We start from the raw sequence: 71861 nt of genomic DNA, 5'->3' as shown, positions 1-71861 counted from the left end.
CTTATTTTGATTTATCACTAATTAATGTGCTGAAGCTTTAAATTTTGATAGTCAATGAAAGAGATATAAATAATGATTTTCTTTAATGAGATCGACCCATGATTTATTTAACGAAACGATATATCTTGTTGGGGCAAGCATTTAGTGTTGCAACCATATAATATTATATAGTCAATTATTTCTCCTATAAAACTCCTACAAACTATCTCTTGTGAAGGGCGGACGCACCTTAGGTTAAGGGGTGTCACCCGACACTGTTTCGTCGGAAAATTTTGATATATATACTATCTGAAAAACAGAATATATCATATATTAGTTATTATAATATAAATGACACTTCTATGAATAAAGGATATTGTAGCTCGGTGGTTAAGTCCTGGCTATTTCAGCAATTACTGCGGGTTTGAAACTGCGTAACGTGTTTGTGCTAGTTTTTTTTTTTTTTTTTTTTAAAATAATAATTTGCAAGTGCTCACCCCTTTGTGCTGAAAAAGAGCACCTTGAGTTGGGTTCGAAACGTCACAACACTTCTCATAGTGGCCATGATACAAAACCAGTCAACTACATTCGTTACAAGCAAATGCACATTAAGTTCCTTAAAAGCAATTTGGAACTGAATTATAATCCTAGGCTCTCCATTTTGTTTGTATATTTTTCTTTAAATGTAAATAGCTAACATGAAAAATCCTAAATGTAGCCATCTTGTGATTAACAAAAGAAAAGTTGAATTCTATGTGATGTTAATATAGGTACCTGAGTTTCTTAATAGACCTTAATTTATTAATCCCTTGAATAATATCTTTTCCTTTTAGTATTTTTTTTTTAAAAAAAAAAACCTTTCTATATTTAAAAATTATTTAACTTTAAATTTCACATTTTACTTTTAATGAGATAATTTATAGCAACACGAATATCTCCGCATTGATGTCAACAATTCTCCTAACAGAAAATAGGTAGTACCACCTCTATTTATACCGTGCAAAACTTACTTTCACTAAAAATTGTAGAACCTATTCCAATATTATTTTCATTTTGACTACATATCCTATTTGGAAATAAATTAAGGAAACTAATAAATATCAAATTCTAAACAATTTCGGTTTGTGACTCCAGCTTTAAATTTGTCTTCAACAATTTTAGATTAGACATTTCAAAAATCTTTATTTCTTTTAAATACTTACATCAATCAAATAACATCACATGAATTAGAGCGAAAAGTAAAAATTTATCTACACCGTGTGTTTACATCCAATCAATAAGACATGTATCTTTTATACACAAGTTTATTAGTACTTAACCATGATTGCGTGACATATACTGTTACTTTATGTTTTAGTTAACTAAGACTAAATTGATTGATTAGAAATAAATACTTCACACAAGTATGTATTTATCTGAAGAAGGGAATAGTATTTTTATTCTGAGCAGCTTGCAATTGGCTAGCTGGATTCATGCCACAAGCCCACAACTAGTGCTCTACAGATTTTTCTCTCTTTTAATTCTTTAAGCTTTAATTTATTTGCAAAAGAAATTCAAATAGTACATTAAATTGGGACATCTCTAATAAACGTCACCTCCTACAACCGTGAAATTAATACTATCTGTCAGTTGACCTGTCAAGTTTTCAGTCTCCTTTTTTTTTTCTTTTTTCTTTTTTTTTGTGTGTGTGTGTCTGGTTTTTTTTTCTTTTTCTAATTTTCGATCGTCATGTTTAGCTAAGCTTACAAAAATGTTGACTGCCTAACAAATTTATTAAATGATTAGATAAAAAACAAACAAACAAAGGTAGGAGAAAGGACCTCCCCTCCCCCAGAAATTTAAAAATAGAAGTACACCTTAAAAATCAAAGCAACTTTATTTCAAGATTTATTAGGTCAGACTGCAATAATTAGTTTGAATTGGTAACAAGTAGAAGTCCACTAGTTAGACTTCCACACTATTTTATTTTAATTTTAACAACTTTTCATCTATTCGATTTTACATGGCACTATTTTTTTTTTTTTTAGTATGTTTCCCAAAAAAAAAGAAGAAGACCTCTTTCTAGATTAATTGAAAATAATTTAACTTTAAAATTTTCATGCTAATCTTAGGGTCGTTGCTTCTCGGGATCAGGATACTAATTCTATTGCAAATTTGGGATTACACTAATTCCATGTTTATTTATCGGTATTAACTAACACTGGTATAAACTTTATGCCAAAATCTTAGTATTACTTACCCATATAAGACGTGAGATTATAATCCCATAATATCATCGGTGTGAATCAAAGGACCCCTTAATGACCTTATGTCAACTTCAAAAGTTTTATAGCCCGTACAAATTTCACAGCATGTTCAAGACCACAATTTTCAGACGCCTTACTTTATTTCTTAATTATCATGCCTAGTAGCGGAACAAAGAGTGTACTAGTTATCCTTTCATACAGTGGCGAACCTATCTTTGCCTAAGGGGTATTGACACCCTCATTGAAATATAGCTTGATGTGTGCGCGCACGATTTTTTCATATGTTTACTTCTTTATATTGTGATTCCGCGTAGTAAAAATGTTGGCTCTGCACTGCTCTCATAGTTTAAAGATTATGTATACATTATCATTTTGTGACCATACAAAATATTGATTGGTTGCAGGATCATGGGTGCATTGTGGTTACCACTTGACAACTTCAATAGTAGCTCCTCCATTGTTAAGTCTTCCATTTGCCTTTGCTTCACTTGGATGGTGGGGTGGAATTCTATGTTTGGTGATTGGAGCTATCGTTACATTCTATTCATATAACCTCTTGTCCATGGTTCTCGAACACCATGCTCAGCTAGGTCGTCGCCATCTTCGCTTCCGTGACATGGCCAACGATATTTTAGGTACGTACATAACGTGGTTTATAATCATATCAATCATTTGAGAGTCAACTACAAAATATTATTTGTGATAAATATATGACAACTCAAAAACAAGGTAATAACAATCAAGATAATGTATAGGTGGCCATCTTCGCTTTCGCGGCAACGACATTTTAGTTATGTACATAACAAGGTTTATGATAAGATATTTTGTAAGTCAACTACAAAATATTGAATATAGTACATGCGGTATATATAATAACCAAAAAAAACAAGGTTGTAACAATCATGTAAACATGTCATTGGCCGTCTCCACATTTTAGATACGCAAGGAGGTCTATATGAAAAAAGTCGTTGTCAAACTTTGGCTATTTGTATTTTCACGCTAACTAGATAGGGTATCCAAAGTCATAGCTAATATTGTAACGTTTTGGGTTGCGTGCGTCTTTCTTATTTGCTTTGTGTTTCTCTGTTGAGTTTTCTTTCCTTTTTAGTTAGGTGAGGACGAGATTTTTTCTTTTGAGCATGCAGCCACCAAATTTGAAATTCGTACTGAACAGTTAATTCATCTTCATTAGTTTTAAGCAAATAATCTTTGGATTGGAACATATTCTACATATTAACATTGTAAAAAATTGTTACACTTAAATCACCCTGTCATAACAAATGAAATTAGTAAGTTGAAAAATAAGAGAAACAACTTGTTATGAAAGGTTAAAATACATTATATAATAGTATAAAAAAAATTACATTTTTAATGTGCATAAATTTCATCCTTTGAATTAGACCAATTGTTCACAAGAATAACCTAAAGTCAAGCTATGATTTTGGCCCCTCTGCATTTAGCACAATATTTTCTCCGTTGGCCAAAGTCCAAACTATCTTTTCTTTTTTCCTTTCATGTCTTATCTTTTTTTGGGCCCTAATTGCCACTTAAATGTAATGAATTTCATTTTCTCAAGCGGATTGTCCTTCAAAGGCGCTGGTCTTTAATTTTTGTCCCTCAAATTGTTGTTTTTAACTTTTTCCTTCGCTTAAAAAGGTAGTCAAAAAATATCTTGATATTCTGAATTCGAACGTCCGCTCAATAAAACAAACAATTTTGCAAAGCAACGCTTCGCGATGCCTTAAGACAAATTCTGTCTTGTAAGGCAGAACTTATAAGGAAGAATTTGCCTTAAGGCATTTGCATTACGAAATTTCGCAAGGCAGATTCTTTTTTTTTTTTTTTTTTTTTTTAACTCTGCTCGAATTCTACAGAAGTTACGCCTTAAGGTCTACCTTTTGCCCAAATAGGCCTAATTTGTTATGAAATTCTGGCTTGCGATTTTTTTATACTCTGCTGGAGTTCGAATCCAGAATCTCAGCGGTATTTTTGGCCCCTTAAAATGCCGAAGGGTAAAAATTAAAGACCAATAATTTGAGGGATAAAAATTAAAGACCACCGACATTTGTAAGAATGACCCAATGAAATTTGTACATTTTCTTGAAGGCCCTGACATATTTATTTCTCTGGCATTATTTGGATTTCCTCAATAGTCAAATCTGATCATGAATTTTAACAGGACCAAGGTGGGGAAGATATTATGTTGGACCCATCCAATTCATGGTATGCTATGGTGCAGTAATAGGGTCCACTCTTCTGGGAGGACAATGTATGAAGGTGAGTTTTTGAAATAAAACTAAGCCCAAGGAGTTTGCTTTTGGATATGAATTTAATTAGAAACTTCTCACAGAGTTTTTGAATAAGTTGAAGTTAAAAAATAGTATTTGAAGGTTGAACTTGTGTTTGGATATGTATTTTAGTTGAAAAAAGGATATTGAAGTTTTGTAAGTGAAAAAAGATTTTCAAACTTGAAAAACCATATTAGAAACTCACCAAAAAAGTCGGTCAAAAAAAAAAAAAAAGATAAAAATCTGTTTCCAAACGGCTCAAGCTCAATGAAATATCAGTATAGAAAATGGTTAAATTTCCTAAATAGTCATTTTTCAGTCACTGTCATAGAGTTTTAAATTCCACTAATGAAACTCGAGGAGATTGGCTAATTTTCAAAGATAAGGCTGAAAAGTGGCTAATGGATGCTATTTCTTCTTCTCAACTACTTTCATGGAGTTTCACCTGTAAATTTAGAACTCCATCCGTGACTATATTTCAAAAGACAAAATTGGCTAGTGAACGCGGTTTCTACTATAAAAGGTATTTCAATGATCAAGTCCTTTAAAATGTAAGTAAAGCTAACTTTACTCAATAACTATTCACTAGCAACCTATAATGAACGAAAAGTAACTTGCTATAACAAGTTAAATTACATTGGTAATATTAAACTCTTTTGACTATCAGTATACCTTAAAGGCTTAAACCCCAGAAAGAATAGAAAATAATTTTCTTGTAGTATCTCTTTTATCTTTTTTATTTTTGTGCAGGCAATCTACTTGCTGTTAAACCCAAGTGGAGCTATGAAGCTCTATGAATTTGTAATCATATTTGGAGGGCTAATGTTGATGTTAGCTCAAATGCCATCTTTTCACTCACTTAGGCACATCAACTTGATTTCTCTACTTCTTTGCCTTGCTTATAGTGCTTGTGCCACTGTTGGTTCCATTTACATAGGTACTTAATTTCTATTGCAAAAGAATAAAATTATTTTTTTACCAACACTTATCAAGTATTTTTTGTTTGTTGACAAAATGTAATATATTTGCCAGGAAGATCATCAAAGGGACCTGAGAAAGACTATTCGATCAGTAATGATAAAGAGACTCGCATTTTTGGAATTTTTAATGCAATAGCTATAATTGCCACCACATTTGGAAATGGCATAATTCCTGAAATTCAGGTTAGTTCATACAAGAATAAATATTATTATTTGGCTCTTTTGCTTATCGACGATCATTTTACCAATTTTGAGCTAAATCAAACTAGATTGGTTCATTTCAAATAGCTCAAAATTCAGATAGTTAGGAAGCAAAGGGAAAATACTATACATGGTAATGTTTCTCATATTAAAATAACAAAATGACACATTTCAAATGTTTAATTAACTAGCTCCGAACGCCTAGCAAGCAGCAAGAAAGAGCATTCTCTTGTAGCAGCACTACCTCATTAAGTGGAGAGGACAGCTTTTGTAGTCCACTTACTTTGAAAGTTGACTAGTGAAAAATGATTTGTAAGATTTTTGGAACATAGCTGTAGATGGCATAACTTAAGGTGTCCTGACAACTGAACTTGAAAGAAAGTTCACTGTAACAGTTGTCTTAGACAAATCCCAAATCAAAATGGAATGAAAAAGTTAGTAATAGAATTCAATTGTTGATGCGCTTCTCGAGTTAAAGCCCAAGGAACAAATCCATTAGGTCCATAAACCTTGAGGTGGTTCAAAAGAGGATCGGACCAAGGCGTACAATACCTTAACAGTTGGACATGAACCGTTACAGTAAATCAATAAAAAACTTTGGTTGCTTAAGTATGTCCTCTACGTGCTAATATATATATATATATATATATATATATATATATATATATATATATATATATATATATATATATATATATATTACGTTTAATGATAACATAGATTTCTTTGTTAATGATATTAGGTTTAAAATTGAAATGTCCAAGGCGTACAATACCTTAACAGTTTGGACCAACCGTTCTGATAAACCGATAAAAAACTTAGTTGCTTAAGTATGTCCTGTACGTGCTAATATATATATATATATATATATATTCTGTTTAATGATAACATAGATTACTTTGTTAATAATATTAGGTTTAAAATTGAAATGTTAGCTGAAATATGTTCTCGAGCCAACCATCATAATTGTGATGTGATTACAGGCAACAATAGCACCGCCGGTGAAAGGTCAGATGTTCAAAGGGCTTTGCATTTGTTACGCAATGCTTTCAACAACATTCTTCAGTGTGGCTATTTCTGGATATTGGGCCTTTGGAAACCAAGCTGAGGGCCTCATTCTCAGCAACTTTACACAAAATGGCCACAATCTAGTCCCAAAGTCATTTATCTTCATCACCAACATCTTCACCATTCTCCAATTGTCGGCTGTTGCTGTGGTATGTATATACCTTGCCCAATTAATTGGCCGTGGAAAATAATTTTTACACTATCAAGTTATTTAAAAGATTGCTACATATTGATAATTGTCTATAACAAAAGTGTTAGGATGTCTCACAATTAGGAGTGTACAAAGTAAACCGACAAACCGCACCAAACCGATAAACCGAGTCAAACCGAGAAAAAAAATCGATTAGTGGTTTGGTTTGACTTGATTTGGTGTTCAAAAAAAAAAATCGACCATAATTGGTTTGGTTTGGTTTTAGCTAAAAAAAAGTCAAATCGAACCGAACCGAACCAAACCAACTCGACATTACATGTATTCAATTTTTAAAACATAAAAATATTTATTTGTAATGTAATTTATAAATGTTTCTTAAATTTTTTCATAATTTTTTATCTATTTGTCATATTATTCAAGCTTGAATTTAGAATTTTGAATGTCAATAAGTTTTATATCCTATGGATGTTAGTAACTCAAATAAAGTCCAAACCAAAACCAACTCAACACTAATGCTAACAAAAGAAATTCAATTTACCATGAAGAATGACAATAATGTTGGATATGTATTCTTTAATTTTGCATAATTGGTTTAGAGTGTGAAAATACATAACTTAAGTTTTTTTTTTTCTTTGTCATGTAACTAATAATTGTTAGCCGTACTTATTTTAGCATGACTTAGTATTTTTAGATTATGGTCATTTTCTTTATGGCTTATTAATTAGCAATATTTATTTTAACCGATTTTATTATCTTTTGTTGAATATTTTAATACAATGTCATCACTCTTCTCACATTTTGTGTTATTTTCTTAAGAAACACCTTAATTATATAGTTGTATCTTACTAGGACTAAAGAAATATTTGAAGTAAAAGTGTATATGTTTTGTATCAAGACTATTCCGGAAGAAAAAAAAACCCGAAAAATCCGAGAAAACCGAATAACTCGAGAAAATCCGAGGTTGAAAAACTCGAATTTTATTGGTTTGGTTTGGTGTATAAATTTTAAAACCCGACGCAATTGGTTTGGTTTGGTGTTTAAAAAATCCTAACCAACCCGGTCCATGTACACCCCTACTCACAATGTTGGTTGACTGATTGGAACTTTGTCTCTTTATATAATCTTGGATAATTCTCATCTCATGAGCTAATTTTTTAGATCGAATTAGGTTCAACTTCCATTTTTTTAATTAATATGATATCTGAGCTAGTTTGATCCATATTCTTAGTTTACCCATGTTGCGCTCCATGTTTTATTATTCATACACTAGATTCCAGTTCTGAACGGGGTAAAACTCACAAATAACCACTTTTCAATCTTTGTAATTGAAAAATACCTTTGTGATGGATTTTCAAAGTTCACTAGTGAAACTTCCAATATACTGTCGTGGATTTTCACCTGTAATATTTGAAAGTTTCTGAGGTTTCACACGTGAAATTTGAAAATCCATCACAGCGGTATTTTTCAATTACAAAGACTGAAAAGTAAGTGGGCGCTATTTCATTGTCCCAAACGTGCGGGATTTTACAATGTCCCATATTTTTTGAGGTGATAAGTTATTGTCTCTTTATACAGTCTAATCCTCACCTTGTGGACTAGCTCTGAAATTGTATTACGCACAAAGTTCATCTTCTAAACAAAAAAAAAAGGTTAGCTTTTCCTAGAAAAAGGGAAAATAACTTACTACAACAGGTTAAATTATGGGGACGTTGGGATGGTGCATTACAATTTTACACCAACGTTGTAAATTTGGCTTGTGCAGGTGTATTTGCAGCCAACAAATGAAGTGCTAGAGAGGACATTTGCAGATCCAAAAAGCAGTGAATTCTCCACTCGAAACGTAATCCCACGCCTTATTTCTCGATCAATTTCAGTGATAATATCGACTACAATCGCAGCAATGCTTCCATTTTTCGGAGACATAAATGCAGTGATTGGGGCATTTGGTTTCTTGCCACTTGACTTTGTTTTGCCTGTTATTTTCTTCAACTTGACATTCAAACCATCAAAGAGGAGGCCAGTTTTCTGGATTAACATGGCAATAGCAGTGGTTTTTTCAGTGTTAGGAGTTATAGCAGCTGTTGCTGCTGTTAGACAAATTAGTCTTGATGCCAAAACATTTCGATTATTCGCAAATGTATAAGCTAAACAACAGAGTTGATTGCCTGAATGATCACTCAACTTATGGTAATTGGTCATCTGATGAGCGCCATCAGACCCCATATTATGGTGGTACATTTGTCGTAGTTGCTAGTCGCAAATGTCTAAGCAATTTTTGGCTTGTTTTACTGTTTGGTAAATGCTATTAAAAGAGCTTTTAAGTCAAGTACTTATAAGCTTAAAAAGCTCAAAAGCCATAAATTGTCTGTGCACCAATGTAAGCTCTTGGACAAGTCAGCTTCAAAATTCCTTCTATTTTTTAACTTGTGGATATGTGTCATTAGAGAATGTTGTATTTGTCTCTCATAGGGTGTTTACCGGTTTCTAGGGGTTTAAATAGATCTCACTAGCTAATCGAATCGTTACTTTAAGCTTTTGGGTGGAATGCCAGATTCATTCACATATAAATTTGGTGAGCTTGTTTGCACAACCAAGTTCTAATTCTAGTTGTCAATTCTTGAATCAGATAATATATAGCTCTAGAATATGAAATTCAAAGTTGTCATAACCATAGTATATTTTTCATTTGAGCTATTTGTCTATATAAAGCAAAAGACGAATAATCCGAATCAAAATCCAAAATAGATCAAACTGAAGCACAAACAAGTACGGCATTCGAGAACTTCAAAACCTGAATCCACCTATTCAGAAAATAAATATTTTTTCAGAAAGAGACCATTGCAAGAGTAAAGAACACATATCCTCAAACATCATTCGGAAAATCTACATCAAGCATATCATATATATGACTTCTTATCGTTGAATAATTAGTGCCACTTCTATAACCGACTTCAACTTGTTTGGGACTGACCAACGTCATTGTTGTTGTTGTTGCCATCTTGAGAACTTGGAACAACCACATGATCATTTGTCTCCCCCAATTTTAAAGGAGGCGTTGGTACTTCAGAATGCTTCAAACCCATCAGCCCTTGAGATTCAGATGATTGTCCAGCTGCTTGATATTCCTTTTTGTACTTTTTCCTCCGAATGTAGCAGCAATTACCTAGAGAACAAAAAAAGATTTGGTATATTTATGGCCCTATATTTATTTATAGAAAATTGGTATAATAAATGTGGTCATTTTGAGAAGTAAAGACCTACTAAAAAAAATGAGATAGAACTACATGTGCAATGCACGTGCACAGGGACTAGTATATCTATATGTCTACATGTGCGTTGTACCTGTAGTTCCATTTCATTTTCTAATCAAAAGTTTTGAATTCAAGTCTTAGAATAAAAAACACTTAATAGTTAGAAAATGGACCATACGCATCACGAATTTGGATTAATTGGGCTAGTGAGTATCGGATACCATGACGCTTATAAAAAAATAAAAAAAATTAGTGGCACACAAAATATAATAACACCAACACCAACACTTACGGAAAGAGGAGTGAAAAATTTAATTTGACTGTGAAAAGAGAAGAAAAGGCAAACCTGATTGTTTTTTTATGAAGGTGGTAAAGAGGATGAAATGCTTTCTTTTGAGCACAAATTTATATAGGGTTTATAATAATTGGTTTTGAGATTATACTTTGAATTTATGTTACAAATAATTATTAGGAGTAGAAAATACAATTGGTATCATAAATTATGAAATGCAGATATCGACAAATTTGTGTCATGTACTGTAATGAACATATAAAATTAAAATGAATCTTCGCTTTTAACAATCTCCCCGAATAAAATCTGATTATATTACTTAATAAATGTGATCATTTTGAGAAGTAAAAAACTACTCATATATATATATAATAGGTAGAGTTACGCGAGCATACTAGTTTAGGTATTGTGAATTATAACTGATAGCAGCCATGGAAGCTCAACTCCATTGAAGGACAAGAAAATGCTATGTCAAGATCAGCGGGCTTCAATTAGCAATTAAAAAAATTGTCTTGTGATGGCGAGAAGCTCCAAATTTATTCGATTTTTTCCTCAAGTCTTACACCTATTTGGAGGCCCAAATTAAAGTCCAAAGTGAGATGAAATGAGGCCCAAATCAGCCCCAAAAGAAGAAGTTTCCAGCAAATTTCAAATTGGCCCAAATATTAGTTTCTAGAATAAATATTTAATTGTTGTTTTAATCTATGTTGATCGATTGGTCCAAGTGTGGGTAGTCTTCTAGGTTGTTTTAATCTATGTTGACTACATTGGTCTTAGTGTGGGAAGTCTTCTATGTTTAGGGAAGATAATTCCCATTTATTTCTATTTTGACTAACTCCTTCTTTACAACTATATAAAGGGGTGATTGTCATTCATTGTAAATCGATTTTGAAGAATATATTATATTGAGAGTTCTTTTGAACCTTTGTGGCATTACTTTAGGATTTATCTTTCAACCTAACTAGTTCTTAGTTCAAGGTAGTAAGATAATTTCTTCTTTGATATCTTTGATTTCTTTTTGGTATTCTTTCGAAGGCGATTAGTTCTAAATACTAATTGTTGTCTTAAGTTACTCACAAAGCGGTCGGATCCGAATCTACATCGTTTTTGATTCGTTATCTCAAGTAAAGGCGTTAGATTTCCTCCTATAAATCTATACGTTGTTACTTGGATCTTGTCAAGACTTTAGAACTTACGTTCTTGGAAATTCGTGGATTGTTCCTTCGAATTTCCCATATCTTTTATTTTCTAGTTTTTAGATTCTTTTCTATATTTGCTTCCGCACTTCTTATATTTTAATTATAAATTTGGGATCTCCCTAACCTCGTTGTTATCAAGTGGTATCAGAGCGGTTCTATCAAGTTTCCGTTCTTGATAATCTTGGGGATTTCTTGAAAAAAAAAAAAAAAAAAAGAGCAAAAAAAAAAAAAAAAAAAAAAAAAAAGTTTAGTGTTTGCTCTTCAAGAAATTTCTTCCATCTATTTGTTTTCTAAAGATTAAGATAGAAAACAAGAAGAGGGGATCCTAGATCTTTAAAGCTAAGAAGCAATCAATTTTTTTTCTTACTCCTTTTATCTTGTTTAAAAAAAAAAAAAAAAGGTCCTTTTTGTTCGAGTCTTGTTTCAACTAAATTCTAATTCTTTCTAGGATTGGTTCTTCATTTTCTTTAGTGCCCAAAATTCTTTATTTTACTACTAAGGGCTTGATTCTTGTGGGGTTTAATTATAAATCCACAAAGTGTTTTCCCAAAGGTTATTTGAGGGGAAAAAGGCAAGAGTGGTGAGAATAATTGAGGGAAAAAGCCAAAAAAAAAAAAAAAAAAAAAAAAAAATCCGAGTGATACATTTCTTTAAAATAACTATGTCTTTCACAATTGCAAGAATCTATGATTATGAAGGATTGGCCAAGTGCGGTAGTAATCATGTGGTACTACCAAGATTGTGCATGTGTGCTAGTAAAGAAACTTACCTACGATGGGAATACTATATGGAGCATATATTTACTTGTAAAAATTTTTGGGAGATGGAAAAATTGGAGTTTGCCACAAGGGCATTGTCCTTTAAATTACGGAAGTTAGTCGATGATTATCGTAACCCTCATTGGGTGAAATTTAATCGGCTACTTTTGACGTGGAGTGATTTAAAGGAGGAATTGAGGCGCATTCATTCTATAACACTGTCCCAAGATGAAGCTAACTCCGAAAGTCCTATTCGTTCCAATAAGATGGTTAAGTATGTAATCTTCCAAGAGGAGGAGCCAAGTTATGAACAAAAGAGTGACTCTTCATCATGTGTAACTTCTCTTACACTAATAGAAGTTCCTAAACCTCCAGAAAAAAGAGAAGATGAGAGAATAAAACAACTGAGTGAAAAAGAAAATTATAAGGAAGAGAGATACAAAATTGGGTGGAGTAAGGGAGTGCAAAATGGCAACTCAAGAGAGGAAAAAGGAAAGTTTCAGTTGAGAAAAGTGAGTGAGTTGTCACAAGAAAAGAATGGAGAGAAAAACAAAAGCAAGAGTGAAAAGAATGAGAGTGAAGGCAAAGATGTTAGAATAAAAAGTGTTTTGTTACAAGAATTGAGAGAATCAAAAGAGAGCTTAAGAGAGAATGGTTCTTGTTTATCTTCTAACCTCCATACTCTTTGTCTTTCTAGTGTTTTTGAATCTACATTGCAGGTTTCGGAACAAGCGCCCATGCGGTCTTTAGAACAAAGAAAGAAAAGAGATAAAGATCCTATGTTGCCAAGAAGATTCCGCAAAATTTTCAAGTGCTACATCACATGTAGACCAAGGTAGAGGATCCTTTAAGGAAGCAACTTGTGGTAAAATGGCTAAACCTAATACTTTATGTGCTTTAAAAGCCATTGAATGTGAAGGAATTGTAGGTAAGAGTTATGATAATTCAATTTTTGAATCATTTATTTCATCACCTATAGATGAGAGTTATGCTCCTTGTTTAGGTCATTCTTTATTTGACTCTAGTGATGCGCTTGTTGATGAGAACTCATTCATGTCTAATGTGCACTATGCTAGTAGTTTTTTAGTTGTAGCAATGGAAGGGGATATGACTAATCTCATTAGTCAAGGTTTTAAATTGTGTGATAACCCATTGTGGGATGATAATAAAGATGAGTTTACGTTTATTTTTGTCCACTTTGGGATACCAATGAAGGAAGAAAAGATGGTGAAATTCCCAATGAAGATAATGAGACACATGAAGCTTTTGGTGTCTTAGATATTAAGGAAGTTGAGCTAAATGCAGGATATAGTCGCTCAAGTGTGGAAAAGGATAAGTGCTCACATATTGCTAATTTCACAATATCTTTATCTTGTTTCGTCGATCCTTTTTTGCAGGTTTATTCCAAGACACTTCTTGAGGAAATTACTTTTGATCCATATCTTGATTATGGTATATCTAATAGTGAGGTTAAATTATTTAGCAAGAGCAAATATGGTATGTTTTCCTTGTATTCATACGCTTTTGGTCTAGCTAATGACCCTCTAGCTTTAAAGAGCTTATGAATTGTGTTTTTAGTGCTTGTGTTGGTGATTACATTTTCCTGTTAGCTGATGTTATACTTGGACATTTAAAAGGAGTGTTTGTGCATAAAAATAATAGGTGGATTAAATGGTTGCATGGTCACTACCTTGTGTTACTCATACCAAGTGGTTGTTGTGTTTTTCTACTTATTGTGATTATCATGTTGGTTGCGGAAAATATCAAGATTCAAGGACGAGAATCATCTTTAAGAGAGGAAGAATGATAGCAACCATAAAGGCTCAAATGCATTAAATAGCAAATAAGGTCACCACCAAGATTCGAGACGAATCTTCTTTAAGAGGGGGAGAATGATAGCAGCCATGGAAGCTCAATTCCATTGAAGGACAAGAAAATGCTATGTCAAGATCAACGGGCTTCAATTAGCAATTAAAAAATTGTCTTGTGATGGCAAGAAGAGCTCCACCAATTCAGATTTTTTTCTCAAGTCTTACACCTATTTGGAGGCCCAAATTAAAGTCCAAAGTGAGATGAAATGAGGCCCAAATCAGCCCAAAAGAAGAAGTTTCCAGCAGCCCAAATTGGCCCAAATATTAGTTTCTAGAATAAATATTTAATTGTTGTTTTAATCTATGTTGACTTGCATTGGTCCAAGTGTGGGTAGTCTTCTAGGTTGTTTTAATCTATGTTGACTTGCATTGGTCCAAGTGTGGGTAGTCTTCTAGGTTGTTTTAATCTATGTTGACTACATTGGTCTTAGTGTGGGAAGTCTTCTATGTTTCTAGGGAAGATAATTCCCATTTATTTCTATTTTGACTAACTCCTTCTTTACAACTATATAAAGGGGTGATTGTCATTCATTGTAAATCAGATTTTGAAGAATATATTATATTGAGAGTTCTTTTGAACCTTTGTGGCATTACTTTAGGATTTATCTTTCAACCTAACTAGTTCTTAGTTCAAGGTAGTAAGATAATTTCTTCTTTGATATCTTTGATTTCTTTTTGGTATTCTTTCGAAGGCGATTAGTTCTAAATACTAATTGTTGTCTTAAGTTACTTACAAAGCGGTCAGGATCCGAATCTACTATTTTTGATTCGTTATCTCAAGTAAAGGCGTTAGATTTCCTCCTATAAATCTATACGTTGTTACTTGGATCTTGTCAAGACTTTAGAACTTACGTTCTTGGAAATTCGTGGATTGTTCCTTCGAATTTCCCATATCTTTTATTTTCTAGTTTTTAGATTCTTTTCTATATTTGCTTCCGCACTTCTTATATTTTAATTATAAATTTGGGATCTCCCTAACCTCGTTGTTATCAATAACTAACTCAATTTTTCTTAATTATGTATGCATTAAATACTTTTAATATATTTATTCTGTAAGAAAAATGAGGTAGAACTACATGTGCAATGTACGTGCAGAGGGACTAGTATATCTATCTATCTATCTATCTATATATATATATATATGCAGTGTGTTGCACGCGTGTAGGTGCATCTCCTTTTTTTACAGAATTTATATGCCAAAAGTATTTAATGCATACATACTTAGAAAAATATTTGATTTAGTTGTAATTCACAATATCAAAAGTTAATAGGGCTAGTGAGTGTCAGGTACCATGATGGTTATACAAAAAGTAATGGCACACAAAATATAAAACACACCAACACCAACACTTACAGAAATGAGGAATGAAGAATTTAATTTAACTGTGAAAAGAGAAGAAAAGACAAACTTAATTGCTTTTATGAAGGTGGTGAAGAGGATTAAATGCTTTCTTTTGAGCACAATTTTAAATATGATTTATAATTATTGGTTTCCGACTACACTTTAAATTTAAGTTACAGATAATTTTTAGGAGTAGAAAATACAATTGGTATCATTAATTTTGAAATGCAGATAATAGCAGACATCGAACGATTAATTTTTATTTCTTGTTATCGTGGAATTCGTCAGTGTTTTAAAAGGCGGGGATGAGGCGAGACGTTTTACTTAGCACGGGACGAGGCGTAAGCCCCGAGGCAGCTGTCATAAGCCCCATTGATCTTTAAAATTTTAGTTTATAATGTAGTAAAATAGTATAATAACAAAAAAAATATACAAAAATACATTAATAATTTTTAAAAATTAAAAACATGATTAAAGAAATTCATAGAAAACAAAACTTCTAACATAATTTTACAAGTAGAAATAATGCAATGATATAAAAGTTGTTATGAGATGCAAATCAACTCTAACATGTAACTTTAAAAGAAAAAAGAATCACATTCTTAAAAATATATTACTATCATACTATGCAATTTCCTTGATGAACAAAAACAAAATTACCTTTCAAATATCGAAATAATAAAAAATGATAACTGTGAGACATAGCACAAAAACATGAAGACCAATACTGAAGATGTAAAATTTGGCTATGTATTTTAAAAGAAACATTAAGTTCAACCTCATTGTGTTCTCATATTGCAAATATGCAATACTAAGGATTTTTATTGAGTCAGTTTTGATCTTCTTATTTCTATAGATGAAAAACTACTAAGCACCATTCATTAATTAAAGAATTATTAGGGCCAACGGTGTTAACTAAAGAACTTGACTCTTAATTTGTGTAAGAACTGTAAGGCGAGCCCCGAGCTAAGGGCGTTGAGTGTGTTTAAGGCGTACAGTCGGGGCGCTAAGGGCTTAAGCCTCACGGAACTAAGCCCCAAACGTAAGCCTCGAGACGTTTTGCCAATGCCTCGCCCCAGGGCGAGTCCTGAGGCGAGTCCCAAAATTGCCTTTTAAAACACTGAAATTCGTCATCAAGATGGATCACCTTTATAGGAAATGAAAGAAATCTATGGTAAGTTGCATTCGCCGAAGAAGGAAGGGGAATCACAAGAAACTTTCAAAAAACCTAGGCCTAATTTCATCGATGAATCATTTGAGAACGAATTTAGCAACCTAGGATTCTATTTTATCATCAATCCAATCTCCATTTTTTTTTTTTAAGTGAATAGATTTCTTTACTTGTATGACTTAGATGTCTCGTATTTTCTAGAAAAAGTGATTCTCGACAAATTTGTGTCATGTCCTATATAAAATTAAAATGAAATCTTCGCTTTTAAGTTTTAAAAACCTTCCCAAATAAAATTTGATTATATATTACTCAATAAATGTGGTCATTTTGAGAAATATATATAGCTAGAGAGAGAGAGAGAGATTTTTCATATTATTTATAACTAAATTAAATAATTTTTAAGTATGTCCGCATTAAATACTTTTAGTATATATATTTTGTAAAAAAAAAAAAAGAGAGAGAGAGAGAGAAATGAAACTACACGTGCAGAGGAACTAGTATGTATGTATGTGTGTGTGTGTGTATATATATAGCAAATGAATGTACAATACAATATAATTGGCGTGTGATATCCTAAACTTGAAACGCAAAATACATTTAATAACTGATTTTTTCAAATTTGTGCTTCTTTTTTTTTTTCAAGAGTGCACCGCACTTTGAGGGTCGTACTTTCAACAGTTTACATGGATTCCCCTTCATACGGACTGGTTTTTAATCTTTGTCCCTCATATTTGTGGTCTTTAATTTTTGTCTCTGCTGGTTATTTAATGAAAATATCCAAATATGTTTCACTCGGCATAAGTTATGTAACATTTTTATCTTCGAAAACTGATATTTTGTCCCGTTCAAAGACAAGCTCTGTAGGAATTAAGTTATGCGGCATGAGTATTGTAGTATTTTTCAGATGATGTTAAGTGTTAAAAGTTTTGCCTTTTCCAAAGATAACTTGTGTGAAATGGATGATACATATGCTGAAGCTAAACGCTAACTATGTCGCGCGAAACCTAAACTTATGCCTTTTTTTAGATTATGTTGAATGTTGAAAGTTTTGTCTTGTCCGGCATAACCTGTGGGATGTTATGATACATATGCCGAAGGTAAACTTTAACTATGGCGGCCGAAATTTAATTTATGTCGCGCCAAAAGTGCTGAAGAAGAAAATTAAAGACCACAAATTTGAGGGACAAAATTAAAGACCACCCCGAAATAGGGTCATTTGTGGAAATAACCCTCGCACTTTAACCCGTACTTTGATATTTACTCCATCATGTACAAACCCATAAAGTTTCATCAAACCAATTTGTTTAGATTACTAGAAACCATAACTTTGCGACAGCCCAAATTTGCATAAATTGAGCCTAAGAGTTAGTCTTGAACTTTTGACTACGTTTAACAAAATATTTAAAAGATGCCCTGTGTTGCCCATCTGGTGTAAGCTCCAATTGTAGTGTGTGCATAAATTAGTTTTGCTGATGAGGCAAAAAATGGAGTCATTTCAAGAACTTCTAGACAGTAAAATAGTGTCATAGGCAAAAAACAATTATGCGCACAACTTATGCCGGATGAGCAATAGAAGTCCTTTTGCAAATTATCCCTGGATTGTTGAACTTTACTCCTCATAACTTACGAGCTTTGTTAACTTGAAAGGAAAACTTCAATATGGTCACAATTTACATACAAGGTTTGTTAATTGAAAAAAGGTTATAAAGTTACATATGACTCTCTGCAGCTTGCAAGCTACATTGACAATATATTCATTACTTACAAATTTCTCTACGCTACCAAAACTGTTTTAGAAGTCCCAAATCATGATAATACTCAGTGAAGCCAGGATTTATTTTTACAACAGTGAAGTAGAAATACACATCTCCGGATGCTAGTTACATCCACAGTTCTGGAAACTGCTTCATCAGAAACTCAGAATACCAACAAATATGAAGCTTCCTCCAAATATTAAGTCAGCTGCAACCGATGGAATGATCGCTTTTCCACACTTAAGATTCTTGAGGCCTCCAGAATAAGCCGATGTGGCAGCAGCACGCGACATGAAGCTTTCAGCTCTTTAACTCCAGAGACCTATATGATCTGATATGTTGTTCGTGAATCTAGAATCTGAGGAGCCAGAGGCCCCAACTCATTGACATAATTTAGTTGTTAAATATTCTCTATGCAAAAAGCATCTTAAGTTCCTCAATTCTTGCAGTCCGAACTTCTTGGTCGGTCAAAGCACCAGAAATCATACGTTGCTTCCTAGCTTGTACTGCCTCCATTCTTTCCTCAACCGAACCCTGTCATCAGAAAAATATGCATGCAAGGGCCCAGTGACTTTTTCAACATGAAATCTGATTAAGAAGTCCTAGTTAAGGAGAAAAGTGTTTAGCATACCTTCACAATGAATCGTTTGATCATTACTTGCTTAGTTTGTCCAATACGATGAACACGCATGACCGCTTGTTCCTCAACAGCTGGATTCCACCAAGGATCCTAGAGATAATAGTCGAAGATGAAAACCGCATATATTTGACGACAATAGAATCACAGAAAACTTAATACAAAAATACCGGACAACGGATGTGAAACCAAAAAAAAAGTCTGTGATAGGTATATCTAAAAAAATGCCAAAGGCAGACAATTACCATGACAAAAGCATTAGATGCAGCCGTCAGGTTTATCCCAACACCACCAGCCTTCAATGACATTAGCAACACCTGTATAATATTCAAATTGATTCACACAACAAAACTAACTTAAATATAAATATTATAACCAGAGAGGCAGCAACGATGACAAACCGAAATGTCATCCTCTTCTGAGAACTTCTTTATTACTTTCTCACGCTGTTGCTGGTTTAACGTCCCATCAAGGCGAACAAATGGAATATTACTACTGCATAAGTATGGATGTCAACAAAAGATATTAACTCAAAAATAAAGTAGCAAAATATGGAAAAGAATGTTACAAAGGGCAATTGACAAATCAATTGAACTTCTAATTTTAAAAGGAGTTTCTATTAATGTCCAGTCACTTGCAAAACTGGAAATCTCTCTTTCTCAGTTTCTGTATCCTTATAAGCCTGCATACCGAGACTACAATTAAGTTTGCCATAAATAGACAATACCATGATGTCCATGGAGTTTCTTATTGTACGGTTACCCTAAAAGACAAATAAGTTGCAGAATAGAGTGCTTAAAAAGAACTTATAAGTTCTTCAGATTCTAACATGAGCAGAAATGTGGTAGTACCGAGAAAGAGGAATCTGCAGTAGATCTAAGAAGGCAGTCCACTGACTAAAAACAATGCTTTTGGAGCCAACAGAACGAAGACGTTTTAATTCACACAACAAGGCTGATACTTTTGATGACTCCATCCAATTCTTTTCAACATCAACCTGAAAGCGGTTGTCTGACGGGGCTGTTATAAGCTCTTGCTTACTGACAGTGTTTCTGCAGAAGTGGAATTTATATGATGTTAAATATGCAGCTGATCTGATAGTATAGAATCACGTTCTCCAATAAACACCTGCACGAAAATACCTGCAAACAGGACAAAGGCCTGAAGTAGAACTTCGCCAGCTTGCCAAGAGACACTCTCGACATAACCTATGAGCACATGGAGTCAAGACCGCATCTTCAAAAGCTTCAAGACAAATAGGGCATTCTCCCTGTTCTCCCTTCCGCAATTCTTCCACAACCTCCTGAATATAAGCACGTGAAGGGACGTCCTTGCCTTCTCCAGTCTCCTTACCACCCTTAAGGAACCGATTAGCAAGCTTATTTAGATCTGAGAATTCTTGGGTATCACCTCGACTGGCCAAAAGAAACCCCATCAGCACATATTATATAAAAAGATACTCCCTCCGTCCCAAAAAGATTGTCTTACTTTCCTTATTAGTTTGTCCCAAAAAGATTGCCACATTTCTATATTTAGAAACAATTTAACTTTATGAGATGATTTACAGCCACACAAATATCTAAGGCTTGTTTTGGACCACACATTTCAAAAGTCTTCCTTTATTTTTTTAAAATTTCGTGCCAAGTCAAACTAAGACAATCTTTTTGGGATGGAGGGAGTAATATTTAGTATACCTATCAGATACTCCGGAGTCTAGAGACAGAGAAGCAAGCTGCAAGATCAATTACAAAAACAATAAACACCTATGATTTGTACTATAAATCAGGCATGATGCCTAGTAGACAAATAAAGATGATAATAGACTACTTGAAAGAAAAAATAAACAATCTGAAATAGCACTTATAAGACAACAATGATCACTTTCTAGAAAAAACTGGAGTCAATAAGCTTTCTGGACACACTATTTACTTCGTAGAAGTATCTTGGGTCCATATTTGTGAAGCTTTTGAAAGATTCACCTTGTTTTTCTTTCAACAAAGAGGCAAAAAGCAGTGCTTCCATTTTCACTCTAACCAGAAGTTATACTTGAAATATGACCCACAAAACTAGAACAAACAGAGAAAGCAACAAAAGAAGAAACAGATAGACGTCTGGAAGAGCCTCCCTCCAGAGCATCACAACATTAATATGTCATAACTTCCTCTCCCCAAACCCAAAAAATGCTCTTCAAGCAAAGAACGAGGAATGCAACATTTTTCTCTTAATTTCCACACGGAACAGATGGAGCATGTGCTAATCCAAGAGCTAGCACAGAGATTGAAGTTAAGAAGAAATCATATAAATCAAACACTCCCTTTTTTCTATGTCCTATACAACAACAACATACCCAGTGTATTCCCACAAGTGGGGTCTGGGGAGGGTAGGAGGTTTAGACCCTCGGCTCGAGAGAAAAAAGGATTTGAAGCATGCTATCAAGAAAAATATGCCAACAAAGTAGCAAGATAAAAAGCAAAAGAAGAAACAGATAGTAGTACACCTCAAAGAAAAGAATCTACGCGATTCCTAACTAATACTACTAATAAGGAGAATGCTCGGCTACCTACTAGCCTCCTATCCTAATCCTCGACCTCCACTCTTTCCTATATGGGGTCATGTCCTATATCGCCCTCAATAGTCTTATCTACATGTAATATTCATAACAAAAAAAGAAAATGATTCTAAGCTCTATTCATTATCAAACAAAAAGATAATTTTCAATTTATTTCAATTTTTTTAGGTTCGATAGCAAGATAGACTATTTGAATCCAAGTTTATAATGTGAAATAATCGGTCTAACTGAATTACAAAAATTGGTCAAGTTGACAATATGAGAAATAGGTATATCTATTAGGGATAGACGGAGTAATGAGAATCACGTAAATTATTAAAAAAAAAAATCAATTACCAAATCAAAGTCTCTCCAACTCAACACAGAATAAACAAAATGCCTGTTGGAAAGTTACAGAACAATTTTTCTGGAGTATAAGTTCATTTAGACAAGAAGAAACCACACAACAACAAACTCAAAAGATAGATAGGCACACAGATAGAAGTCCAAACCTCATTACAAGAAACGGATGGTCACAACATTGACGAAGTCGCAAAAGCAACTCCAATATAGAAGCATAGTTGTGGAGAACCCGTCCTTGCTCAACAAACTGATCAAACTTCACCTGATATTGGAGATATAGGACTATTGTAAAGGAAATAAAGGTGCAACGGGTATCTAGGGATAAAATATTTCATGAACAGATTGATCAATGATGGTAAAACCTTGGATCTTTTATACAATGCATCATAGAAGTCGCGCTCTGCTTCTGTAAGTTCACAATAAATCACTTGAATATCCGCTGGTGGTAGAACTAAAATTGGTCTGCAACACAATAATACCAGAAGCAGTATAACATTTCAATTAACCTAGAAGTAACCATAACAAACGAAGCCAAACAAAAGAAACGACAAATAAATGAGCTTCATGAATCCCAGGGGTAATTCCAACCTGCCTTCTCTATCTGTAGTAGACTTCGTTCTTCTCAACATGATCAGACTTAATATTGATTGAACCAACTTTAGCCCCCTCTCATCTCCCTCCTCAAAAGGTTTCTGAATAAGCTTGTTCCACCTAAATATGATCAGGCAGACAACAGGTTGAATGACATCATAATAACATGAGAAAATTCAATCAAGTATGAAGTTAACTTTCTGACACAGCTTAGCTTCATACTTCACCAAATACAAAAAGGAACAGCACTTGTAGCAGCAACATAACCAATCTCCTCCTGCCAAAATGGCAAGGATCAAGACTGATGCCAGCAACATTAGTGGGGTTTTAGTTGAAGATCACATCAATGGATAGCTACTTCAAAATGGGGTCATTTAATAGTCATTTTCCAATCTCAATCTGATAACAAGACCATATGAATGAATAAATCACACTGCTGTAGATAATTTGACAGATGGGGGCAAACTGCAAAGTCCCAATAAAGGGTATATGCTACACTTTCTACAGTCTCCCATCTATAACATTTTTTTTATAAGTTAAAATTCCAGTGACTGATGGAAAAACCCTGCAGCCAAGGTGTACAGAAAGATAGAGAATCTTACAAATAGCATCCAGTCATCAACACCCATCTATAACATTAAAAACATCATTATATATTCATTCAAAGAGTAAGAGAACCCCACCACATTTTCTGATAAGCTTCGTGACGACAAACAAGTTTGAAGGTCAAGGGATCTACATCTTACCATGCCCAGCTTCCCCATGGTTCGACTCTCAAAAATCTGAGTAGGCTGTAAATATCCTCCAAATTGTTCTGTCAGAGGAAAATTGTAAGTCACATAACAAAATGAGGTGAATATCAATATACCTTCTCTTGAAAAAGCATAGGAGCAATGGTAAACCACTATAAGATGGCTACAAATGCTAGATTTAAAGAAGAAATGTCCAGAAAATGACTGAATTAAATTAAGGGGAATGATAGGAAAAAAAATTAAGACGAACTATTATCTAGCTAAGATTACCTAATCAGATTAGTAGTATCCTCAAGTGTACTAGTAATAATCAGCTGATGGACTCCTAACCGAGCAAAAGGTATCTCAGTCTCACGTATGGTAAAGCGTGCTGGAGGGTCTGATTACCTAATTTAGCTCTTACGATCTCATCCTTGGATTTGGAGGAACTTTCTAACGAAACTGCTTAGAAGTACTTGACTAGGTGTCTAGCTTTGTGGAGTCCTTGATAGATAATTCTTTTAAGCTATGATTACTATTCCAAAACTGCAGCATTAGTAAGTAGCATAGAGATTCAACAACAGGCTCACATCCAGCCAAGAAGGATCTATCTGAAAGAATATGACTGCATATTGGGTAAAAGAGGTGAATATCCAAATCAGCTGATAAAGAAAACATCAGTTTTTCCAAAGATTTATATCTTTTTCTCTTTTGAAAAGTAGGGAAAGAAGAGCGGCATGAACTTGTATGTCAACTTCCGCAGAGAAAAAATAGAATTTACAATCAGTTCGGACAATTAAGTTTGAACAACTGATTCAGCTTTGAAACATAGAAGATAAATACTCAAGGTTCAAGGCATGCTTGTAACTTACAAAGTCATTAGAATACAACACATGACCAGTCTAGCAATAAAAGAGATGGACCGAAGCCTTAATAATGTAGCATTTGCATGAATTCGAAACAATAATCTAATCCAACAGCTTCTACCTCTCTGAGAAGAACTAGGAAAATAGCAAAACAGTATGTTTTACTTTGTAGGAAAAAAAGACTTTAATCTCCAAATAATGAAAATAATCTATTATTAACAAATTTTCCAGCTGTAACACTTGATACCTGAATAGGGGTACCAGTAAGACACCACCGACGGTCAGCACTAAGAGCAGCGGCAGCATTTGAGATTTGGCTTTTAGAGGATTTGATAGTATGTGCCTCATCAAGCACTACTCTAAACCATCTAATAGAGAGAAGGCCCCCACTTTCCTCAGCATTCTACGTGAGTACAGAAAGTAAAAATGATTATAAGAGGACCTAGACCAAATTAGCGCAAAGTAATAACGATAGGCAAACAAGGTAGACGCAGAAACTAAAACAATAGTTTGAAGAATCAAAAAGATACCTCCGTAGAAAATTCGGAGGCCAACACTCCATATGTTGTTAGCACGACATCACTTCGAGCAAGCACTTTTGCATCCTTTGATCTTGTCTGCCCATAGTAAACATAAACAGATAGAGCCCCAGGTTGTGAATGTGCTTCAATCTCTGCCTACAAATGAAGAAGTCGTCTTCAGATATCTATATGTGAATCAATTTTATTTGCTTTTTTTTTGACAATTGTTTATCTGTAGAGCTGAATATGCCAAATGTACCAAAACATAGTAATACTAATGTTGTCAACTGAAGCAGATTTTAAGTACCTTCCATTGACCTAGTAGTGTCATTGGACATATAATCAGATTGCCACCAGGAATGAGTGTGGGCTTATGTTTCAGAAGCTTATCAAGACTAGAGAATTTTGCTGTTTTCTTCGCAAAAGTTGGAGATTGACCTAAGATATTACTAGCTTCACCATTTTCACCAGACAGCTGACTTGTAGATTGGCTTCTTGATGATCTACTTCTTTCAGAATGACTGAGGAGTAGAGCTATAGTCATTATAGTCTTCCCTAGCCCCATGGAATCTGCCAAAATCTTCAAGATATTCTCAAGTCATAAGGTGGAAAGTGCAAATATACAACAAACAAACAAAATATCACCAAAAGTAAAAGAAGCATAGCAGCAACATACTCCTCCTCTAGCCATTTCAAGGGTACTAGGAAATTCAGTGGTCGCATCACCCGAAAATTCATTCAAGTAAACAACAAGCTCCCTCCTGAAATCAATATTTAGTGTACAGAATGTGACAGTAAATGGTAAAAAACATCTAAACCGACATTCACATACTCGTCTTTCAGTCGGTAAGCATTCCAACAAGGATGCAGAGTTGTTGCTGCTTCATCCGTGTTTCTTCCCCTCTCCAGTTGAGTCATCCAATGAAGCGCCTGCTTCTGATAGGGTCGCAGTTCGCACTGGAGCAAACTTGGCGGTTCCATTTCCTAAAATATGATCGTAAAAGTATTTAATAAGCACAGAGAACTCCATAGGCAAAAGAACGGTATTGAGTTAGCAATACCTGTAGCTCCGAGCTATCAGCTAAACCAACAATATAGTCAAGATCTGTATCAGAAATTGACTCATCATTCTCAACTTTATCTCCATCTGCAGATGAGGAGCTTTTGGATAAGTTTGCACGCAATAATGCGGCAGGACCACCAGAGCTGTCCTGTGGAGATAAATAAAGCATTAAAACTCAACAGGTTAATCAGTTGTAGGTCGTAGCTGATCTAAGAGAAATGCAGCACTTGAATAATATCTTGCTACTCTGCTTTTATAGGGTAAAGCAGGAGTGAGAGACGGGAAAAATGAGCGGGGACTCTCTTCTTGTCTTACGTTTTCGTTCAAAGGTCGCTTCCTCGTGTATAAATCAGCTGGAGTAAATTCCGCCTAATAATGATCAAGAAAGAAATTATGAATTAATCTAACTCAAGCATCGACAAGATGGTTCTTGTAATTAGGCAGGAAATGCAGATTCCAACTGATAAACAAGTTGTCATAAGAGGGTTATAATCCATAATAGCTATGATCAGAAAGCATCAACTATTTCCTAAAGCATACAGAACCAAAGGAAAAAATTATCACCTTCTTAAAAGGAGAAAGCCCGAGCAAATGGAACAAAGTTGGAAGGGGGTGAAGAACTGTATCATCTGCGAGATTGCTTCTAGCCTTTAGTGATGTCTGATGGCTTTTACGAAACATGGAACTGTTAATATACACTCTGCATATAAGGTAAAGTTGATCAAAATCACCATCATCTGTATTATTCTCATGAAACTGGATTCTTCACCTAAAATGTTAAACTACAACATAATTAAAACTACTACCAGAGTACCTGACTGACAAAAGAACAGAGTCCATAATCCCCAATATATTAGGGGCCGATTTGCAACACCCTTCAATTCTAATCTTCTTATCCCTCACCAGAGGCAGAATACATCGAGCCCATTCGTTTGGAATACGCCCAATCTGTCACTCCACAACAACAACCACAAAAATCAGGCTTATCAAACAGAATTCCATCAAGAAAGTTCTAGTATTCCCCACTATAACACTCAGAAAAAACTAATTGTCAATAAATTCTTTCTTCCAATCAATTCACTCCATATTCAGACACACTCTCTAAAGCAGAACTAGGTGTACTCACTGCCCCGAGCTCAAACAATATTTATGTTAAAAAGGTGCATTCATTGCATTTAACCTTTTTTTTTTTTTTTTTAAGATATGGGTGTTCTCCAGGCCCACTTGCTTGGATAACTAATCCACCAGGCAACTTATCCAGCCCAAGAGCACAAGTTGCCAAGGTAATCCTGCCCACTAAGGCTGGAATAGATGTTTTCACAACAAGTGTTGTAGCTTGAATTTGAACATGGATCTCCAACTTGACATTCACATGCCCCAATGAGTGGTGGATCCAGGATTTGGAAGACCGGGTTCTGACGTATATACTCCCTCTGTCGCATTCTATGTGACACTTTTTCCTTTTTAGTCAGTCCAAAAGAGATGACACCTTTCTATATTTAGTAACAAATTTAACTTTAAACTTCCCATTTTACCCTTAATGAGATGATTTCTAGCCACACAAATATCTCTAGCTTATTTTGGACCACAAGTTCAAAAGTCTTCCTTTCATTCTTAAACTCCGTGCCTAGTCAAACGCCTTCGCATAAATTGGGATAGAGGGAGTATCTTTTTTTGGTATAACCATCTGGTATCCGTTACCGACTGGCCTGACTAATTCAAATTATCCATTCATGCTACCTACTAGCCTGACTAATTCGAATTATCCATTCATGCTACCTACTAGCCTGACTAAGTCAAATTCTCCATTCTTAGTGCTCAAACCCGAGAACTCTAGTTAAGAGTAGAGGGATCCCGTCCATCCAACCACATTCCTTGGTGGTTCTGAAGTATATATTTAACTCTATCTATATTTCTTTCCATACATATATAACAGTTTTGAGCCTAAGTTAGTGGGTTTTGCCTAGCTACAAAAACCTTCTACATCTCAACCACTAGACCATCCTCTTCAGGACACAACCACTATCCTAGATCCACATTGGTTTAAATGCAACCTGACTGGCATAAAACCTTGGCAACTTCGTTCTTTCATTTATTTATTATATTTTTTTTTTGGCTAGGGGAATTTTATAAAATGCAAAAAAGAACATAAAGAAGAAAAACAGTACCTCTCCACAAGCCTTAGTAGAGAACCTTACAATTTCAGAACACGCAGCAGCTTGACGCCCTCGTCCACCTCCAAACTTCCCAGGTGAAGGTGAACTCAATTTCTTCTCCACGGGGAACGTAAAATCAACTTCATCACCAGGATTCAAAATCCTCCCTTTACACGTCGACATACCAGCAACCTCACCACACCCCACATACCACCATTCACTCTGAATTTTACTCTTAGTATCCAATCCCTCATTTGAAGAAACTGTAGTAATCTTAGATTCTTGGATCTCACCGATATTATTACTTACATTTGAACTCAGAGGCGGATCCAAGCTTTGAAGTTTATGAGTTCCTACAGTAATCTCAAATTAATTTACAGTGATAATTGGGTTCACAAATCAAATATTTAATACTCCCTCCATTTCAAGTTACTTGAACCTATTTTCTTTTTAGTCAATGTTAAAAAGAATGACACCTTTCTAAATTCGGAAACAAATTCACTTTTTGAAATGATTTATAGCCACACAAATATCTATGACTTGTTTTAAACCACAAGTTTCAAAAGTCTTCCCTTCTTTCTTAAACTCAGTGCCCAGTCAAATATGTTCACATAAATTGAAACGGAGGGAGTAATTTTTCATGAAATTTTTATGGGATAATATCAATAATATACAATCCAATATAAAATATTACATCCACGTAGCCATATTTTTAATTTACATCCGCATAGCCAACTTTTTTTGCAACAGTATTTACACACACAATATACAACATTATACACTTACAGTAGACAATGTATAAACCTGCTATAAAAGTGTATGATAATGTATAAAAGGGCCATTTCGGGTAATATTAGAAATATGGGTCATTTCGGGTAAATATTTTCTCCAAATAGACATAAGAGTGTTATTTTCCAAATTTTTAATACATATGCAGGATATGAGCAAAAATTACTGGTTTCACCCGTACCTGAAGCTTTGCATACGTCTCTGTTTGAATTTACATTACTTCCAGCTTCGGAATTGGAATTATTGTTGCGAATTTCGACTTTCTTGAAACTTGGGGTATCAAAAATGATATTTATTGCAGCTTCTGGGTTGTTTTTTGACATGTGAAGTGATCTAATTATGTCCATCTCTGTATATTCATCGCCAACAATTGAACGTATCATTGAAACAAGTTCATCTGTGATTTTGTTGCCCATTACAGTGAATCCAAATAAATGGGATAATTATGCCCAATTGACAATTGTTGTTGGTGAGTATTGAATTTTGAATTTGGTAAAGGGAAATAGTGAAAATTTGAAAACCCTAGATGGGTTTAGTGAGAAAAAAAAAAAAGTATAGTTTAGAAATGGCGGGTTGGTTGAATGCATGCGGGTATATTACGAGTTCCCGCCTAGAAAGAGTCCCTCAATTTCTTAAAGTAGTACTTTCATTTCAATTTAAGGGCCCGTTTGGAATAAACTTTTAAAAAAGTATTTTGACTGGTTTTTCTGTAAGAGCCAATCCGCTAGTGATATTGTTGGCTCTGGGCCTAAGCCCGCACAGCGTTGAAACGCGTTAAGACGTGCTTCCTTAAATACTCACGATCTCTCTCATGTTTTGTCGACGGGACTATTTTTGTATGATAAGGAAACTGAAATTAGCACGGGGTAAGACTGCGTTCTACGTAATGCATACGTAAATCACGCGAAGAGATAACCCGCACTAGGCAAACCCTATGCGATGAGCTCGGCATCAGAGGTAAATCCCTGTAGGCAGGAATTTCGAACCTGAAAACCTCTATTATGGAAGCCCCGAGGTCAACCAACTGAGTTACCCTTGCTGGGTTTTGCGTATGTGGGACTATTCTCCCAAGTCGGGTTTCACATTTTCAATTGAGATCTTTCACTTGCAGCATTTGTAGTTTTTTCAATTAATCGCGAGTTCAAACACAACTTCAGACTCTTAGATATCTTTTTTCAATTTTTCTTCAAATACTATTAATTTTTTCAAATGTCACGTTTTTTTTTTATGTACAACAACCTATACTACGTGTTTTACTTTCTCTTTTAGTCTATCTCAACAAAAAAACAAAAAAAACTCTTTTTTATATTTGGCAATTCTGTAATTTCAATATCTCACATGACATATTTAAGACAAGACTCAACAACAATATTTTGATATATTACACATATCTTTAATTTAAGAAAAATCGATCATCCATGATGAGATTTTTGGATCTTGTCAGTATTAATACTTGCATTTGAAATTACATTATTTCCAACTTCGGAATTGGAATTATTGTTGCGAATTTCGACTTTCTTGAAACTTGGGGTATCAAAAATGATGTTTATTGCAGCTTCAGGGTTGTTTTTTGACATGTGAAGTGATCTAATTATGTCCATATCTGTATATTCATCGCCAACAATTGAACGTATCATTGAAACAAGCTCATCTGTGATTTTGTTGGCCATTACAGTGAATCCAAATAAGTGGGATAATTAATTAATTAATTATCCTCAATTGTTGTTGGTTTGTTTGTGAAAATTGAATTTTGAATTTGGTGAGGAAAATTGACAAAATTTGAAAACCCTAGATGGGTTTAGGAAAAAAGTGTATAGTTTAGAAATGGCGGGTTGGTTTTTTTATTTGTTTACGGGAAAATGCATGCGTATAGTAAAGTTCCCGCCTAAAAAGGGTCCCTCAATTTCTTAGGACACAAGTAGTTTTATTTTTTATTCTTTTTCCAAAGGGTTCAAGGGCCAAATTGACTTAGGCCCCGTTTGTCCATAGATATAAAAAAAAAAATCACTTTTTTTTAGAATTTTGGAGTTGGAGTTAGAATTGTGTTTGGTCATAATTTTTGAAATTATAGTTTTTGGTGAAATGTAGTTGTAAAAAAGTGAAAAAAATTTGAAAAGCAAGTTTTTTGAGTTTTTGGTATTTCGGAATACGACTGGTATTCGAATTCTCATATTAAACGCGATTAGGAAAAAGTGAAGAAAATTCCGGAATGAAGTGAATAATTCTTATGGCCAAACGGGGGCTTATATTCACTTTAGTTTTGGAGTAACCCTTAGTAGGAAAAGTATTTTTTGAGCTATTTGCCTAGTTGGAGGGCAGTTTTGAGCCAAAAATGTAATGGCAATGACATTTTCAAGCTAAAAACATAACGAATTGATCTATCTTTAGATATTTTTGGCCCTTTTCCCTTCTTCTTATAGTAATACATACATACATGTTTATCAAGCTTACAAAAATTTGCCATTTATGATCAAGCTTCTTGCTTTAATTGTATTTCAAAATGTTTAATTATATTTACATATATATTTGATTATTACTATATTAATTGCTGATTTTTTATGATTAGCAAATAATATACTTGTAATGATTTGATGAATTGGTCAAACCATTTTTATTACTATTGTGTAAAGGGGTTGAAACGCACAATGAATCAAATGGGCTAGTGAGAATGGATTGTGTAGAAGTAGAAATGTTAAAAGGGGAAAAGTGCATGGATATTCAATTTTGACGGTGTCATTTAATTTTTATCCACTTTTAAATTTTTTGCAAGTGTACGCATTTCCAACAACTTCAGATAAACACTGTCTGAAATTAGTTTTAACAAAGCAAATTATGAAGCTTCATATGCCTGAAGTTCAGTCATTTTTTATTGAACTCCAATCATATATAATAAAGTTCACACATAAATAATTGAAGTCAAGCAAAAATGATTGTACTTCAGCCACAAATCAATAATTCACTTTGCACATGTAAAGCGTAAAAGATATGCATAGACAACTTAAAACACACATCAGAAAAGCAACTTAAAAGTCATGAAATGCAATAAAGATTCAAACTTGATCAACCACAACACTCCACCAGCTTCCCAAAAGCACAACACCAATCTCAATCAAACTAGAAGTCCAGAACCAGCACCAAAATCAGAGTCCTAAATCAAAATGACTCAATAAAAAAAGACTTGAACCAAAATACAATAGAAAAAAAATGGCACAAAAGTACCTTTAACGCAAAGAAAATATTGCGTTAAAGGATTTAACCGTAACGACTTGGTTAAGTCCTTTAACGCAGTATTTTACTGTGCTAAAATATATTACCTCTCTCCTTTAGCGCAGTAAAATACTGCGCTATAGGACCTATTTATTTTGGTTAAACTCTCTTTCTTTTACATTTTCAAACTTTTTTAGGTACTTTAGCCATATATTAATCATGCTTCGAGACTTCGGAACTTTAATATTTTATATAGAACCCTACTTATTTTTGTGCGATTAATAAGATAGGCTCAATACATCAAGGATACGTAAAACTTCGGATTGTTGTTTTAGTGGTTGAAAAGTTCTCGAAATCAATTTTTGTTTGAAGACTTGTTGTCATTACCTTTAAGTTATTTATGTTTTAGGGTTTCGTGCTATTTTTAAATTAATGCATAAATTTATTTCCAATATGTCACGGTTTTTTTTAATTGCCAATTTAGGATGTGACATTATAAACGATAATAAAGACTAAGATAATATTTATAAATATAAATAGATACGCAAAAAATATATAATATTTACTTAAATTGTACAACACTATTTGTATCTACACTATCGTGGATGGGTCCCGCGTGTGGTATGCCTGAGACTATCGTTAAGCCTAAGGCTCATACCATCTCCACCGCCCTCACCATCATCTCCGTCCCCTTTTTTCCTCTTAATAAGAGGGCGCTCTAAGCCTAAGCCATGATCATCCCTCGCTGTTGCGCCTTTCTGCATAACATACTTCTTCTTGGGATCTAGTCCCGCAGGTACCCTCGGAATCTCAGGCTGATCTGGGTCTGAAAATGAGACCTCATCATCGTCGGGAGATGCCACCGCAGGCGCTAAAGGATGAACCTGAAAAATATATAAAAATTAGTTCTTATTTATATTGAATACATTAACGCTTGTTAAATAATCAAACATATGTATCGACGGGTGCTTGAGTAGGCTCTCCTGATATGGGTCTGGTGCAGAACATGAAATACTTACAATTAGATATCGAAATCGTTGCTCAAAATCATCATAGACCGAGCTCCAAAACCCTAAAAAAATAGTGAAACAACGAATGAAATCCCAAAATCTCAACTTCTATGCCTGAAACAAACCTTCAGCGTAATCATGGTCTAACCCACACGATCGCGGTCCAGTACGACACGTATGAAACTTGATGACAATCCCAAACAACGCGACCACGAAGGTCGATAGACCTTGACCCGCTTACTTAGCACAATGACGCCTACCCTGCGCGATGGCATTGAGAACTCCACATAACCCATCAAAATCGCTGTTCCCCTGCGCGATTGGGCAACACTGCTTACACCAAAAAAATTGCAACTGCATAAATGGAAAAAAAAACAGGTCTGAAACATCTTTAGTCTCTCGTTTCATCCCAAATTATAACAACAAGGTCCTAATAGTATTGTTAACTTATACAATATCTCAAAACATAAGATGGTGCGCTAAAACTCAAAATAAATGTTTGGGTTGTTGCGAAAAATATTAAATAAGGCCCATATTATTAGAAGGAAAAAAATCGAACATCTCGAGATTGATCCTCCCTGGCACTATATGTTGGGATCGAAATAACACGGAGTCATGCGGAAGCTTACAATTGCAAATCTTGAATAACGATAAGTTAGACAACAAAAAAAAACTATACTAAAATAAGCTTAATATTCTAATATGGTTTGATCAATTGACCTACATATGAGAGGACTAATAAGAAAGCATAGAAAATACTGGAAGAATAATCTCCCCCTAAACAAAAATCTCTAAATGACTACATTGTGGATGTTATTGTGTTGTTTATGAAAAGAGAATATCTCCTATTTATAGAATTCCAAAACTCCTCCTCCAAGAAAAGGATAGACATGGTAAAATCCCTTTCCACAAAGAAAACATTTTCCATCAAGAAACCTTTTTAAAGTAAAATAGAATTATGGTAAAATTATAATAAGGTAGGAAATTCATGGCAAACCCTAACACTATAATGAAATAAGATTGTCAACGACACTAGCATAGATGGCACAATTCTATAAGGTTGTTCTACTATGGTTATTCACAACTAGTTTGGATGGTTGCTACATATCGTTTTGTAATGTATTATATTATTTTGATGAATGTAATGTTTTGATAGATTGTATCATTTTCTGTAGTTTTATAATACACCCAATGATATGAAGAATAAACTTAAAAATTAATGTTAACAAGAAAAAATAGGGCACAAGATAAGATTACATGAAAAAATGTAGGGTAAAGGGTAAAATATAATTATTAATTAATAAGTAACGACAAAATGAGAGAAAAAAAGGTAACAACACGACACATCAAATTGATCGTTACATAAAAAGACAATTTTTATAGTTACATAACAACCAATTTGACAATACGATATAGAATAAGATTTACGTAACAGTAAAAAAAATAAAAATTATGTATTTAAAGTAACAATACGACACGATACAATCCAATACGTAGCAAAAATCCAAACAAGCTAAGATGATATTAAATGTTGATACTTTAATTGACTAGTTGCTACATAACATACGATAATATTTAGTAAACTATGACAATTAATGTAAATCCAAGTGACTTTTGAAAACATTAGACCGTTATACGCTAAAAAAATTGTTGCATAATATTTTCGAGTATGTTTTAAAGTTACAAAGATGTTTGGCGGGTAACACAAAATCATTAAACCTTTTCTTCCCGCCAATAAGGTTCCTGTCACTATACGGTTATTAGCTTTGCTTCCTTTTTGTTCATTCTCCCTTTATTTATTGCTTTAATATTTTATATAGGCACTTGCCAACAATTTTGTTGGCATGTATATCAAGAATTTATATTGGTTGATAATGGTTTTTTTTTCCCAAGGATTAACTCATTAACATATGTCGTACATTATTCAGAAATAAAAGTTAATCTTAGAGAATTAGCATAGATTTAGTAAATTTTTTATGGTCAAATACATGTTATTGCTAATAACACAATTTATTCGAATGTCTCGCATATAAACTGAGAATCATTATGATACTTTACGACCTTTTGAGGTTATATATTAAGATTTTTCAGTTATGTTCCAATATTTTAAAGAGCAATACAATTATAACTTTTACATTCTTCAAGTGTAAAATTATTTTTCGTAAAAAAATATTTATTAATGATCAATAATAATGTTAGTAAATCCGCTCGATAATTTTTTTAATCATTAAAAATTGATTATAATTTTCAAGTGTTTTGTCGGAGCCGTGATACAAAATTGAGAGTTGAGATAATTGCAAAGGAAAATAACTTTCACCCAGGAAGTAAACGAGAGTCAATTTACCCCAATTTGATGAAAAATATTTTCTTAACAAAAACAATCAAATATAAAATTACCGTCAAAAGTTGCAGAAAAATCCCCAAATTTAAAACTAAAATTAACCTTAATTTAATTGTTTCACATATTTTTTTCTTAATAATATTAAGTTATTTTAAATTTCTTAGATATTATACCTCCCCAAACAAAATTCAAAATTCAAAAACTCATCCGAGTCATCACTGAGTTATACCATAGTAAAGAAAATAATATCCAGAAAAGAAAGCCAAGCCCACACCATTAAACTTTGGTTACTGAAGAATCTAATCTATCTCTAGTTTTTCCCTTTTCATTTTTTTAGAGTTATAACCCTTTTTATGTTTCCCTTTCTCTTATCCATTTTAGGGCTATCTTTTCAATCAATGGCGGTGCTTGTGCTTCTTCCTTAACAAGGTCAGTTTTTTTGTATATTTTCATCGAGCTCGTCTAGTTATAGATTTGTATATTTCTAGAGGTTCTTAAGATTTTGCTGATATTTTTTTTTGTTCGATTTTTTGCGATCTGAACGAAGAAACCCTAGAATTTGATTAGATTTGTTCAAAATTTAAATTAAACTTGATTTTATTGTTTCGCATATCTTGTATTTTTTAAGAAGGTTAGTTTTTGTATATTATATATTCGTTGAACTCGTTTTTTTTTCTATCAAAAGTTAGATATAGATTTGTATATTTTTACGATTTTGCTGTTTTTTTTTTTTGTTGGTTTTTTGCGATCTGAAGGAAGAAACCCTAGAATTTGATTGGATTTGTTGAAATTGTGCGAAGGAACTTAATATTTTGCTGAGTTTTTTGTTGCATTTTTGATATATGAAGGAAGAAACCCTAGAATTTGATTGGATTTGTTGAAAGAGTGCGAAGAAACTGCGTTTTTCGTATATATTGAGTTTTCGTGTATAACAGTAGTCGTAGATTTGTATATTTCTTGAAGATACATAAGATTTTGCTGATTTTTTTGTTTTTTGATTGGATTTTGTATATTTCTCGAAGATAATTAAGATTTTTTGTTTTTGTTTTCTGTTGGATTTTGTATATTTCTTGAAGATAATTAAGATTTTGCTGATTTTTTTTTTTTTTTTTTTTTGTTTTTTTGGTTGGATTTTGTATATTTCTAGAGGTTCTTAAGATTTTGTTGATTTTTTGCGATATGACGGAAGAAACCCTAAAATTTGATTAGATTTGTTGATAGTGTGGCAAAGGAAGCACGGTTTTTTTTATATGGAAGGAAATTTTGCCAATTTGCGTTTCATTTAAGTTAAAAATTTAAATTAAACTTGATTTAATTGTTTCACATATTACGTAAACTTGATTTAATTGCCAATTCCTTTATATATTGTATATTCCTTGAACTCGTCGTTTTCTGTAGATGGAAACAACAAACAACAACCACCCAGTGTAATCCCATGGGGAGGGTAGGATGTACACAGACCTTACCTCAACCTTTTTGGGGTAGAGAGGCTGTTTCCGATAGACCCTTGGCTCAAAAAGAAACATAGTCAATGCAGGATTGCAAGAAAAATAGGCCGGCAAAATATCAAGATAGAAAATAAATGGAGCAACACATAATAATACACACATAAGGATAATACTGTACGCAATACCTAGATACTACTACTAAGAAAAGGGAAAAGGAGATGCAAAGGCTTGCCCCCCACCTCTCGCACACATAACGCGACAAACTCAACTACCTACTAATCTTCTATCCTAATCTTCGATCTCCAAGTCTTCCTATATGGATAGTCATAGATTTGTATATTTCTTGAAGATACTTAACATTTTGCTGGTTTTGTTTGTTATTTTGTTGAATTTTTGCGATCTGAAGGAAGAAACCCTAGAATTTGATTAGATTTGTTGGAAGTGTGGCGAAAGAACCACAGATTTTGATATGGAAGCGAAATTTTGGTTCATATATATTGTTTATTCCTTGAACTCATCTTTTTCTGTCCAAGAGTGGTCAATAGATTTGTATATTTTTCGATTATACTTCAACGTTTCGCTGATTTTTTTGTTGGTTTTTTGCGATCTGAAGGAAGAAATCCTAGAATTTGATTGGATTTGTTGACAGAATGCAAAGCAACTTAAGATTTTGCTGATTTTTTGTTGGATTTTGCATATTTCTCGAAGATACTTATGATTTTGCTGATTTTCTCTGTTTTTTTGTTGGGTTTTGTATATTTCTCGAAGATACTTAAGATTTTGCTTTTTTTTTTTTTTTGTTTTCGTTGTTAGGTTTTTGAGATCTGAAGGGAAAATCCCTGAAGTTTGATTCAATTTGTTGAAAGTGTGGCGAAGGAAGCACAGATTTTGATACGGCTGGAAAATTTTGGATCGGAAATAGAGTTGGTTTGCAAAAGCGGACTAATTATAGTAATTAAGCCGTGAATGACTTAAATTGACGATTTAAATTAAGTACATTATTGAACACTTATTTTTTTGGATCGGAAATTGAGTTAGGGTTTTTTGGAATGGAGGGTGGTGTGGGCAGATCAGAAAGACGAGGGAGGAAAAGGAGAAGAAAGGATGTACAAAATGTGGAGGTTGATCAGGATGGGAAGAAAAGGGCTGTTGGATTGAAACCTAAAGCATTGGTGGGTAGGTATGTAAGGAAGGAATTTGAAGGAAATGGGTTATTTTTGGGAAAGGTTATGTATTACGATTCGGGGTTATATAGGGTTGATTATGACGATGGAGATTGTGAAGATTTGGATATCGGCGAATTGAAGGAGGTTTTGGTTGAAGATGATGAGTTGGTTGGTGAATGGTTGGACAGGAAGAAAAAGTTAAATGAAATGGTAGAGGTAAAAGATGAGCCGATAAGTTCTGTAGCTGATAAGATTGAAGAAGTGCCAGTTTCGTGTGATTTGGGGAATGATTGTACTGTTAAACTTGAGAAAACGGAAGTAGATTTTGATGCTAATTCACTGAGTGATTTGTCTGAAGATGATGAGGACCAGGATTTATGTTTAGAGGTGGAAAAGCCGCCGCTTGTTCCTGCACCTGAACTGCCTCCATCTTCGGGCAATATTGGGATTCCGGAGGAGTATGTATCGTACCTTTTGTCCATTTATAGCTTTTTACGGACGTTTAGTACACCATTGTTTTTGAGTCCCTTTGGACTTGATGACTTTGTGGGTGCACTCAACTGTTCCGTTCCAAACACGTTGTTGGACTCTGTTCATGTTGCTCTTATGCGCGTTTTGTGGCGTCACCTCGATAACCTGTCATCTGATGGTTCCGAGATTGCATCAAAATGCCTAAGGTGAGTATTTGCCTATTTCATGGATGCTATTTTTTTGAAAAACTGTTGGACTAAGTTCTAATCAGTTTTACTTTTATGTTGTTTTGGTCTGAATAATTTGGGAGGTATTCCCTGCTATGCTGTCATTCTGAAAAATACACCACTGAACTTGAAGAATGCCTTGATTATGGCGTGGTAAAATAAACTAAAAGCTAGATAACTTGTCTGAAGAAGAATACAGATGACAGTTTATGACATGAAGTTCCATTACAGTGTGTCTTCATGCAGTTTGATTTTTGCCTGTATGAAGGCATTGAATGTCATACTTTCCTGATAGTTTAGTTGTCTTTCCTTAATTAATCAGGGTATGACGTTGTTTGTTGTTTGGGATGTGCTTGAATAGTTTTGTGATGAATATATATATCCTTTTTGCAAGCAGTAGGAGTTGTCCACTTTCGTTGAATGACCGGATTTTTTGACTATTCCCTTTTACCCTACTTTCATGGAGGAGATCTTGAAATGCACAATTAATGTATTTAGTTCAGCATAAGCAAGAGCCAGTGAAGTTGTGCTTACAGGATGGCATATGTAAGCTTCTATATAACTAGTAAACTGGTCCGTGCTTCGCGCGGTTATTAAAACCTTATAAAATTCATGTAATGATGATCTTTCTTTGAATATCTAAATTCAAAAAGAAATTCGATTGAAAAGTAAACCTAAAATTTTGACAACCGCATATTCAAATTCTCTTCACAATTGTGTAATTCTAAATTATTCAAATATTTTTAACAAACCTTTTGAGACCTTTTTTTTTTCCTAGTTTTGTCCATTTTATTATTAACACAACCTTATCTTCATTAACCCTTCATCACCCAACACTTAGTTCCTGGATAATCATTTCAATCAAAAAGAATTCTTAAAATTAGCACCATCTAGTATCACCTATTTTTTTATTTTGTTCTTTTATTGCTTCATTTCCCATAGTAATAATATTTTATATCAATAGATAAGTGTATGAACATTTGTTTGCAGCTTACATATTAGTTAGTTTTATGTTAAAGCAGTAACGTATTTTTATATCAGTAGTATATTTTTAGGAATGTTATTTAAACATTTATCTTCGAGATTTAACTTCAATAAATTATCTATTTATCCATTAATTAATCTCAAGCCTCTTCTCCTATTTAAGGTCATTAGGTAGGGGGCAATTTGCACGATTGCCCTTATTCGGGGGCGGTCTTTAATTTTTGCCCGTCAAATTGCTGGTCTTTAATTTTTGCCCTTCACCTCTCAGTCAAAAATTAAAAAGAAATCGCAAGGCATAGTTTGGATTTCGTAAGCCAGAGTTTGCTACCGTATAACGCAGAGTTTACCTTAAGGTAGCAAACTCTGCCTTAAGGGAGAGTTTGAATCCAAAACTCTGCCTTGTGATTTTTTTTTTTTAATTTTTGACTGAGCGAGGGTTCGAACCCGGAACCCATGGGTTTTGAGGTGAAGGGCAAAAATTGAAGACTGACAATTTGAGGGGCAAAAATTAAAGACCAGTGCCTTTGAAGGGCAACCCGCGCAAAAAAATATTAGCAATTAGGTAATCAAGTTAATACATACATTGCTTAAGGTACTTGTTTTTACGAAAAGAAAATGACAAGTTTTACCATATATAAACATTAAACGGGATAACATGATAATTTCTATTGTTGATAAGTGCAAGCGATGAATATACAAGATAAAAGGAGAAATTAAAAAGTCTAAAAGAAATAGAGGAAAATTAAAAATAAATTAAATCACGTACTTGTAGCCTCGGACCTCTCATTGAGAGCATTGACCTAAAACAGAAAAAACATAAGAATTTAAAATTAAACAAATGTTAAAACCCATAAGCACAAAGTAAAGATATTTTAGAGTAGGAAAAATTGAAGCAGTAATAACCGAGATTCGAGATTTCTTGTATTGATAATGAATATTAGAAAATATCAAAATATTAATAAATGACATGAGAGTTGAAGTAGTATTGATTAAAATAAATATTCTTACAATAACATAAATACAAAAATAGGAAGAGAGGGCAAAAAGGAAGATTCGGTTCAGGGTTGAGGGGAAATGAAATTTAGAGGTCGCCTCTTTTTCCCTTTTCTTGGTAAAGTAGTGTGGAACGAAAAATAGAAATTAAAAATAAAAATAAAAATTCTATTTAACATATGTAGCATCAATATGAAAATAAGCTCATGAATTATTAAAAAACTAAATAAATATTACAGCCCTGTTACAGAATTATACTGTAATATGAAGGTGAATATTTGAATATAAATGATTAAAAAAATAACAACCACACATACCATTCATGTTTACACAGTATACTACACCTTCATTCTGGATTTCGAATCCGTTGTCTGGCTCGTTGCATTCCATAAAAACACAACCCGTCAACAAAAAGGACCATTGACAAACCCATTTACCGACCAAAGAGAAGATCTGAAATTTGAGTTCAACACTTCAAATTAACATTATATACAACCCACCTATACGTTTGGTCTTTTTGGTAAAGAACTAATGAGAGGAATTAATGAAATTAATTTTAGAGGAAATGCTAGTTCTTTCAGTTTGCAACATCACGTCGTTTCTTCATTTATTAGTATAGGAGAGGAATTAATGAAATTAATTTTAAAGGAAATGTTGGCTGTTTCTGGTTTGCAACATCACGTCCTTTCCTTCATTATTTAGTATACGAGAAAATGAAAAGTCAGAAGTTATAGGAAAAGAACAGGTCTTGGTAACTTATTTTCTTAAATGTTTTCCTCATTTAATTGAGCAATGTATTTAGAAAAAATAAGAATAAATAGAGAAAAAACTAAAAAAAAAAAGGAGCAAAAAGATATAGTTGTGTTTCTTGGCCAAAGAGAGGTGTCACATCGCTTTTTCTATTCCTAGCTTTATATATATATATATATATATATATATATATATAAGATTATACAATATAGTAAGGTACATTTTGGAAACTTAACTGGTGCTGCTTGCTCGTAGGAACGTTGATTGGAGCTTGCTTGATACAATGACTTGGCCTGCTTATCTAGTTCATTATTTAACGGGAATGGGATACACAGATGAACATGATTGGAAAGATTTTTATCCCCATACTTTGGAGAAGGAATACTACTCATTATCTGCTGGCAGGAAACTCGTCGTTCTGCAGATCTTGTGCGACAGTGTCCTAGATTCTGAAGAGCTAAGAGCAGAAATTGACATGCGCGAAGAATCAGAGGTAGGAATTGATTCAGATGGGTGTACAGTTTTTGCCCCTGTAATTGGACCACGCAGAGTGCATCCACGGTACTCTAAAACTTCTGCCTGCAAGGACCAAGAGGCCATCAAGCTTAGTAAAGAAAACAGTGAAACAAATATCTCTTTGAATACTAATTCTTTGGGTTCCAAAGTCAGTGGACAAGATTCTATTCACGGTGTTGATCAAGATGGTAATGGTGATGAGTGCCGTCTCTGCGGTATGGATGGAACTTTACTTTGCTGTGATGGCTGTCCATCATCTTATCATGGTAGGTGCATTGGTGTTTGCAAGATGTATATACCAGAAGGAGCATGGTATTGCCCTGAGTGCACAATCAATGAGCTTGAGCCCAAAATTACCAGGGGAACAACTCTGAAAGGATCAGAAGTGTTTGGTGTTGATCCCTACGGACAAGTCTTTATGGGTACTTGCAATCATCTGCTTGTGTATGTCTCTTAACTTTTATATTTATTGACTCTGTTAAGTTGCAGTATTTGATTACGGGATATTCTATGTGGAGATATACAATGCCCGTAATCTTAAGTAGTTCATGCTGAAATCTTCCTCTTGTTATCTTTTTTAATGTATTTTTAATCGTCTATTATAGGTTGAAGGCTTTGGCTGGCTCAGACTCGAATGTCAGATACTACTATGACAAAGACATAACCAAGGTCCTGCAAGCACTCAGTGCCAATGTGCAGCATTATGCCTTATATTTGGAAATATGCAAAGGAATTATTCAGTACTGGGAACTTCCAGTCAATTTCATATTCCCTAATGGTGAACTTTCTGAAATTAGGAGGCAAGGAGAAGGCACAACAGGTGGTTCCCTTGTGCCATCCCTTAATTCATCGGTTACGGAAAGTCTTGGAGAAGAGAATACTGCAAGTTGTGTCACTGCATTTGGTCAAGGAAATGCTCTTCTAGGCAACTTATCAATGGAACATATGCAGAATGCGAAATTAGGTGCAGTTTCCCGATCTGATGGTCTTTGTCTGGCAAATATTGATTCTATAGCAAGACAGAGTACCGCACCCACAGACTCGTTGCCACCTGAACAAATTCAAGTGAAACCCATTGTATGTACTGGTTCAGTTGACCAGCAACTTATTCCTTCTGAGTGGACTGAACAAAATGGTCCAAATTTTGTAAAGACTGCTATACGTACCTCAAGCCACATTAACTACTTGGAACAAACTAGTGGTAATTATGCTGGTGTCACGGTGTCTTATGGAAGAGGTTGCTTATACATGGGTTCATCTTTCAAACCTCAAGGATATATAAATAGTTATCTGCATGGAGATTTTGCTGCATCTGCTGCTGCTAGTCTAGCTGTCCTTTCTTCTGAAGAAAACCAGGGTTCTGAGACTCGTGTTTCAGACACTAAGCGTAAACATATGTCTGCAAGTTTCCTACTTCAAGCTAAAGCTTTCTCATCAGTAGCAATGCGTTTTTTCTGGCCGAATACGGAAAAGAAACTCGTGGAGGTACCAAGGGAAAGATGTAGTTGGTGTCTTAGTTGTAAAGCCCCTGTGACTAGTAAGAGAGGATGCTTGTTGAATGCTGCAGCATCAAATGCCATTAAGGGGGCTGTGAAGATACTTAGTGGCCTACGTCCTGCAAAGGGTGGTGAGGGAAGTCTTCCCGGTATTGCCACATATATTGTGTTGATGGAGGAGAGCTTAACTGGTCTGATAGACGGCCCTTTTCAGAGTGAAGCTTTTAGAAAGCAATGGCGTAAACAGGCAGAACAAGCTACTAGTTGCAGTGGGATAAAGTCTCTTTTGCTCGAAGTAAGTTTTTTGCAGAATTTTGTTTATGTTATTGTTAGCTAGCATAATGTCCACTTTCTTTTCCGTTGTTCTCTTAATGTTTGTTACCACTTCTCAATTTACTATATTAGTAACTGATAAAGAATGTATTTTGGTTATTGTTTTGGAGCTTTGATAGTACTTTATGCTAGTAGTATTAGGGGCTACTCGGTAGCGTAATTCATTTAACTGATGCACTTATAATCGAATCTGAAAATGGCCGACCATTGATGTAACATAACTATGTATTACATAAGTTATGACTCATGTTGGAAAGCCAATACATTTATAACTTATGTCTATCATATGTTTTTCGATTGTATGGATTTTTTTTGGTAGGTAATTTGAATATTTTGTTGATGTTGCCAGCAAACAGTCGGAGTAAGTACATTTAAAGAGAACTTTGTAGAGAATATAAAGAGCTAAGAAAGTATGTCTTGACAACCCACTTTATAACATTGGTAGCGGCCATGTTACACCAAAAGTTCAGCAAAAATATACATCCATGTTCTTCATCATAAGTAATATATGTTCACGTTTAAGGCTCACAATATTGACCCTTCTTCAAAGACTCCAGAATTTCTTTCCTTCAAAATGACCCACCATATAACAGCAGGGATAAGTGTTCCAGATTTTGTGGGAAGATTTTGTCATGTTTGTCCAAGTGAGAAGAAAATCCAGGGAGCTCTTGGTAAAGCTCATTTGATGCCCAGGGTATTAAAGAAAAAAAATGCCAAATTTGACTTGTAGTATTACATTGAAGAAAAAGATGGTTGATATCCTCTGCATGCACTTCAGGAAGGGAGCATTTAGTGTTTAATGAGATGCCTCTTTTCTGGAGATTGTTCAGAGTAAGACTTTTAGTAATTTCCCCTCTGCTACAAGCCAAGGGAAACATTTGACTTTGTAAAGTGTCTTGTTCTTTCAAATAGATTTCCAAAGAAACGTGTTATGTGGAAAAGTGAGTATGTTGCTTGTGGTTCATCAATCTTCCACCTGAAGTATGAAATCCAGTAACCAAGGGCAAATTCCACTTTGCTTAAGTCGCAGCCTTTGATTTCTTAGTTGCACATTATTTGAATTCCAACAGAATTTTGCAATTTGAAGGCTGCTATAGAATTTAGAAGGATTAGGCAATCTGGCTTTGTTTGTGCTATTAGAATAATTCGAAGGGTAGATACTTTATTATATGCCCTAACATTTGACATCTATTACTACTTCCTACATATGATTTTATCTATAGATTATCATGTTCTCCATGCTGATGAATGTAGTGTATGGCTTTATGTTTGTAGCTTGAGGAGAATATCCGCCTAGTTGCATTTTCTGTGGATTGGACGAAGCTTATTGACGGTGGGTCATCTGAGTCTTCCATCACTCCTTCAGCTGCTGGATCAACTCAGAAGCGTAAACCAGGGAGACGTGGTAGGAAACCAATGGCTATTGTTGAAGCCACTGCTGATGAGTCCCAGGATATACTGACTGACTTCACTTGGTGGAGAGGTGGCTTGATTTCTAAGTTTATATTCCAGAAAGGGACTCTACCCCGAAGGATGGTGAAGAAAGCTGCACGTCAAGGTGTCTTTGAGATAATCCCATTACCTTTTTTGTACTGCAAATCTTCATTTTTTCACTTGTCGAAGAGAAAGAAATTCCATTATGTCTTGCCATAAATCAGTGGAATACAAATATAAATGCCATGAGAGTTCACTAACAGCTTATACTCTTGCAGGTGGTGTAAGAAAGATACCCGGTATTTATTATGCTGAAGGGCCTGAGACTGCCAAAAGAAATAGGCAGCTTGTTTGGCGGGCTGCAGTTGATATGTGTAAGACAACATCACAGCTTGCGCTTCAGGTGATTGAGATTGAGATATGTTTGATAAAGATTTAAGCTCCGCTTTTTATGACAAGCTTTTGCTGCAAGTCTGGCTCAAGTGTTTCTTGTGATGTTCAATCTTAGTGAATAAAGTTTTTTTTTCTTCCTATAGGTGAGGTACCTAGACATGCATGTGAGATGGAGTGACCTTGTTCGTCCCGAACAGAGTGTCCAAGATGGAAAAGGTCCAGAAACAGAAGCTTCATCTTTCAGAAATGCTAACATACGCGACAAAAGAGTTGTTGAAGATGAGATTAGGTATGGTGTTGTTTTTGGGAATCAGAAGCATCTCCCATCTCGTGTGATGAAGAGTGTAGTAGACGTAGAGAAAACACAGGATGGAAAGGAAAAATATTGGTTTTCTGAGTTGCGGATTCCTTTGTATCTTATCAAAGAGTATGAAGAAAAAATGGGAAAAGATCTGCCTTCAGCAAACAAATCCACAAGGGCATTTACACAGAATAAACCCTTGAGGGCTCCTTGTATGGATATCTTCTCTTATCTAGTACAGAAGAGAGATGGCAATGATAAGTATTGTTGTGCTTCATGTCAAGCGGATGTGCCATTCAGGTATCCATGTAATGCATTTATCAAAAATTCTTTCTGCTTTTTCTCATGTTCATTTATTTATGCGATCTCACTTTCTCAGGTATGCGGTCAAGTGCAATACATGCCAAGGTACTATAATATCACATATTTCTTGTATCAGTTACTATCATGTTGTTATGCAGTCTAGCTAGTTGTCTGGGAGTTTATCCATATTATCTATTTTGCAGGGTTCTGTCACGAGCACTGTACAGTTAATTCAACAGTTGATACTACAAACACTTGCAAACAGTGTAACCAAAATAGAGCCCTTTCTCAAGCTAAATGCAGTGATGAATCTCCAACAAGTCCTTTACTCCTGCAAGGACAATACTTTCCAAAGTCAATATCAGCCAACAAAGGAGTAAATGTTGGTAATTTTAGTCGTCCACCAGCGTCCATTGCCTCTTTGAAGCATTCTTCTGTGAAGAAGCATGGTAATTCTTCAAACTCCACAGCAAAGACAAAGCGTAACTTAGGTGTCATTTGGAGAAAGAAGAATGAGGAGACTAGTGCGGATTTTAGATTAAGAAACATACTACTGAGGGGCAATCCAGACGGGTATTCTTTCATACCTACTTGCCACCTTTGTCGCAAGCCATACGATCCTGATTTGATGTACATCCGTTGTGAAACCTGTTCAAGTATGTTTGTTCCTGAGAGGAATTCTTTTTACCTGTTAATCTTGAATTTATGTTTCATTACTTTTAGGTTTAGTGCAATAATTAATGCAATGTGAGTTTGCAGATTGGTTTCATGCTGATGCTGTTGGACTTGAAGAGTCAAAAGTTTATGAAGTGATGGGGTTCAAATGTTCTAGATGCCGTAGGACTAGAATACCTATCTGTCCTTATTTGGATCCAGAAAGCAAAAAACAGTTAGAAGAAAAGAGAACGCGCTCAAGGGCTACAAAGATAGATAATCCAGGAATGGAGTTTGGTTCTGGGATGATTTCTGAGCTGCATATGGATAACGAGATGTCTACTCAAGTGGTGCCTTCAAACGAGGACAACATATATGTAGAAGATGATAACAACATATATGTAGAAGATGATTACAACATATATGTAGAAGATGATAATTCTCTTCCTTTTTCTACTTCAGAAGAATTCAGTGAGCAATTTCCAGATGCTGATTGTGAATGGAATTCCGCAACCATGTCTGTGCTGGGCCCTAAAAAATTGCCTGTAAGAAGGCATGTAAAGAATGAGAATGATATGGATTCTTCTTTTGCAAGCAATCCTTCCCATGCTGATTTTTTTGGAGGAAACATAATGATTTCCGCAGAAGATATACCAGCTAATGCTGAACGGGGTGGTAAACTGCCAGTAAGAAGAAACGGAGGAATAGAGAAGGATGCAGATACTCCTTTTGCCAACAACCCTACAAATGTTGAATTATCCACGCCTCTTGAGGTTGAATGGGATACTTCAAGAAATGGTTTTGAGGAAGGCATGATGTTTGAATTTGATGATATGGAGTTTGAACCTCAGACCTATTTCTCTTTCAACGAATTGCTTGCATCTGATGATTGTGGCCCTCCTATTGATGGATCTGCTAATTTAACGGAAAACGTTGACTCATCATTGGGGTTTCCATCTGATGGACTTTCTGATATGTCTTACTTTCAGCACGAGCATGCACTTAGCATAGATTCTGCTGCTGTCACTGTCCCTTGTAAAATGTGTTCCCATTCTGAACCATGCCCTGATCTTTGTTGTCAAATGTGTGGCATATGGATCCATAGTCATTGTTCACCTTGGGTTGAAGAGTCGTTTGGGGAAGCCGGTTGGTGGTGTGGCAGCTGTAGGGAATGGAGATAGTTGATGCTAATAGTATTTTGTGATGTTAACTGATTGAAGCCAGAGGCGCATCAGACTGAGTGAATTTGAGGATTTTTACCTTACTGATGCAGTTTCCTGTGCAGACTATTTGCTAATACAATGTGCTATTGCTGCTTTTGTTGCAAATAGAGAAGGAAATTGAAGCTGCCAGCATGTACTTTTTCTGCTAAGCAGCTGTGAGAGCACCGAAGGGCTGCTGCAATTTCGCGACCTGGCAAATTTCTCTCGTGCTATCTGTGAGCTCTCATCATTCTGCAAGTCTCGTATTTCTTTCGAATGATTATTAGATGGATGATAGGAAAACAGTCAAGTGCAATATACATGTAGAAAAATGATTTAGTAGGGAGGTTGTGGTATTTGCTCCAACCTTGGCAGATGAGCAACTCTTTTTTGTTGGCGCTTATCTGATATTTTTGATTTGTATAAAGAGGCCGTTAGTTAGAAATTCTTTTTCCGTTATCCGCGTTTTTTAAACACCACGTAATGACTTTTTAAAAGAGAAAAACACCACTTAATGACTTTTTAAAAGAGAAAATAGAAAATCGCAATGGGGTCATAATTGGACAAGTAACACTAACCAATTTGTTGCTGCAACACTTTAGTAAAACCGGTAATAGTTTTAAGTTCTTTACACTGATTATTACTATTTGCAGTTTAGAATGCAGTCGATAATCTTGACGATGACGCTTCAAGATTACCTCATTGCCAAGAAACCATGTCTTTGCGACAAGCATTGGAAGTTATGTCACTGAAATTTCTCACCTATTGGTTTGCTTTGGAGGTTAATTTAGTCCATTAAATGCTTCGAAATAAATATGGATATATCAAAAAAGAGTGTCACAGTAATTGTTATTGTAAAAATGAAAATATATTTGCCTCCCAAGTTAAATGATGATAGGTTGAATCCATTCATTTGCGCTTTTTATTTCACCTGCGTGTAATCAAATGTCGGAGTAAGCTTTCAAGTAACAATCGGATTTCACTTCAACAGCCAGTTACAAAAAAGATAATAAGTTTAAATAAGAACTATACAAATCTTTTTTTATTTTTCATTTTAGTTAGTCGCTTTGATGTCTTTGAGCCGGGAGTCTATCAGAAACAGCCTCTCTACCCGTCAAAAGGTTGAGGTAACATCTGCACATACTCTACTCTCCCCAGACCGCACCTGGTGGGATTATACCGAGCATGTTGTTGTTGTAGTTAGTCGCTTTTGATGACAAGGGAAAGCTCACTGTTTTGCATAACCACTTCCATTTAGCTTGGAAAGAAGTAGCCAACTGAACTAATCCCTTGGTTGAACGAATTAGCAAGAGGCTATATGTAAAAAGATATAATACGGCTACCTATAGATTGAGAAACTATTACCTACATATACAAGAAATAAATTATGTGCTGCCGTCGCTTAAACAAAATTTTAAATTCACAGCACATTTTCACTAGTAGAAGTGTAGAACAATTTAGAGAAGATAAATCAACCCAAATAGTACTTCTTTTTTCTCATTATAATTCTTGTAGAATACACAGGAAGGAACAAACCAAAGCAGCACTTACAATGACTTGAGCTATTGACAATACAGAAACCAATGGTGTAAAAGCCTGATTAAATGAAGATGAAAATTCGAAAGGAACCAAAATAATAAATAGGCCCTATCATCTAAACCTATAAACCTCAACAAAGCACAACACATTTGTGCAAAAGAATCTCAAAATTTCAACTGCACCCTTCCCATGAATTCCAATCGCGTGCTATGTCAATCAGAAGACTCACCCTTGCTTCCGCCAGCCCTTGCATCGTGTTGTTAGGTGCCAATCTTGCCTTTCTGGGGACGTTTTGGCTTGCAGTATGAACAAATTTTACAACCGTTCGACTCTGGATATAATTCTCAATATATTTAAAGCTACTTATAGCAAACCAGCAAGCAATGCTCCAGGATCTGATGATGGTGGCGGTGGACTTGTTGGCTGAGGCTGTGGAGGTGCGGGTGGTGCAGCCGCCTGAGGAGCTGTAGGGATACTAACCAATTGTTCCTTAATGAACTCCTTCAACCTACATATAGTTAGAAGAGAATGCAAAGGTGATTTAAAGTCGGTAATGCACACTAAGAAGATAACATTAGAAAGCACATTTAGCTCATACTCGAATGTCAGTGTAGGATCTCCAGAAGCAACTGTCATACGCAGTTGAGTTCTATCAGCTGGATCTGTTTCTATTCTTACCTGAATATCACAATTAAAGATGTTAGATAACTTTCTAGAGAACTTTTCTATTTTAAACTAAATGATGAATCGTAGAGATGACTGGTATGTTTGGCACGAGGGATAATGTTCTCTTGGAAAATAAGTGCTTTTCTCACTTATTTTCTGGTGAAAATAATGTTCCAAGAAACCACAATTTCCATCTTCTCATACGACTGTAATGTAAGTTCTTTTTGGACAAACGGCTCTACTTAATCCAGGTAGAAGGCAAATTCCCGCAACAAAGTATGATGGTATTTAGCGCATTAAAGGCAGCAGGAAATACAAGATCACTAACTTACCAAACATAACATGGCTCGTGTACTCTCTGAATAGAAAGTTGTGCTAGCAACCAAATTATTTGTATTTGGATCCTGAATAAGAAATCAAGAAGTGAAATATAATGAGGAAATATGAAGGTCAAAATCCCGAAGTAACAAGCCAAAATAGACGTAAGATCAGAAACTCACAAGTCCTGGACACACAATCAACTGGAAACTGTTGAACAAGTTTGCCATTTCAAGAAGTGGCATTGGTCTTACACCTCTAACCTGGTCAAATTAGATAAATAAGTTTGAGGCTGTGTTTCAGATATCGATATGCGCATGTAAGGTTGAGATGGCAATCTAGCTATACGTTCGTGATTTATGTACTTAATTATACACACTTAAGAGCACATTTCCATATCCAAGTATATTGCTATAGTTTAACAAAGAAAATGGACAGACCACTTCTTGGAGCTTCAATGGTGGCCCAGATAGTGATCTCCATTGCGGGAAAAATTCTTCTGCAGATACTGTGATAGGCTGAAAGAACTTATTCAAGACAGCAGGGAGGCGAAGTTTAACATTAACCTGTAAAATGCAAAACAAAGTAAAAAAAACATACAATAACTGACTTAACAATGACAGACCATGAAACTCCAACTTCAACCCCCCCGCCCCCCACCAGGAGAGAGGAATTTTTCACTTTGTTCCTAGATGGCTTGAACCCCCAACCTCATGCTATCACTCCTCTATCTCAAACAATACGAAAAACAAAATTCATTAAGAATCAGTACCAAATGAGTTCCAAACTTATATGAGAAGTCAAGAACAGCGACATCCCTACTTGGACGTAGGTTAACAACTTCAAGCGGACATTGAACCTGCAGAAATTCATTTAGTGGGAGATCAGAAGATGATACGACAATCAGACAAGATAAAACAAAAACTCAACTCACGTAATAAGTAAAATTAATTATCTGACCTGCGCACGTGGTGGAATAGTCTCAGGTACTAATGATAGTTCCGTCCTCAAATGAGATGGAGACAATATTATAGCCTGCACTGAAGCAAGTGGAGACGTATTCTTATTCCCCAAGAACAGGACAAGACGTCCATGATGTGCCCGCCACTCTGCTTTTGTGCCAATCTGGAATTATGCCAACAAAAGAACTAAGTTCATAGAAGTCTATACACGACAGTTGAAACAATAACTCTGGATTGCTCATTTACCTGAATATTTGGATCCTCATATAGTACACCACTATCTTTAAGGCACAAGGCATGAAACCTTTCTGCAATGCTTCCTATTGGCTACAACCAGGAAAGGTAAGACGGTCAAAATAATTTTACTTCTGAAGAGGTCAATGCACCATAATAAAAATCTCAAGTGCAGCAAAAATCTCCCTTAATTTGCAAAAGGCGACAACATTAGTTGATTTTGGAGAGCATGAATTGAAAGTGCTTCTACTGGCAAATGGCAATGAAAATGTATTTAGGCTCATGCGAGAAAATGCCAGTGATACTAGACAAACACTTTTTAAAGCTTATCCCAGCAGCTTTCAGCAAAATTAACTACATAAATCTATTACAACCTTCAAAAAATAGGAAAATGATGAATTGAGAGACCTGAATTTGGTAAAAAAATCAAAGGAACCAGAAACTGATAAATTGACTGCATCTTCCTATCATTAAATTAGGAGTCATAACATCAAGGAAGTGGTAAAGTATATTAACAAACATTAAAGAAAGCAGTACCTGGACGGTGTTCATCTGTTCTTCAATAGGTGCAAGTGCTAGTGCATCCCCCCCAATTGTAGCACCTTTAACACCAGCACCTAAATTATGGTCAGATTGGTTCTCAGCAGGCTGAGGGCCCTCAATAGCCAGAGGACTTAAAAGATCACCTAGGAAATCAGGCGAAGAGGTTGAAGGGGGTTGAGGATCCACAATGGTCAAAGTTCCATTTGACTGAGCCTCCCTTTGGTCAGCTGAATCACAATCCTGTCCAAAAATAAATTGTTGATTGCCATCTAATACTGAAACATACACATTAAATCCTCAATTTTTTCCTAAATGGTCAGAGACAAATTACCACATTGCTCGTGCTTGGAACTTTTACTGGACCTAGCTGGCTGATTGGTGGAGTTCCATTAGCAGGGCGTTGGTCTGTCACTACTAAAGCATTAGAATTTTGCTGTTGTGCACGCCACTTGATTGCACTTTGATCAGCAGTATCAGCCTCAGTATCCTCAGCTTTTTTTATCAGTGGCGACTACATCGTAAAGAGAATATTGTGGCTTAATACCAATGAATAAAAATGATAATAAAATAATAGGACAATAGCATACTGCACAGTTGAAAGATTACATTATATGACGCAAAAGGAGGACTACCATCAAACCAATACGTCAATTATGAAGAATACTGCAGATAAAATTAATCAAAGTCGAGAAGTCCTGCATGCTACCTGTCGCTCAGGGAACTTAGGCATTTCAGCTAAGATGTCCATTAAAGCTGCACCTTTCTTACTCAACTCCAAGTATTCCACAGCCCGTTGCTGTATCTCTACATCGATACAGCCTTCATATCTGGGTTATTATGCAGCACTAGCGATTATTGCAATACCTTCGGATATATCCACAGAAGAAAAACGCCGTACAGGATGAACAGAAATTACAACACCATAAAATATTACTATCTTACTTGCTGAATATTGCCCAAATCTGATTCTGTAGCTCCAGGTCTGGTGGCTGTGTGTGCATCAAGATCTTGGCATACGTTGACAGAAGAATAGGAATTGTTGAAGTCCTGAATAGCATAGTTTGTGTAAAATAGCATATAGGAGAATAAGAACAGTGAGAAAATGAGATCAAACAATTGAATATCCTTACGTAACAGTAGGGAGCTTCTCATGAATGATGCTAAAGATTTCCTTTGGACTACATCCAGGCCTTCTAGCCAGAAGATGGCTGTATTCTCCAAGGATATATGCACTGACCTACTCCATCAGATAGCAAAATTTAAATCCTCAATTAGCTTTCCCATTTTTTTTTTTCAAACTGACGACAAAAGGACAGCAGATGCATCAAAATTCAAAACAAAAATCACGACGAAGATTATTTAGCTCTTGGGTGCTTATCTCTGGCTGTGAGGCAACTAAACATTAGAACTGGAAGAGCAAATGAAATAGCATTAAATTTCTTATGATAGGATGATGCAAATCTAGCTTGAAGATAAAGTTAGGACACCCAAGTAAGGTCGAGGCAATGGAAGCCTTTTAAATGAACTAAATTGAGTTTCAAATGACTTGGATTAACAGTAGGCCTTCCTGTAAAATGGAAGCGTCAAGCCAAGTCTCAAAGTGTAGACAACATGCCTTAAATTGTGATCCTTGAGACTCAAGCCCGTTCTTGGTATAAGGGGATTAAGTCAAGATCCAAGCTATTTCCATCTCACAAACAGCTCAAGCCAACATATCTTCCAAAGTTGTGTCATAAGGTAACTACTCATTCTTCCACTTGGCAGTTGCCAGTCAGAAATCCACAGCTTGGTTTTCCCTTCTCATGCACACATCTTTAATTGAATTATCAACCTCCAAGAAAGATCCTCTAATTTAGTTTATATGCCAATAACAAATTACGAATGCCGCAGAGAGATTAAGACCTCAATGTTCATGTAACTATTGCATGTCAAAGTGACTTAGGTTGGACTACCCATTCCAATTATCAGCTAGCAATGAATCTAGCATGATAAGTATGCAGACATAATCCATAAGGGTTCATAGCATTTCCATACACACACAGAGAGACACAGATATTATTAGTATTAAAAGAGAACATACGCACCTTGACCATTGTTTCATGTATGGCAGGTTTATCAAGATATTCTCTGGCTTTCAAAGCTGCATAAGGCTGAGGAAGGGGTTGAATGTATTAAGTGAGCTCCATTAAAAAAGAAACTAAAATCAAGCTAGCATATACAGAGAGCAGCTACAGTTACCTGTAGATCTTCGTTGTTCGTAACAAATTGTACAACACGGAACCAGATGTCATCACTGACAAAATCACCAGCCTTGTCAATTAATTGAAGGACGACATCTACATACCTGCATGCCAAACCACGAGACACACTCTTAGCTGTTATCACATTGTAGATCCGTAAATCAAGATTTAGACAGTTTCAGCAGATTCATCTAATTCTGAGCGCTAGATAGCGACTAAAAGCACTAGATTTGGAGTTAGAAATGTGCACAAAGAGAGAACCAGTTCTATGTATGGTAGATATCTAAACCCCTCAAAAGGTTGCAAGAAAGATCAAACTGCAGAAAACTTCGAGAAGACAAGATTTTTGAATTTCCACAACTTCAAAAGCAGGAGATGAAACTTCGCTAAATACGGAAACATCCTTGATTCAGCATAGTCAGCATATATGTGCAGAGGTTTTTTTTTGTTTTGTTTTTGAGAAGGAATATATATGCAGAGTTTTTAAACTTCAAAAGACAGCCATATATTGCTCAACAGTTCAAGAAAACTGAAGTTTCATTATGTCCATATCTATTTCATACCACGACAAATCAGGAGCAAATTTCTCTGCAAGAATTGCAATTTTGAGCGACAGTTCTTCACGCATCACAAACTCTGCTGTACTAAGATACTGACAAAAACAAAAGTTCAGTGTCCTACATTTTTACCCAATAATAATAAAAAAAAATTGTTCTATATAGTGCATAAATTAAATAACCATGAAAAAAAAAAAATCCTGATACCTGTAATAGTTCTTCCACTATGTCTTTTGCATTTGAAACATCACACATTCCATATAGTAAATCAAGGGCACGTCTCCTTATACTGTTTGAGGTGCTTAACGTCAGTAATGAAAGCAATTTGAATTTAAAAGTTGAACTGGCATAGGCTAAACTTAAAAATAGACAGACACACAAGCGACTACTATTGACATTTTTACATCATTTCACCAGAAAAGAGAAGGATATCTAAATAAACAGCAGAGATATTGAGTGTACAGCTCTAATGTCAGTAAATTGATAGGCAGAGCTCTCTCTTTAAGGAGTAACCATGCACATGTCACAATCAGAAAGTGTTCGGGCAGAAAAATTCGACCTTTTCTAACTTACAGCAGCACATTTTACTTATTGTACCTCTGCTGAAAAACAAAAGCAGGGAATAGATGATAAGGAAAATGCAAAGGCTCCAAAATAACCTGATATCAGGATCCTTTAGCGAGGAAATAATCTGTGCTTGATGTCTTTTAATGATGTCCTGCACATCTGTAACCATCAACATCCGAGTCATATTCTCCTGCATGCAAAACAGAGATGAGGAAATCAGACAGTAGTAAACTGGTACATACTGGGAAACTGGATCTGTTTTGCAAGTTCCAACAGAATGCGAGAATATTAGCATATGCAGGACCTACAAGTGTGAAAGTGCGACTGCTGTATAAAAGATCTCTTACATGCACAGAAGAAGATATACCATAGAATAGTAGTTTGTATGCTGCTACAACTTACCAAACCAAGATAGCGAATATTTGGCTCCCGTACGGCAATGAATTTCCCAAGCAATGCAACACACTGAGACATCATCTCCTTTTCGGCATCAAGATGCATGACCTGCAGCACATCAATGAGAAGTCAAACTTAATATATATCCAAGAAAGCAAGGGATAACTTAAAACAGCAGCCAGGCTTTGAAATTTTAGATAATACAACAAGTCCATCTTAGCATATGGAGAGTACAAAGGTGAACTGTTCTCTATTTCCTGGAAGAAGACGCAGCGATTATGTGATGGAAGGAATTGTTATGAAAGAAGTAAGAAGATTAGAAAGAATGTGCAGAAATAAACAAAAATCTTATCAGGTAGCAATAACTCCGGAATTTGTCAGGAAACTGGAAGAAAATCAAGATGTATAATTTGAACTCGAAGTCAGCACAAATGTCCAAGTAAAGGCTACGAGAAGCACCATATAGGTTTTGATTAACAAATCACCATGCTTCCACTTCAGGAATATCGTTATTTTATAAAGAACTTACTCAAATGTAAGATGCCATTGCTATCAGCAATTCATATAGCACACAGATTTATAGGGAGGGATAATGGTTGATACATTTAGAAACTTACAAGAGCAAGCGCTTCGAAGAGGACAGCATGTGACGCATTGTTCTTGTTCACATTTTTCACCACATCGGTTCCCATCAATATCCGTTGCAAAACCTGATTGATCATATGAAATCCAGAACATCTTTGAAATTTACTACTGATTCTTTTGGACAAGTGAAGTCGGATAGAAAAAGGGGATATGCTCTCAGTTAAAGAGGAATATTTCTATTTAGCAGGGGAGCATACCTCAAACAATGATCTTCTAGTATCTGGATCCTCAATAGTAGGAAAATACTGAAGAGCCCTCATAGTCTTTACCTGAAATCAATTATCAAAATTGAGACCATGCTTAAGCAATGATGTCAGATTCCCACATACTAGCTTAGTAGCTTTCACATTGATGCATCAAATTTGAGATCCTATCCATGCACCAAATTACAAATCATGCATTTAATGTGCATAGATTGATCATTAATGTGATTGCAAAGCATATCTTTGTTTAAAGGTCCAAAGACTAACATATTCAATTTCTTTTCTGCAACAAGTAATGGCTACTGCAGATTTCACAGGAAAAGTAAATAAACCTGAAGCCAGGGAGATGGGATCCCATAGTAGGTATATTCTTGTGGTACATCTTGGTTCCTTGCAAGCCTTTCCAATACTTTAACACATTTGGGAAGACAATTCCAATATTCTTCATGGTTGTTTGACACTAATGCAACTAAAAGGCTCATGGAAGATGTCACGACACCTAAATCCCGTTCATCTAGCAGTTGTGCCATCCGATCTGACCTGGATTATGAGGAAAACTCTATTTGTTGGGATACAGATGAAATTACTTATTAAACCATCCACCTAAGTAACCACACTCACCAGCTATCTACATTCATGACATCAGGATTTTTCCTAAAGAGACGTAGGAGACACAGTGCAGCCTTCTTCCTCACCAGTGGCCTGCAACTGCTTGATATCTGACTCAACAAAAAAGGAAAAAAAGAAAACAAAGCCATCGTCAGTCATAGACTTGGGATACTGGATGACTACTGCAAATAATGACTTACAAGTAATTTTTGAACATCAGGAGCTAGAGATTCTGCAAATTCCCTTCCCCCGATATTTCCAACCTGCACAGATATATCAAGCAATTGAAACTTGTAACGAACTAACAAAGAACAACAGGTCTGCTTCTAGGAAGAGAAAGAAGAAAAGATCTGAAATTCGTACCAATGTCAATGCTAGACATTGGAAAGTCTCATTGCGTCCGACTATGTCATTGCGTACTGTATTAATTGCTAATCTCAAAAAATCATGATTCTCATTGAGCAAACATGATGTCACTATATATCCAACCTGCAAAATACCAAAACAATCAGTCAAACTTTATGCCTTTAAATTACATAAAAAACAGTAGGTGCAGCACAAGGAAGAGTAGCATATGCTCTCTCCCCTATCAATATCAATGCATGGAAATTATCAAGTAAAAATAAGACATTTAAAACCACAACCCTCTCCAATTAAATCAATGTAAAGCCATGACATATATGGTTTTATGAGAAAATATTGACCTCTGGAAGGATAAGAGTTATTATGAATAGACCAAACAGATAGAGTGTTTCATTCAGCAGAGATAAGGTCACCAAAATGCTAGCATAGAAAGCAAGATGTGACACAACTTGTGTTTTCATATATTTTCAATATACTAGTACTCCCTCTGTCCCAATTTATTTGACACTTGTCGCTTTTCGAGAGTCAAACTTCTTAATTTTGACCGTGTGTTTGAATATAGAATCTTTAAATTTTTTGAAATAACATTTACATATTTGGAAACTACTTAAAAAGTACTATAAGTCGCTATAATCAATAATTTAAAATATTTAAAAGACATGAAAAAATTACAGTCAAAGAACAACTCGTTTGACTCTCGAAAAGCGAAAAGTGTCGAACAAATTGGGATGGAGGGAGTAATATTTATCAATTCAATCAAAAAAGATGAAAGACTTTACCTCACATAAACCAATTTGGATGAGTTATCCATGTCTAGAAAAGAAAAGAAGAGAAATGAGGTACCTGCTTCTCAGGATACTTTGGAGCAGAAATCAGAGATACAGCTTCCATGTGACCAAAGTCCACATCATAACCAAGCATATGAATATAAAGCATTTTCCAGACATATTTCTTCTTTTCATATGGTGTCAAACCCTGTATAACACAATACAGTTTCAATATCTATGGGCAATGTCTATGTTAATTTAACACACGATGAGGGAGGTCTATGCTTGACGTTTTTGGAAAAAAGAAGAAGATGGAAAACAGAATTTATACAAAGCAAAGATGGGAGAGCAGTGAACAAATAGGGGAGGGCCTGGTCTCGGATGACAAAACATAGTTTGCAAGACTTATGGTTTAACTGAATAGAAGTCAGCAAAAAGAAAAGACCCGGGGGAGGTGGTGGTGGTGGGGGGGTGGCGGCTATATTACGAAATTCTTTAAGGTGTAGCGTGAATGCAATTAAAGTGCAACCAATTCAAATTCTATGCAGATGAAATGATAATGCGAATAATGGAATAAAAATAGCCCCTAGTACAGAAAAAATATTTTATGCCCAAGTTAATAGCACAGCTATTTCTGCCATACTTCTATCTCAAGCAGGCATCCATTTTGACATTTAACCCTGAGAACATTGAATGTTATGCTAGATACAATTGATTGAGTTAATCATCATAAATCTGTAAATGCTTTAGCCTTGCTTATATTGAGCAGCTCATGGAAGAGCACCAAGTAACTGTAACTCATACTGCATCTAAACTACTAAAAATCTGATTTCTGCTCCTTTCTTTTATAGTTGATCACTATAAAGGTTGAAAAGGATAGTGAGCAAGCTAGTGAACAAACATCATATGGCATCTATAAAGGGAAGACACATCATAGATTCAGCACTGATAGCCAGTAAGTATAAGGATTCCAGGTTGAGAGGGGATGTTCCAGGAGTTATGTGCAAGATAGACACAGAAAAAGCATATGCCCATCTAAACTAGGAATTCCTACTTACCATACTTAGACAGGGTTTGGTGATAGGTGGTTGAAATGGATTGGATTCTGTATTAAAACTGTTAGGTTCTCAATCCAAGTGAATGAAAAGCTGTTGGTTATTTTCATCAGAAAGGGCAGGGTGATCCTCTATCGCCCTTCCTCTTCATTATAGCCGTGGAAGGTTTTAACAGCACGATGAGGATTGCAATTCCGAACAGGTTGTTGAAAGACTTCAAGATTGGCAACAGGGTAGGAGAGGAGTTGGAAATCTGTCACCTACTTTATGCAGATACTCTGTGAAGCTAAGACAACCAGATCTGATATATTAGGATGATCCTACTAGTATTTGAAGCAACATCTGGTTTGAGTGAGAACTGGAGGAAGAGCAGTCTATTTCCAATAAAAGAAGTGATACAGGTTCAAGCTCTGGCTAACATTTTGGGGTGCAGCAGAAAAATTGCCAAAAGTTTATCCTAGCATGCCTTTGGGCTCTAAACACAAGGCATTGGAAATATGGGATGACATTGTAGAGAAAACTGAGAAAAAATTAGCAAAATGGAAGTCACAATACTTGTCTCGGTGGATAGAGTAGACGCATTTAGAATAATTTTGTCTTAGAGTCCCTCCCAACTTAAGTTATGTCTCTATTTCCTATACCAACTAAGGTGGTTAAGAAATTGGATAAATTGAGAAAAGACATGAAGTTTTACAAAAAGAAGATTGCAACTAGCATCCAGATGCCTACTTCGGAAGGACGCAGAGGAGACAAACAGCCGTCTGTTCCTCCATTGCAAAGTAACCACACAGATTTGGGCACTATTCCTTAGCCTTATAGAGATAAAATGAACCATGCCAGAGCATACAACAGACATGATGAGCTGCTGGATCAGAAGGGGGGAAGTAAGAGCCAGAAGAAATGGTGGAAAATAATTCCTGCCTATATTTGGTGGACTCTGTGGAGGGAGAGAAATGGGAAGTGTTTTGAAGATAGATTCAATTTTATTCAGAAAGTTCAATGTAATTGCATGTATCTTTTTATGTTTGGTGTAAAGAACAATGTGTAGAGGAAGCAGAACAGATAGTAGACCTCTTAGGATCACTGTAAGTATCTTTATGTTCTTTACCATTCTTTTGGGTCTCAGGCATATCCTTAATGCTGAGGAATACAATGTTACCAGTTTCAAAAAATAAATGTCATATAACTTTTAATAGTCTGGAGTAGAAAGACATTCCCCACTCCCACCAAATCTCCTTTTCATTGAACAAGAGACAATTGAGATATATTATCACTTTATCACCGGCTTCCATTAAAGGATAATCCAATGTCTACAACAACTCCATTCAAGTGACTCATTCCCCCCTTTTGCCTCGTCCCAGTTATTAGAGAAGTAACAAAAATGGCATGGATAAAGCTTCACAAAACAACCAAATTCTGACCATTTTACATCTTTCTTTTGATTTTTGATCTGATGTCCGGTTTTAAGAGTTTGTGATCTAGGTTCCAAACCTTACTAAATGCAAAAAAAAAAAAAAAAAAAAAGGAAAGGACTTACATCGTAACAAACTAATTACGCCTATCAATAACATCACCTTGCATCGATGGGATTGTAGAAAACAAGCTAATACCATCCTGGTATATGCTTCCTATTACTTTTCAGAATATCCTAATAAAAACCCTAATAATATTAAACCAGTCGGATCATCAATAACCACTAAATCATTATCGATCATACTTCAAAGTCATCAACTATTGAGCACCTCTCTGGAATACCATCTCTGCCAACTATATTTGAAGTTCTATAGCTTTTTTTTTTTTTTTTTTGATCAAGTAAATGTATTTTCATTCATAAACATGGCCAAATTGGCCAAATACAAGAGGTACACATAAAGTAAAGAATCTACAACATATGATTCTCTACAAACTCCACCCAATCATCTATACAACTGGGAACTTTCTGATTACACCAAAAGAAAATGAAGATCGGAGACTACTCCTCAACTGAGAGAAACTCGACTCTACTCTTTCAAAAGCTCTCCTATTTCTCTCTCCAAACTACCCACATCAAAGCAAGCGGAGCCACGTTCCAAGCCCATCGTCTTCTCCTCAACTTAAAGTTCTATAGCTTATTTACCTAGCGCTCACTCCAAAATTCTAGGTATTACCTGATAAAAGAACATAAAAAAAAAAAAAACAGATTTCACAATATCTTATATAAGAGAGTATATCTCTGTCTTTCCAGCCTTGTTCAATGTAATAGGCCAGCTAAAATTCCTTGGGGGAGCTGACATAAACTTGTGACAGCCATTTCAAATGTAATATCACGCACATAAAACAGATATCAATTAGATTGGCATAGCCAAAAGGTCCTCCCTTCAACACTCTAGGCATGAGTTGCACTTGTACAACTGCTGCTAAGTGCTTTTTCACAAGCCTAATTATGGTATACACTATCAATAAGTCATTGTCATTTTTTTGACAAGCCTAATTATGGTGATTTACTAATTCCACTAGATACCTGCCACCTCCCACCAACAACAGCTTCCAGGTAGCTCTGTCCCCACCAAGGCTAGGACATATGGGAAAAAATCAACTAGTATTTTTCTGTCTCTGCTGGGGTCATTGTCATTGACTGCATCAAATTATTGATCAAAGGAAAACCCCTTATTTAACAGGTCCCCTAACAGTATCTAACAGACCTTGAAATATGTGCCACTTTGGAACTGCTATCTTTCCTTAGCAACCGGAACTTCACATTGTTTGCCTAAAAAGTATTCCTTCTGTCCCAATTTATATGACATTCTTTCCTTGTTGGGACGACCAAATTGTTTGACATTGTAATATTTTAATTGTTAATTTGACAGCCATTTCTGTGCAAATTTCATTGTTAAGAATCCAAATACATTGAACTATTCAAATGGTAAACTTTGATGACGTCTTCTCTATCTAATTAACTTTTCAACCACTACTTTAATATTCCATTATACAATCACTAATAAGTATGTATAAGTCAAATTAATATCTTAAACTCTGTACTCAGTTAAACACATCACATAAAAATGAACTAAGAGTGTAACATACGCATTTACTAATAGGTTTCTCTTTTTACTTGTTTTGTGCAAATGCAATTGGTCTCATAACTGAGTTACCCAACCAGATTCTCACAATGTATTCAACTCAGCAGTAACTACTTACTAGTATGTCAAAGACAACATCACAAGAATAAGTTTGATTTTAACTATCTGTTAAAGATATCACTATTGGATGTCCAACACAGCCCTAACACATACCTTCTCCCACCCGAAAAAAAGAAGAAGAAGAAGCCTGCTAAGCACAAGTCCAAAATTCAGCCAGAACCAAATACAAAAAATAGCAGACGCTCATTACCCTTCACTGACGTCAATTTCAAAGGTTCAAATTTTCATTTCCTAATAAAGCACCACACAAATTAAACACAACAACAACAATAACATACCCAGTGTAATCCACAAGTGGGGTGTAGGAAGGGTAGGATGTACGCAGACATTACCCCTATCTTTGTGGGGTACAGAGGTTGTTTCCAATAGACCCTCGGCTCAAAAGAAGTGCAATCAAAGCAGAATAGAAAAGGAAAACAACGACAGCAGAATAGCAAAATAAACAAAGTAAACGAAGTAACAGCTGGTAGTAAAACTGAAGGATAGGATGGTATGTGAATACTAGGTAAGACTACTCAATAAGGAGAAGACCACTAAAAGTACTCCAACACACGGCTACCTACTACCCTTCTACGTACCTAATCCTCGACCTCCAAATGAAAGTTGAAATTTTCATTTCTTAATAATCCACCACACACATTAAACATCTTGTAAATATACTGCTAACAGAGTTGCTATTATATAAAAAAAATAAAGTCGAAACCTTTTCATTCTTAAAGCAAGTACAAATAAGTTTAATTACTACAGGTTAGTCTTTACTTAATTATCTGCTAAACTCACTTTTGAGCGTCCAACACAACCCTAAGCATAACCAAATGCAGAAAATAGCAAAAAATTCTAACACATCAAATTCGAAAGTTGAAAGTTTCATTTCCTAATAAACTATCACGCACATTAAACATCTTGTAATATACAGTTAAAAAAAGTTGAAACCTTTTCGTTCTTAAAGCAAGTACTGTACTTACTATGTCAAAGACAAGATCAGAGAATAAGTTTAATTACTGCAGGTTAGCGTTCACTTAACTAGCTGCTAAAGCCATCACTAATGGACATTCAACACAACTCTAGCATAACCAAATGCAAAAAAATTCTAATACGCTTCACTGGTGTAAAATTCAAAAGTTTAAAGTTCCATTTCCTAATAAACCATCACACACATTAAACAACTTGTATTCCCTCCCTTCAATTTGTTTGTCTTATTTTCCTTTTTTAGTCTGTTTTTAAAAAAGAATGCCTCTTTCCTTTTTTGGCAACTCTTTAATTTCAACTTTTCACATGATATGTTTAAGACCACAAGATTAAATGACATTTTGGTTCATTCTACATATCTTTAGTTAACACCCACAAAATTCAAAAGTCTTATTTACTTTTTTAAACTCCGTGCCAAGTCAAAACTAGACAAACAAATTGAAACAGAAGGACTAATACGCTTCATTGATGTTAAATTCAAAAGTTGAAAGTTTTCATTTCCTAATAAAACCATCACACACATTAAACATCTTGTAATATATACTCCATTTATTTGTCTGGTTTTGACTTGACACGGAGTTTAAAAAATATACAAAGTCTTAAACTAAAGATACTTAGAATGTACCAAAATATCCTTTAATCTTGTGATCTTAAACATGTCATGCGTCAAGTTGGAATTAAAGAGTAGCAAAAAAAAAAAAAAGAGACATCTTTGTTAAACAGACTAAAAAGGAAAGTAAGATAAACAAATTGAAACGGAGAAAACAATAAGCTTCATTGGCTTCAAATTCAATAGTTGAGAAGCTTCATTTCCTAATAAAATCATCACACACATTAAACATCTTGTAATATATACTCCATTTATTTGTCTGGTTTTGACTTGACACGGAGTTTAAGAAATATACAAAGTCTTAAACTAAAGATACTTAGAATGTACGAAAATGTCCTTTAATCTTGTGATCTTAAACATGTCATGCGTCAAGTTGGAATTAAGAGTAGAAAAAAAAAAAAAAAAAAAGAGACATCTTTGTTAAACAGACTAAAAAGGAAAGTAAGATAAACAAATTGAAACGGAGAAAACAATAAGCTTCATTGGCTTCGAATTCAAAAGTTGAGAAGCTTCAATTCCTAATAAAACCATCACACACATTAAACAACTTGTAATATATACTCCATTTGTTTGTCTGATTTTGACTTGATACGAAATTTAATAAAGTAAAGGATACATGAAATGTACCAAAATACCCTTCAATCTCTTAAATATGTCATCAAAAAGTTAGAAAAGAACATTTTTTTTTTCAAATGTACTAAAAAGGAAAGTAAGACAAACTAATATACGGCTAAAAGAGTTGAAATTATAATTAAAAAAAGTTTCACCTTTTCATTTTTAAAGCGAGTACGAATATTGCCAAGCTCTTTATCAACACGAAGGCGTTCTTGTTCTTTATTCTGGCAATTACGAACGTCACTAATAAACACCGACAATCCTCTCATGCCAGATAACGCCATGGCCGTTCAGATCCAACGGTGTACTTTGATCTGACGGTCCAAAATTGAAGATCGATGTTCAAAATTATGAATGAAAATGGCGGTTTTATACGTGTTATGTATAATTTGGTAATATTTTTTTGAATATAGATGAAATGTATAGATATATATATGGAATGTGTGTATGTATATGTAGAGAGAGAAAGAGGTGGTCTGATCTAGAGAGAGAAAGTGGACTGAGAAAATTTGGAAAAAAAAAAGTCGACAGTGGGACGAAGACGACCTTTTTTTTTTTTTACTTTTATTAATTTTAATTAATTTGATTTTGATTGAATTGAACACTCTTGTGTACTCACAGAGAAACACCATTGCTTTGAGTTTCTATTTTCTTCCTTATAAAAAAAAAAATTCAAAGTATAATTTGGTTATATTTTGAAAAAAAATTAAATTTAAAATTCAAGTAGTAATTTTTTTTTTTTTTTTTTTTGTGATAACAAAACTTTGAAGGCGTTTGACCATGAAAACTAAGCCCCCGTTTGGCCATAAAAATTATTCACTTTATTCCGAATTTTTTTTTTACTTTTTTCTAATCAGCGTTTGGCCATGAGAATTCCGAATACAACTCGAAGTTGTATTCCGGAATACCAAAAACTCAAAAAAAAAAAAATTTAAAAAAAAATTCACTTTTTTACAACTACATTTCACCAAAAACTATAATTTCAAAAAATATGGCTAAACACAACTCCAATTCCAAAATTCCAAAAGAAAGTGAATTTTTTTTTTTGATATCTATGGACAAACGAGGCCTAAATATTTTTCACTTTATTTGGAATTTTGAAGATGGAGTTGTGTTTGGTTATAGTTTTCGCAAAAAAAATTTGATTGTTTGAACGTAATGAAAAGTGAAAAGAGTGAAAACAATATTTTTGGTGAGAGTTGTATTTGAAATTTTCATGGCCAAGCGCTAATTTTTAAATAAAGTCGAATGTTTTTTCGAAAAAGGTGAAAAATTCCCATGACCAAACGAAAATTTCAACCTAATCCATGTCCAAACGTCAATTTAATTAGTTTTTTGAATTTTGTGGCTTACTCATAAAAATATTCGTAGTTCTAGAATTTTGGTTTTGTTGGTAAAAACTTACCATTTGTACCATATTCACTGGAGGAAAGGCTTGGGGTGGATATCTAGGCACCCAAAAAAAGAGGAAAGGTGTAGTAATTGACAAAATGCTTTAGGGAGTTAAAAATTAGCATTCCCCGCTCCTATTCAATAGCCCACAAACCACGCAGAAGAGATAATTCGCACTAGGCAAGCCCCGTGCAACGAGTCTGACCCAGAAGGCAAATCCCCTAATTTCGTTTATTAAATTTTGACTTTAATTCTTATAATAGTTGATTACGCACATTTAACCTTAAATTAATTAAAATACAGTTATTGATTTCTCTATATAGTAAGTTACTAACTATTTGTACTATTTTCAAAACTATATTCCACTCAAATAAGGACAACAACATATATTTAACATAACACATTGACATTAAAGCAATTTAACACTTGATAATTCATTAAATTTGCGAAGGTTCACAAAAAGGGAGATTCAAAATGCACATATTAATTAACTAAAAGTTAAATATTTCGTAAACAAAAAATATAAGAGCTAATCAAAATTTATTGATATTTGAGGGACTGAAAATGCTAAAGGGATTTCATAATTAATTTTTCACGAGTCATTAGGTAGGGATCATGAGTAAAGTTAAAAGACTTCCATCATTATATGCTTTTAATCAATTCATCCCTCCATGTGAAGTGTGAACTTCTCTTTTCGGGGGTATAATTACAAAATTTATTCAATTATTAAGGAATAAAACTTATGGTTTTTCATTTTTAGAAAATAAAAATGATACAGATATAATTGACAGGTTGTATTTACGTATGTCTAAGTTTGGTCTTCTCTTTTTTCCAGAAGGATTATCCTAACCACCATACCAAAAATGAATCAGAAGTGTTGCAATTCCAAGCCTTTTTTCTATGTCTTTGGCTGCTAAAAAGCCCCAAGGGGCCGTTTGCTACGGCGATTAGAGATCATCCCAGTATAAAATTTGATATAACATGAAGTTACAGCAACAACACACATACCCAGTGGAATCTCACGATGTGGGGTCAGAGGCGGAGCCAGGATTCGAAATTTGTGGGTCCGGAGTTCTAATTCTTTAAAGTTATTGGGTTCTTAATTAATAATTTATACATATTTAATAAAAAATTTAATAAAAATATATAGTTCGGATAAAAGCTACTGGGTTCGGCCGAACCCACAGCCGAAGGGCTAGCTCCGCCCTGTGTGGGATCAGGGGTAAAGTGTACACAGACCTTACCTCACCTTGTAAGGTAGGGAGGCTATTTTCGAAAATCTCTCGGCTCAAGAGATGAGATAACATGAAATTATCTATCTCATATGAATTGTGGGATTATCTATTCTGGCTATAATCCCAATTTTTAAACCATATGACTCCTAAAAGTGAATAAAGGAAGATATGGACAAATAACATTTCGACCCACTTCATTGATCACTGAATCACACTCTTGATCGTAACATATAGTAATTTTTTTAATAACCCTATTTAAAATACGAAAGAACTTTGGCACGAAATGATAAGAAATGATAAAATTTAGAACTTCAAATCTATGAGGGTTGAACTTTCTACTTCTCAAATCACAGGACACCGTCAGAAAGTTTTCTTTGAGTTCCACTTGCACCATATACAATACTTCCTCCGTTTTAATTTATGTGAACTCATTTGACTGGGCACAATATTTAAAAAAGAGTGAAGACTTTTGAAATTTGTGGTTCAAAATAAGTCTTGAATCTTTGTGTGGCTGTAAATTATTTCATAAAGTGAATTTATTTCTAAATTAGGAAAGAAGTCATTTATTTTGACACAGTCTAAAAAAAAAAATAAGTTCACATAAATTAAAACAGAGAAAGTATATGTTAAGAAATTTACTAAATATCTATAAATATTTAACTGAATCTAATTATTAATTTGATATTGTTATAAAAACTTATAAATTTCAAATCATAAATTCGCCTCTATCACTAATCCCCAAAACAATCTCATATATGATTGATTATGCTAGATCTTCAACACTGCTAACCTAGCGCATATCCAATTATTCAACTAGAACCAAATGCAAAAGTTCAGTTTGACTTTAGCAACAAAAACTGTCACAAACATTACACATCCTAACATCGGAGAGGTGAATCTAGAATTTAATTTTTATAGGTTCAGTCTTTAAGGTTCTTAGAATGAGTTTATATATACTAGTATTTGTTACAATTTTTAAAAATAAATTTATGTTTCACATCGAGAGTATTGAGTTGAGAGGAAGTGATACCTTTTCATTCTTAAAGCGAGTACGAAGATTTCCAAGCTCTTTATCAACACAAAGACGTTCTAGTTCTTTATTCTGGCAATTACGAATATTGCTGATGAACACCGATAAACCTCTCATGCCTGATAACGCCATATCTGCTGATCAATGGATCGATCCTCAGCAGCAACTTCGATTTCCAATTTAATGATTTATATATATATATATCTATACATAATTGGGAATTGAAGAAATGTATAGAGATATATGAATGTGTATGTATAGGTAGACAGAGAAAAATGGGAGTTGAGCTGAGAGGAAATTTGGAAAAGCCGTCGGTTACTGGTAAGAAGAAGACTCTTCAATTTTTACTATAATGTAATTTTGTTGACTTAATTAACACAGTCATTGAGTAGCATTAATTGAGTTTCTAATTTTTCTTCTTTTATTTTCAAATAACACAATCATTTCTTTGGAATTTCTATTTTTTTTGTGTGGGAAACGAGAATTAATTGATTATGTAGTTTATATTTGGTAATTGGTTAGAATTATACAGGTATTAGTAATATAAAAAGTTAGTTATGAGGAATTTATATAATATTTTATGCACGTATTAGTTATGGATGACTAAGATATTAGTAATATAAAAAGTTAGTTATGAGGAATTTATGTAATATTTTATGCACGTATTAGTTATGCATGATTAAGGTATTAGTAATATAAAAAGTTAGTTATGAGGAATTTATGTAATATTTTATGTACGTATTAGTTATGCATGGCTAACTAATTCATGTATATTAATTATTCATCTTCTATTTTGGATAAAATAATACATAGATTAGTTAGTTATGAGGAATTTATGTAATATTTTATGCACGTATTAGTTATGCATGACTAACTTGATTCATGTATATTAATTATTCATCTTCTATTTTGGATAAAATAATACATAGATTAGTTATGCTGGTTTTTAATTGCAAATCAAATGCCATATTATGTATGTTGAATTTTACACCTAGCGAAAGAATAATACCAAACATGATATTAATTATGCAGAATTTAATACACGAGACAGTGCCGTGTCTGCTCTGTTATCCTCAGCAGCAACTTCGATTTTCCGATTTAATGATTCAATGCAGTTCTACGTGTTTTGTGAAGAACATAAATTGGGAATCGTCAAAATGTATAGAGATATATGAATGTGTATGTATAGGTAGAGAGAGAAATGAGAGTTGAGCTTAGAGGAAATTTGATTTTAATGTAATTTTGTTGACTTAACAGAGTCATAGAAAAGCATCATTTCTTTGGAGTTTCTAATTTTTCTTCTTTTTTATTTTTTTCCCTTCACTTTGTCTATTTTATTTGTTACTTATTGCTTTATTTGCTGTCATTATTTTTTTCCTTTTAACTGTTCTGGTAATGTTGTTAAGCTTGGGGAAGGTCTACGTATATCCTGCCCTTTCCAGACCAGTGATTGAATCAGGATTTTCACTAAAAGGATTTAAAATATAAAAAGTTAACACATGAAGAAGTCAAGAAGATTCAATATATACTATATAAAAAATAATTTTAACCTTATATTTATTGTGTAATTTTCTGCTGAACTCCTCGCCTCTACATGGCTCCGCCGCTACACCAGACTTCACTTGTGAAATTACACTGTGTATGATGTTGTTTTGTTGTTTTTATTTTTGTGGGAAACGAGAATTCATTGATTAGCAGTTTATTACTTACTACACTTTTTTGTAGCAGTGGATCCTGGGTGTTTCTAATTACCGTTTGAATTTATGCACTAAACATTCTAATAATATTAAGTCAACTTTAAAGAAAGTGAGATACAGTATGGAGTAGAAAATGAAGCATGTTATTTGCTCCAGTATATAATTTGGATTTGGACAGGCTGCAATTTTCTGTTATCCTCAAAGATACCCTTCTAAGATGCACTAACAACTGGATTATTCTTTTTCCTTTTGTTGTTTTCGGTTGGTAATGGTGTATACTAGGTAGCAGAAAGAGAGTATGATGCCTCCAGGTAAGCTAAACAGTAAGAAAAACTGAACCTTGTAAAAGATAATGGCCCCTTTATATTTGAACACTTCTGATCTCCGTAAAATTTATCAAAAATGAACACTTTTGATCTACGTAAAATATTTTAACCGTCCGCCAAGTTTAGGGAACTTATAGGAGAGACTATTTTTGCCATTTTCTCGTTAGATATTCCCTCTATCCCATATTAGTTGTCTTCTTTCGCTTTCGAGCGTCAAATTGACCAATCTTCGGAATTAAATTGGTTTAGATCAATTTAATATTTTAAAATTATAATTTAGATATTCAAAAACTACACAAAAAATACTATAAGTAGCAATTCTTTTCATATCAATATGGCAGAAAAATATATTTCAAAATATTGATCGAAGTTTATATAGTTTGACTTCTAAAAAAAATAAAGTGGATAAGTAATATGGGACGGAGAGAGTATCAACTAACCAGGAATGCTCAAAAGTACCATACCACAAATGTCAGTTCAGAATCGCAAACTCTTCTATATTTCACAGATGATATACTGCACTTTGCACGACATGAGTAATAGATTTGTAGCCTAGTAACTTCCTGCTCAAACTACTCTCTTTAACATGGAAGATCTTTTCCATGATGATTCCAAGTCTCAAATTGCCAGCATTACTTCCATATCCAAAGAGATGAGACTTTCTGAACCATAACTAGGCATGACATAAATCGATGATTAGTGTAGGAAACATTAGTAGGAAGCTTTTTTATGAGGTATTCGAAGGTGTAACCTAGATATGGAAAAGGGATCAGATACTTCAACTAGAGAAGCGATCTGTTAATTCAACAAACCCTGACACCATGGTCACAGGATGGATTCCATCCTTGAGTGTTCAGTACTCTGTCAGGTGAATCTTCTCTCAGTTCTTGTTTAGTTTCTTTTCCGGTGTCGCTCTTCGGAGCCCAAAGTTGATCAAACCAACCAAATGTCTACTTTATTCCGACCGTGTAAATTGTAACACATCTACTTTCCAAGCACCGTGTAAATTGTAACACATCTACTTTCCAAGCAATGTGACATCTGAAACCTCTAAATCCTGGATCCACTTTTTAAGCTGAGGAAGTAGCTCCAAATTGGC

The 71861-nt window shown here is 34.6% G+C and overlaps 4 protein-coding genes across 9 annotated transcripts in view; 2 read left to right on the top strand and 2 right to left on the bottom strand.

The window, feature by feature from the left end:
• Positions 1–9328, top strand: part of LOC132065417 (GABA transporter 1-like) — a 10521-nt gene extending 1193 nt beyond the window's left edge. The window contains exons 2-7 of the mRNA XM_059458811.1: positions 2630–2860; positions 4405–4502; positions 5264–5450; positions 5546–5676; positions 6678–6911; positions 8676–9328. Of these exons, the coding sequence (XP_059314794.1) occupies positions 2630–2860; positions 4405–4502; positions 5264–5450; positions 5546–5676; positions 6678–6911; positions 8676–9056 (1262 nt within the window). The 3' untranslated portion in view covers positions 9057–9328. The remainder of the gene's footprint in view (positions 1–2629; positions 2861–4404; positions 4503–5263; positions 5451–5545; positions 5677–6677; positions 6912–8675) is intronic.
• Positions 9329–18428: 9100 nt separating this feature from the next.
• On the bottom strand, positions 18429–29443 carry LOC132065416 (DNA repair protein RAD5A). 2 transcript variants are annotated; one of them, XM_059458810.1, is made up of 21 exons: positions 28998–29437; positions 28040–28380; positions 26686–26819; positions 26436–26571; positions 26187–26240; positions 25870–26019; positions 25641–25792; positions 25485–25569; positions 25116–25388; positions 24818–24964; positions 24535–24690; positions 23437–23504; positions 22688–22810; positions 22462–22561; positions 22249–22361; positions 20331–20603; positions 20040–20240; positions 19590–19683; positions 19434–19505; positions 19183–19281; positions 18429–19085 (listed from the first exon to the last, which is right to left on the bottom strand). In XM_059458810.1, exons 1-21 carry the CDS (start codon positions 29230–29232, stop codon positions 18963–18965), a joined length of 3129 nt encoding a protein of 1042 aa, XP_059314793.1. In that variant the 5' UTR covers positions 29233–29437; the 3' UTR covers positions 18429–18962. The 2 variants fall into 2 exon arrangements, 1 of the variants encoding a protein (XP_059314793.1); XR_009416722.1 differs by lacking the exons at positions 18429–19085; positions 19183–19281 and having other exon boundaries at positions 19476–19505; positions 20018–20240; positions 28998–29443.
• A 6171-nt stretch (positions 29444–35614) lies between these two features.
• Positions 35615–48490, top strand: LOC132065412 (DDT domain-containing protein PTM-like). Of its 2 annotated transcripts, none has more exons than XM_059458804.1 (10): positions 35615–35803; positions 37636–38665; positions 41669–42373; positions 42535–43720; positions 45034–45316; positions 45471–45595; positions 45729–46186; positions 46266–46294; positions 46393–46845; positions 46949–48490. In XM_059458804.1, the coding sequence occupies exons 2-10, from the start codon at positions 37872–37874 to the stop codon at positions 48022–48024; spliced, it is 5109 nt and encodes a 1702-aa protein (XP_059314787.1). In that variant the 5' UTR covers positions 35615–35803; positions 37636–37871; the 3' UTR covers positions 48025–48490. The 2 variants fall into 2 exon arrangements, with proteins under 2 accessions (XP_059314787.1, XP_059314788.1); XM_059458805.1 differs by lacking the exon at positions 35615–35803 and adding an exon at positions 35855–36005.
• A 1011-nt stretch (positions 48491–49501) lies between these two features.
• LOC132065413 (AP-2 complex subunit alpha-1-like) lies at positions 49502–69065 on the bottom strand. 4 transcript variants are annotated; one of them, XM_059458808.1, is made up of 28 exons: positions 65235–65617; positions 58731–58862; positions 57888–58013; positions 57725–57787; positions 57537–57634; positions 57248–57455; positions 56910–56981; positions 56685–56777; positions 56074–56175; positions 55764–55861; positions 55312–55393; positions 55111–55199; positions 54546–54651; positions 54392–54457; positions 53438–53544; positions 53250–53354; positions 53014–53134; positions 52639–52818; positions 52451–52547; positions 52302–52381; positions 51777–51857; positions 51529–51693; positions 51341–51427; positions 51009–51134; positions 50751–50831; positions 50583–50654; positions 50183–50262; positions 49502–50092 (listed from the first exon to the last, which is right to left on the bottom strand). In XM_059458808.1, the coding sequence occupies exons 1-28, from the start codon at positions 65364–65366 to the stop codon at positions 49948–49950; spliced, it is 2994 nt and encodes a 997-aa protein (XP_059314791.1). In that variant the 5' UTR covers positions 65367–65617; the 3' UTR covers positions 49502–49947. The 4 variants fall into 4 exon arrangements, with proteins under 4 accessions (XP_059314791.1, XP_059314792.1, XP_059314790.1 ...); XM_059458809.1 differs by having other exon boundaries at positions 52302–52366; XM_059458807.1 differs by lacking the exon at positions 65235–65617 and adding an exon at positions 68740–69065 and having other exon boundaries at positions 52302–52547.
• Between the last annotated feature and the right edge of the window lie 2796 nt (positions 69066–71861).

This window comes from Lycium ferocissimum, chromosome 7 (assembly GCF_029784015.1).
Source record: "Lycium ferocissimum isolate CSIRO_LF1 chromosome 7, AGI_CSIRO_Lferr_CH_V1, whole genome shotgun sequence".
NCBI lineage: Eukaryota > Viridiplantae > Streptophyta > Magnoliopsida > Solanales > Solanaceae > Lycium > Lycium ferocissimum.
Note: the sequence above shows the minus strand (reverse complement) of the source record. Positions and strands in the feature narration are given on the sequence as shown.

Coding starts and splice junctions, on each gene's coding strand:
- LOC132065416 (XM_059458810.1), bottom strand. CDS start 29,232: ATGGGCAACAAAATCACAGATGAACTTGTTTCAATGATACGTTCAATT. Junction 26,820..28,039: donor CTACTAAGGCTTGTGGAGAG/GTACTGTTTTTC, acceptor GTGGAGTGACAG/ATTGGGCGTATTCCAAACGA. Junction 24,965..25,115: donor CACTACTAGGTCAATGGAAG/GTACTTAAAATC, acceptor CTTCATTTGTAG/GCAGAGATTGAAGCACATTC.
- LOC132065412 (XM_059458804.1), top strand. CDS start 37,872: ATGGAGGGTGGTGTGGGCAGATCAGAAAGACGAGGGAGGAAAAGGAGA. Junction 43,721..45,033: donor TAAAGTCTCTTTTGCTCGAA/GTAAGTTTTTTG, acceptor TTATGTTTGTAG/CTTGAGGAGAATATCCGCCT. Junction 45,317..45,470: donor GAAGAAAGCTGCACGTCAAG/GTGTCTTTGAGA, acceptor ATACTCTTGCAG/GTGGTGTAAGAAAGATACCC.
- LOC132065413 (XM_059458807.1), bottom strand. CDS start 68,871: ATGGCGTTATCAGGCATGAGAGGTTTATCGGTGTTCATCAGCAATATT. Junction 55,394..55,763: donor CTAAAGGATCCTGATATCAG/GTTATTTTGGAG, acceptor CACCTCAAACAG/TATAAGGAGACGTGCCCTTG. Junction 51,135..51,340: donor ATAAGTTTGGAACTCATTTG/GTACTGATTCTT, acceptor TGCATTTTACAG/GTTAATGTTAAACTTCGCCT.